General features: G+C 34.6%; 2 protein-coding genes across 2 annotated transcripts; both read right to left on the bottom strand.

Moving 5' to 3' along the window:
- Positions 1–11,713: 11,713 nt before the first annotated feature.
- Positions 11,714–13,817, bottom strand: LOC128246246 (uncharacterized). Its single transcript, XM_052964437.1, has 2 exons — positions 13,541–13,817; positions 11,714–12,144 (listed from the first exon to the last, which is right to left on the bottom strand). Exons 1-2 carry the CDS (start codon positions 13,815–13,817, stop codon positions 11,714–11,716), a joined length of 708 nt encoding a protein of 235 aa, XP_052820397.1.
- A 17,120-nt stretch (positions 13,818–30,937) lies between these two features.
- LOC128246245 (uncharacterized) lies at positions 30,938–60,134 on the bottom strand. The gene is made up of 5 exons (XM_052964436.1): positions 60,030–60,134; positions 59,400–59,519; positions 58,730–58,879; positions 31,165–31,303; positions 30,938–30,963 (listed from the first exon to the last, which is right to left on the bottom strand). The coding sequence occupies exons 1-5, from the start codon at positions 60,132–60,134 to the stop codon at positions 30,938–30,940; spliced, it is 540 nt and encodes a 179-aa protein (XP_052820396.1).
- Positions 60,135–72,089: the final 11,955 nt, after the last annotated feature.

Genomic DNA, 72,089 nt, shown 5'->3' with positions numbered 1-72,089 from the left:
CCTATTCTGGCAGAGTTGTAGGGTTTGCCCCTTCACTCGATCCGTCAACAGGAAGAGAAACAAATGGTGTGTGATTCCCCGAAATGACCTCAGGAGATATTCTCTTACCTTTCTCAGAGAACGGTACTCGGGTAGAGTTAAGACCAAATTAAAAGGCCCTAACTGCGCCGTTTTGTGATCGGTGACCGAGAGCACAGCATAGCCCACACCACCCTCGGTTTGGTAACTGGGCGGCGCAACCTCCGTCAGTGTCAGACCGGCGATGGCACTCGGCCGAGCTCCGCTCCTTACTATCATGCAGGCGATGAGCCCGCGGACGTTGGAATACGTACTCGTGTCCGTGCACTCATTCAGTCTGGTGATGCACGACTGGACACAAGTACTATTCAACAGCAGCTCCATAACCGAGGTGCGTTCCCTTGAGGCCTTTTCCACTCTGTCGGTCTTGCGTTGTCTCTGAACAGAGGTCCGAGTTCCCACGATGGACGCCAAAAAATCACGTAACACTGTTGCCTCCATTTTGCCTATATGCGACAGAGCTAAGAACTTAAAGAACTTCGCCAGATAGCCTAACAGACTCGCCTTCCATGCAGCACTCGTGCTACAGCCGACGCTCCTTCTGTTAGCTACGAACATGTCAATCCGATCTAAACTAGCGGCAGCGGCCGGGGACGCGGACAAATCGTGGAACTGTAAATATCTATCCACCGCCCGGGCGTATTCTAAAGCCCGCTCGGGCTTTGTCGAGCCGCCCCTTTCTGTAATCATATGGTGTCTCCATTCGTTGGTAATGGAGGACACACCCCTCGGCCCTTCAAACACGGTCTTCTGATGGGGAGACACTGGTCTTTGCTCCTTTGTAGGTAGTACGTCTGGAGAAGGGCGACGGATTGCCGGATCAGACACGGACGAGGGAGAGCCGATGGACGAATTCACGGGCGATGTCTCTGGATGCTCAGGGCCGGTTTCGGAACCGTGCTGTGATGGATCGCGAACTCGCGAACTTGCCTCGGACCGTTCTTCACCATCAGGTTCAACTGGGATTGACCAATCTAAATGAGAAACGCGCTGTGCTCTACTCGAATCCGTTAGACTGGAAGACGTACTTAAACTGTAAGCCTTTCTGAAATGGACCGGGATATTAGCAGTGATCGCTGCACACATTGGTACCGGACAGACTCTATACAATCGCCCTCTGTTGGTTCTTTCCTTCCCGTCCAACCTCCGATGGTTTGCAAAGAGACGGCAGCCTCGATCGTTCCCTGGAGCCGGGACAGATGCAGTGTCTGACGGATGGACAACCCCGTGTGTGTCAACGCTCTAGCTAAAGAAGGTACTAGATATACGGTTTAGCCTTAGAAAATAACCCCTGCATACTATTCGGACTGAAAATCAGAATGTGTCAACAACAACAACAACAACAATACGCTCAATCATCACGTGGAAATCTATGTGTTGGTTGAGCGGTTTGTCGTTGTTGTTTTTTCTACCGAAGTAGGTCACGGATTTCAATCATTTGAAGAATATAAAAGGAAAACTACAATTCCTTCTTAAGTTCTAATATATATATGTTTGAACATATAGAATGTAAATCAATTCGAAAATGTAATTCTTGAGAGAAAAACAAGTAAAAGGGGAATATATGATGTTTGTTGGCAAACACACGTAATTAAGTTATAATTAAGTTTTAATTAAAAATAATTAAATAGTTCAAATATAACTTTAACATAGAGAAATGACCAATTTCACCAAAGGCACACATATAGGCATTTTGGCGGAAAACCTAAAAATCACCAACAATTTAAAATGAAAACTACAATTCCTTCTTAAGTTAAAATATAGATTTAACATATAGAATGTTAATCAATATGAAAATGCAATTCTTGAGAGAGAAAAAAGTAAAAAGGGAATATATGTTGTTTGTTGGCAAACACACGTAATTAAGTAATAATTAAAAAATAATTAAATAGTTCAAATATAACTTTAACATAGAGAAATGACCAATTTCACCAAAGGCACACATATAGGCATTTCGGCGGAAAACCTAAAAATCACCAACAATTTAAAATGAAAACAACAATTCCTTCTTAAGTTCTAATATATGTTTGAACATATAGAATATAAATCAATTCGAAAATGTAATTATTGAGAGAAAACAAGTAAAAAGGGAATATATGATGTTTGTTGGCAAACACACGTAATTAAGTAATAATTAAAAAATAATTAAATAGTTCAAATATAACTTTAACATAGAGAAATGACCAATTTCACCAAAGGCACACATATAGGCATTTTGGCGGAAAACCTAAAAATCACCAACAATTTAAAATGAAAACTACAAATCCTTTTTAAGTTAAAATATAGCTATAACATATAGAATGTAAATCAATATGAAAAGATATTCTTGAGAGAGAAAAAAGTAAAAAAGGAATATATGATGTTTGTTGGCAAACACACATAATTAAGTAATAATTAAAAAATAATTAAATAGTTGAAATATAACTTTAACATATAGAAATGACCAATTTCACCAAAGACACACATATAGGCATTTTGGCGGAAAACCTAAAAATCACCAACAATTTAAAATGAAAAACTACAATTCCTTTTTAAGTTAGAATATAGCTTTAACATGTAGAATGTAAATCAATATGAAAATGCAATTCTTGAGAGAGAAAAAAGTAAAAAGGGAATATATGATGTTTGTTGGCAAATACACGTAATTAAGTCATGATAAAAAATTTATACGGGAGGCGTTGTAGTCAACCACTTCTATGAAGTAAGTAAAACGGGAAGCGTTGGTGTAGATATGACCTCTACTACAAGTCTTTAATGACGTGTAAGTTAAGCGTATATTTCTATTTTTAGATTTCTATTTTAAATTTTACAGAAGTAGGTCACAATTTGAAATCCTTATTTTCATCGAATTTCCGTCATATGAGGCCTCGACTCTTCCCTGGATACGGAGAGAGACCGTGTCTGGCAGATGAACAAGCCCGTGTGTGTCAACGCTCTAGCTGAAGTAGGTACTAGATATAAGGTTTAGCCTTAGAAAATAACCCCGGCCTACTATTCGGACTGAAAATAAGAATGTGTCAACAACAATACGCTCGATCATTACGAGGAAATTGATGTGTTGGTTGAGCGGTTTGTCGTTGTTGTTTTTTCTACCGAAGTAGTTCACGGATTTCAATCATTTGAAGAATATAGAATGAAAACTACAATTCCTTTTAAAGTTCAAATATAATTTTAACATATAGAATGTAAATCAATATTTAAATGGAAATCTTGTAAGAAAACAAGTAAAAAGGGAATATATAATGTTTGTTGGCAAACACACGTAATTTAGTCATAATTAATTATAAATACGTATTGTTATTACATAATTCATATAGGACGGCGTCATGCTGTTTATTGTTTTATGAATGGAACCGCAGCATGGTAACGACATTTTTTTGTTAAAATTAAGCCAACCCATGTATGTATAAAGATGATGTATTTCCTCTGTTGCGTCAGACCGCGAAAGTCAGAAATATGCTACTTTTCCACACTGTTTTGCAAACTCAGTTTTAAAGACAGAATTATAAATTTTGTTTTACTCCTTTTACATGTGTTTAATCTTTTGTCTGTCCGTCCGGCCTAACTGAAATTGGTGTAAACGTTTTTTTTGGCCTTTAATTGACTACACACGTTGTTTCAATCTCATATTATTCGCTTGTACCTTATGGGATATATGATATCGAGGTATGGTTGCATAGCTTGTACATATAGCTACATGAACAGGATCATTTTGCAAGGGACTGTCCTTTTGTCTGTCCGTCTGTCCTTGATGCAATGTCGGAAAACGTCATTTTGGACTTTAAAAATGTAAAATTGAGTCCCAAAGAATTTTCCTTCTCATATTCCTCGCTTTCACGTCATGCGATATATTACATCGAGTTATTTTTGTATAGGTTATCATATAAGCTGTACAAAAAGTATTCATATGGACGTCTTTGTCCGTTCATGTGTCCGTATCACCATGATAACATACATGGGCACATCTTTTGGGCCTTAAAATCTACTACTAAAGCATTTTCAAGCCCATATATTTCGCTAGTACTTGCTGAGATTCACAATATAAAGCTACGGTTGCATAGATAATGTGTATAGCTACATATACATGAGCATTTGACATGGCTCTTACCTTTTTTCTGTCCGTCGGTCCTTGATGCAATGTTGAAAAACATCAATGTTGTGTTCAAAATAACTACTAAAGTAAGTTCAATCCTTTATTACTCGTTTATACGCTGTCCGATGTTGCATAACGAGGTATGGCTGAATTGTCAATGAGTATAGCTACACGAAACTGCTTTCTTGACATGTGTGTGTCTGTATATGTGTCCTTATGTTCTTGATAAAATGTCCGATACCCGGATTAAGGCCTTTATGTGACCTACCTAGGCTGTCTAAAACTTATATTTCTCGCTTGTACGTCCAATTATATATCCTGTTGAGGCATATCTGCACCGCTTATGGTTATAGCTACACAAGTATACTCCTTTTACATGTGTTTAATCTTTTGTCTGTCCTAGGGTTAGGGTTAGTGTATAGGGGTTATACGAGTTTTGCCCAAGAAGTTTTGCCCAAAGACACTTCCCCTTTGATCACATGACTAAATATTCTTTTTTTAATGGTCAATGTAATTCTTTAATGGTGAAGACGGGAGTTCTTTTGCACCAATGCTCGTTGTTGGTCCGTGTCGAGTCAATTGCTCCTGAACATTGAACATTACTCCTGGACACATTGTAAGACCAATGGTGAAGACGGGAGTTCTCTAGCGCCAATGCTCATTGTTGGTCCTTATTGAGCAATTGCTCCTGAACATTGAACATTACTCCTGGACACATTATAAGACCCACAAATAACTTGGTAACGAATACAACTCACGTTTAACCCATATACCTGCAGCTTTGGGGCCGTATTCATTAAGATTCTAAGACAAATTTCTAACTTAAATACTTTCACTACAGTTACCGTTAATCATAGTTCAACAAGTATTTGTATGGTCTTTTAAACCTCAAAGTTTAAACACTATCTATTATTTAGAGAAAAATACAACACTAAATGTAGCAAACGCCTTTACGTAAAAAATCAAATGCATATTTCCGATTTAGTTTTAATTACATTTCAATGAAACGTTCATACTTATGAAAAACTAAGTTTTTCATAAGCATGAAAAGATTAATTGAAGTAGAGTGAGTACAAACGAAATCTGCATTTGATTTTTTCTCCTATGTTTAAAAATTACCGTAGGAGCTTTATGAATACGGCCCCAGGGGTCGTATTCATAAAGCTACTTAAGAAAAATTCTTACTTAAGTGAATTTCAAATGCATATTACCATTTTATTTTCACTTATACTTCAATGAAACTTTTCATGCTTATGAAAAACAATGTTTTCCATAAGCATGAAAAGTTTCATTGAAGTAGTACGACTTAAAATAGAGAAATCTGGATTTGATGTTTAACAAATTCCTTCAGAGCTTTATGAATACGGTCCCAGACCTCGGACCAAACCTGCCATTCTTTATCATTGTCTAATATGAATCTGGAGCACTGTCTAAATTTGCGAACATACTTACCCCATTTTTTTCAAAATGTTAGAATAACCATTGGAAAAAAACTAGATTTCAACTACATATCAAATTAAGACGCTCATATTTAAGCATTCAGATTATTATATGTTTTTCGAAAAAATACATAATAAAAATTGTCCCAGATATGCCACCGCCTTATAAAGTCGGCGTCTGATCAGGGCTTTCGTATTTGCCATCAAAATAAGTCTTATTATAGATGTATTATGGTATTATGCATTATGGTAACCATTAATTTCTTCCTAAATTTATCGTTTTACCTTTTGAAAAAAATACTTAATTTGAAACTTGTCGCAGACGATATATATAAGTGTGACGCCAAAAGAGTTCATGACAACTAGATCAAGGAACTAAGAAAACGCACGTTTCTCTGTTTTCGCCTCACGTTCACACTGAACCAGAATAGCGCCGTTGTTAAGTGATGTTGCTATTAGCAAACTTCCCAACTCTCAAGGCACAGTTACTGAACTCAGCTGAATGGCCCGCTTTCACAAAGCAACTCGAACCAACCTTGCTAAAACTTAAAATTTCAACATTAGATATCTCATTCTGATTGTATTTCCGCTGCACTAAACTTTTATCCGGAGAAATGGTTGGCCTGGCTGTGCCTGTTGTGTGCACACTAGTGATGTACTAATTCATCAGAAAGTCAACGAATCGAGCCCGCTGACTTGACGATGACGGCCACAAATATTCGTTGACGATATTTGCCCAAACCCGACGAGAATGCTTTATTAGTACTGTAGAAGGCATGCGTCTTTGCCTTCGGAAAAATACTCCACTTTTATCACTCGCTTTTAATTGAAAGAAAGTTATTTTGAAGTTCTCTATATCCTCCTCCTATATACCCCAACTAGTGTGTTGAGGGGGGGGGGGTGTTATCAATACTTTATCAAGAGCATCAACGAGTACTATAGAAGTCATTTAACCTTTGCAACATTAGTTCTAATGAAGTTTTGCAACTTTTCTCACAAACATTAATACAGTCCCTTATACTTGACTTTAGTCGGTTAATCCTCAACTTCGACCTCTGATTTATTGACGAAATTTTCGGTGGCTGATTGCAATCAATTACAATTACAATTTTTTTCGAACTTCCGGTAATTAAGACTTTTTAAAATAGTCCTTGCAACACATGTATGTGCTTCGGAACACAAACATTGAGATTTTGGTCTAAAAATAATTTGTTCGACAAAGATAAACTCGAGTTAACCGAGCTCAACCCATCGAAGTTCCACTGTAAATTTAAAATATGCTTGCTTGAAATTTTCAAAACAAAGTAAAAACAAGTTCGTCTTTATTATTCTTGCGAAAGACCTGTTGCGCAATCCTTTTTTTGGTTATACTATTAACATTCTTGTCAAGGCGGCGTCTTATCAGTGACTTCATTTTTTACAATAATAATCAGTCTTTTTTAATGTTGTTTGCGACAAGATTAAGATTAAAAAATACGGAAAAAACAAGTAAGAAAAAACAGTTACTCATGGCGATCCATGAGTAACTTTTGTTTTCTCTTATTTTTTTCCGTATATTTTTATCTTAAATTGTCGCAGACAACAGTTTTAAATGTGGCGCCGAAACGGTAAACACGGAAATGAAATATGCTGCCAGATATCATATCAGGCAATCACACAGGAATGCAATATTTGCAATGAAGTTTTAAGACGACTAAGGCGCCGGAAGATACTATGATTATTTAAATATCCTGTTTTAATAAACTCTTTCAGCGACTAAGTCGCCAAAAACCACGAGTGCAATATGCAATAAGTGCAGTTCCAGATCAGACGCCGCCTTTCCAAGATAATTCACTATTTGATATATAATACGTCTTATAAAGGTATCGGAAAGTATACAATAATGTTTATATTAATATTTTTCTTTTTCGTAAAAAGTGTCGCAGATGATAGTTTTTAATTTGTCGTCAAAAAAGTCTTCTGAAAAAAAGATGTGCCTATCTATTTGGACGGCTTTAACCCTTAAACCGCCGTAGTACAATACATGCACCGTTGCAAAAAGTGCAGTCTAAGATCAGACGCCGCCTTTCAAAGGCGGTGGCTGATCTGGGACTGTACTTTTTGCAACCAATGATGTATCCGTGTAAACAGTTTCGGGAAAGCAAAAGTTTTATTAGTCGTTTCGGTGAATTATTTCGTTAAAGTACTTTTTTCTTAAAGAAGTCCCAATTGACAAGTTTTAACTTAGCGCCAACAGGGTTAACCCATAGCCTGATACGAAAATTGTCGTCTGCTAAATATATCGTCTGCTTCATTTTTTAATATTGTCCTATTTTCTTCAAATTAGGTGGACCTTTTGGGTAGTAATCAAACAGCTTGGATCCAGATCAGACGCCGAGTTACTTGGTGTCTGATCTGGATTCAAGCTGTTTGAGTTATCATTTATGGTGCGAATAGCTGGCATAGGGTTAACTTTCGCCCAAGTTCCATTTATGTTTTAAAAAATTGTTTGGTTTACTTTTAGTTTGTTTGTTTGTTTGTGTTGGGTTTTTACGTCACTTCGACAGTATTGCAGTCATTGCGCGACGTCCGGCTAAACCAAGTGGAGGAAGACCCCAGAAACCCGTCTGAGTTGCACAGACGGACAACTGGGTAGAACCACTGACCTATCGCAAGCCAGCCGGAAGGCTTCCTCACATATAAAGATCTCACCCCTTGCAAGGCTCGAACCCACAGCGGTGAGGGACCAAGAGATTTCAAGTCGGAGACTCTAATCTCTCGGCCACGACGGACCCTTTACTTTTAGTGAAAGAATCATTAGTATTAACAGTTTAAACACTACCGAAAAACAATACAATTTGTTGAATTATTAAGCTGTCAAAATACCATCATTGAAAATCTTAAGTACTTTTATTTTCAAGGCGTTTCAAGTTAGAAACTTGCACCACTATGTAGCTGAGTGACATGTCATTGGGGTTGTTCTTGATAATATATGTACACGTTCAATGTTATGAGTTTGATGCTAACTGTTAACTGTTTATTGTTAGGCACATGTATCATATGAACATGCATCTGTTTACTATGTAATATTTGCCACATGGGTCTATGACATTCTGGTTATATCTGAATAAACATATAATGCGAGAGCTTGGTGAAAAACTATTGTAACTCCTTCACAAATGGGAAGAAGTTACAATTGATTTGCAACAAGCCCTGCTATGGGAATCATGTTTGGCCAATTTTGAAGATTCATTTAGTGTCAAACGGTTTGAATCTCGATCAATCGCCGAGTACTTGCTTATTATTCTTGCGCCAAATTGCTGTACATTTTTACAGTTGATCCCTACACTGCCGACCCCCGAACCATAGAGTCATATGCAATTAGCTTATGACCTGATGAGACGCCGAGTAACTCGTCGTCCCATCCGGTTCCAAGCTGTTGTATACCAACCGTGACAAATGAACCTGACGACATATTGGCCATGCGCAGACTTGCTTCCGGCAGTGTAGTTGTTAACGCGTTAGATGGAAAATAATAGTGTTTCTCCCACTGTACACTCTCACACGCAATTAATAAAAAGATAGCACGTTGACATTCGCCATATTTTCAACTTTCGACTATTATCTCTATTGAACTGAACTGAAATTTGGAAACAGCCTTGGTTTATACTTTTAGGTTTGGAGGTCCTCAACCATAATAATCGGATAAAAAATGAATGTCTGAGCCATAGAAAAATGCCATTTCTAAATTGAATTACAATCGTTGAAGGAAATGGAACATTGGCTTGCAACGAGTTTATGCTATTCAACCCTTAACCTGCTACAAAAATTGTCGTCTGCTACATATATCGTCTGATTCATTTTTAAATATCGTCCGACTTTCTTTAAACTTAGTGGACCTTTTGTCTGACAGTCAAAAAGCTTGGATTCAGATCAGACGAGTTACTCGGCGTCTGGTCTGGATGCAAGCTGTTTGAGTAATCATCAATAGTCGCGAAAAGCAGACAGATGGTTCATAGACATATGTTACAGCGGCGCTAAAATGGGCTTCTGTCGAGCAAAGGGTCTATCGCAAAACACGGATTGCAAGGTTGATTCGTTCTTTGTTAGGCCAGCAGCGCAGACTCAGATGACAGAGACCTTATCATATATACAGTTCCAGGATAATTTGATTTTCGTAAAATTATAAGGTGTTTAACGCTATTTGACTCAATAAAATCATCAACAAAAATTCTAAAATTGAACCAATTGAAAGGCATTTTATTTATAATTTGTGGCCACGTGTCTAAACCTTTGGAAATGCTTTTATACGTTCGACTTTCAAACTTTCCACATACCGAGAACTGGCTGTATTCGGAATATACGGCTGATTATCGTCAGTTTTCTTCTACAACCTCGTATGTGCCATTTTACAAAAATGACACATACGTGGTTTTAGAAGAAACCCAGACAAATCTTCTAAAAATCGGTACATGTTATACAACAATGTTGCAGTTATGTGCATTTTGACAAACTTTGACGATATTTTGCAAAACCACGTAAGGGCCTATTTGACATAATGGCACATACGATGTTTTAGAAGAAAACCGACATTATTTTCGTTGTCAGTGCATATCGTGACTAGACATCGTGATAATCCTCATCACCTCTTTATAGTGTACTATATTTGTTAAGTCTGAACCGTCTTATCTTTTGTTGTACATATGGTGAAAACCCAATTCGCTGCCATAAGCAATTTGGTGCATACGCTATATTTCGTCTCATTTCCAAACTTCGTGCAGATTTACTTTATGCTTGGCAAAAATACTGACCGAATGTAAACAGCTTGGTTCCGGTCTAGACTTCGAGTTACTCGGCGTCTCATCCGGATCTAAGCTGTTTGCATATAACACTATGGTTAGGAGGTAGGCAGTGAAGGGGCTAATGAACAATTCATTACATACTGCAAGTAGAACCAACGCAATGGCAAACTTGTGTTTACATTTTTATTAAAAATAAATGCTTAATGTTCATATATATGTAAATACTTAATTAAAAAAATATATATAAAATGTTAAACGCAACAACATTCATAAAACAAGCTTAATATTCTAAATTTGTTATGTCAAAACCGGCGGGACAAATTTTACTCATTCGAATTCGAACATAGGGTTATTCAAACTCATAAAAGTAGTCCCCAGAATTTTCAGCAGATATCCAATAAGACAATATATATGCTTTTCATTTTGATTTTAGTTCCGATGAAAACAAGAATTCCACCTAACAAAGCTCTAAACAGAGAGGGTCGACTTTACAGTTATTCCCGTTTTTAGTAAATAAAGTTGTGGAAACAGGTCATGTCAGAGGCAGTTTTTCGCTAACCCTTTTACCACCGGAGTCGCATAATTGCGCCGTTGCAAATAGTGCAGTCCCATATCAGACGAAGCCTTAATGGGCGACGTCTGATCAGGGACTGTACTATTTGCAACCAATGATATTTCCTTGTAAACAGTTTTGTAAAAGTCGAAATTTATTTAATCGTGTATGTGGTTTATTTGGTTAAAATATGTTATCTTAAAGTAGATCAGTTTTAAAGTTAACTCCAAAAGGGTTAACACTCTGCAAATGTTCGGACGCATATATAATCTTGTGACGCTTGTCTATTTTGTAAGCCGAAACGAGACGTTCGATTTTGAACGACACCAGGCTACTGTTTATCTCTTTACTTCATAGATACGCATACTTACAAACAGTGATGACAAGACCATAAATCTCAAAAGGGAGTCGTTTGATCAGGATATACACTGTTTGATTTGTTTACTCAAATAGACCAGATTACAACATGTCTGCCATAGATAACAGTTTGTTATATAATCATTCGATTCATATATCGTTGGTGTCGATTCAAAATGGCGTAACTTCCGCTTGTTATCGACACCAACGATATAATAAAACATATTTGTTTCCAATTTTCCAAGAGGAGCGTAATATTCATGACGTAAAGTGTTCAAGAAGAATTTGAACTTAGCTCAAATTTAAACTGCTTTTTAACCATTTAAATCTCCTTTTCGGTAGAATTCAAAATAAAAGTGAAAAGCATAACTTATAAATAAACTAGATTGCAATAATTGTGTCGAATATTATCTTATTTGTTTAATGTGTAAGCGATTATCCAGCCAGAAAATGTCGTATATCCGTTGCCATGGACTACGCCGGTGCCATGTTGGCTTGATGTAAACGTGCGCACCCAAACTTGTTCGCCCTGGCGGATCTCCTTCACCACGAGCGCGCTGGCTGACACCGTCCGCGACTCTCCCATAGCTGTCACGTAACTTCTCGCCAGGTTATGGCCGTCACGAACCAACTCGACAGATTCCACAGTGTATGGTTCCACCATCGTGGTAAAGTGAAACACGTATATTCCGCTGACGGCGGCGGTGAAGATGCCCGTTGTGTTGCTATAGACACCGCCTTCGTTGGTTAGGGCGGTGTTGTAGATAATTGTAGACCCGGAGTGAAGATTCGTTAGTTTTTCGTGGCTCAGAGCGGCGGAGAAGGCTTGGATACGGGGGAGACCTTGGGATGTAGAGAATCTTAAATTAGTGGTTATTTTTCTAAAATCATTACATAGGAGCCTTCGTGATATTTGAAGTAATATCAGAAATCAAGATTGATAATAAAACATATTCGATGTACCTATCATTGATTAACTGGGATTACTCAATACGATTAATCTGATATATTTCGCAGTTAATATCACATTCAAGTCTGAATAGTTTGTGTTCTCAAATGATAAAAAGCTCATTTAAGTATTACAGTTGTTTTTATATCTATAAAATAGTGTACCCAAATTTAGTTCCAAACGACAATTTGTAGGTTAATGGGTTAAATGGGACAGACAGAATATTGAAACATTATGAAGAAAGGGAAGTTTGCTTATAATTAGCAATTGCTCAGTTTTGTAATGTCTTTAAAACCATTCAACGTTTATATTTACCTTTCCATTATGTGTGGTTTGATAGCAATTAAAATCACGTTTTCTTAAACAAACCCTCTCGAGTGACCACTCACTGGATTTGCATTTTCAATTCGATTCTATTGAATGGTTACTAGATAGGGTTTGATGAAGAAATACCAATTTGCTAAATATTTGTAATTTAACGCATGCTCATCTGGAGCCCTGGCTCGCTGTTTTTATGATCATTTGATGTGAACTGATCAAAAAGAACACGCACAACTACGACGATATATCGCCCATTTCAACAGCAGATACTTGCCAAATTAACCTTTTCAAACATCTTATATCTTGATCAGACGCTGAGAAACTCCTCGTCTGATCAAGTTCCAAATATTTTGACATTAAGATTGAACTAAATATACCAAAGAAAGTTAAATAAATGTATATAAATAAAAGCAGATGACAAAAAATGCAGAAGAAAATATTGCAGACGACAATTTTCAGTCTTTCAAAGGGTATGAAAAGTCAATGTTATTATTTCACCACCCTTTCACCGACGAATCAAATAGATCTTTGAAAAAAGTTAATCCTCATATCCTTAGAAAGACGGACAATTGTCGTCTGCAATATTTTCGTCTGCATTTTTTTGTCGTCTGCTCATATATTTTATATTTATTTAACTTTCTTTGGTAGAATTTGTACACTACTAATGTCAAACAGCTTGGAACTTGATCAGACGCCGAGTTACTCGGCGTCTGATCAAGCGCCAAGCTGTTTGCAAAGGTTACTATAATAACGATTTTTACGTAACAGTCTTACAAAGGATATAAGACGTCGAACTGTTGTGTCTTTCTGTTCTTTGGCAACACATTTTACAATATAAAAATAAAGTTTATTTAATTATTCTTGTTATTGATTTTGTTAAACTACTTGATCCAAAACCAGTTACGGCCGTCAATTATCAATTAAGCGACGAAAGGGAAAGGAAATGGTTAATAAAAAAAAAGATCTTACTATCTGCTCTCTTTTGCAGCTTGTGTATGGCATCTTGATATATCGCCTGTCTCTGATGGTTGTTGTAATCTGCAGGTGCGCGTGCTGCTTGCCCGGAAACCCTTTCACGTTCTAATGCTTCAATCCTCCTCTCATATTGATCAAGTTTATTAAGCACTGCATTGAGCGATTCATACGAGTCTGCGTTTTCATCATTAACTTCAACACTAGCTATTGTTTTACCGCTAACGGCGCACCCAACAGTCAATATCAGACAACACAGTGTAAGCAAATCCATCGCGGCAGTATATATTTGTTATTGGCTGGTCTTCAGTCGCCCCTTTGTTTATATACACACAGACCCTCGGGCTACTAACCTTTACTTTCGAGTATTTCACTGACATTTGATTAAGAGCGCATAAAGTTTATCCTGTCTCAAAGATAGGACAACTTCTCTATGAGCAAAACTATTTCTATCGTCATTGTTGTCAATGTCCCTATTACATGGGTAACCACCACCAAAATATAGAATAACCTTGAAAGCTAGAGATTGTTGAGTTATTAACGAACGTGACCCGCTTTTGAAATTCGGTTAAAATAAAACAGTCAACACTCGTTATGTTGAAGTGTGGAAGACATAATACATTCGTTTATATAATTCGAGGACCAATCTAAATACGAAACTTTTCAAAGAAGTAAAACAGGTAAAAATAGAGAAATTTGCATTTGAAAATTTCACTTAACTCATTATCCCCTATGCTGTATTTAGATTGCGACGTCATTTTTCTATTTTTAGCTAACAAAAAATAATCTCGAAGGCAAAGTATCGGTTTATATTAAAAGTTTTAAAGACATTATGGGAAATAGAGCATTTGCTCCTGTGGAGCAAATGCACTATTTCTCATAATGTCTACAAACATCAGCCAAAATAGATGCGCATAAGCCATAATAAATGCGTCTCTAGGAGATAATAAGTTAAGTAAGAAAGTTTCCTTAGGAGCTTAATGAATGCGGTCCCTGGTTATAGTATGAATTTTACTTAACCGATATTCAAAACAGGAGTTCGACTGTATCTCTGTTTGAATTTTCTTCAGTTATGCAATATGACGTCTATTTAGTCATTTTTATATGTTAAGGACCGCGGTTTTGCTACACTAATTGCTCTTTTGTAAGGAAAACAATGAATTTTTCATAAGATATAGAGAAGTTAAACATCAATTTACATTGCAGAGCAAAATAAAGGTTTAAAGATTTGTCTAACCATCTGCACGTTGCATGCGATTCTGTGCTTTAAATAAACAATTGAAATTGCTTCCTTTGCATGTTGTACATTTGTATCTGTTCAAACTCAGCATATAAACTCTAGAAGATACAGTAGCAATTGAGTACATGTAAACAATGTTTTTCCATTTTTTACCCCATATTTTAGTGATATACCAATATACAGGAAAATTACTAAAGAAAAGGACGAATATACAACCCCTGTTAGAATTTTATCAACTTTTCATGAATAGTTCATGAATGGTTCATGAACTATTCATGAAAAGTTCATAAAATTCTCACTGGGGAAGTCAAGACATACGTATCATTTAAGTTCGGTTCCTAAATGGCTCAAGTGAATTCGGCTTCATGTGACTAATTAGTGAAGCCTAATTCCGTTACTTGTAGGGCCTCCTTGCGCGGTCATAAAAATCTTTAAGTGATCTTGGAAAAACTTCTTATGGTACTGTCGGGGCTTTTCACAGATTGAATGATTTGCTTATTATTATATCATTTTCAGATTAATCATGCGATCTGCAAGTACCATATCCTGTCTTATTAGTCTGTGGCGCATGGTGTAGGTTGTACATTGCACTCAGCGCTCCAGATAAGCATGCGTACATAACCCATGAAAAGACGATTCCAATGAATGGTAACTCGATAGGGTTTGGTGAAGAAATGAGGATTTTAGTTTTTTAAATACGCACGTAATCTGGAACACTGATTGCACTTACAATGGAATACAGTCGAACTTCATTGGCTCGTAGTTGCAGGTGCCATTTTGAAACGCCTTGATTACCGGAATCTGAATTTAATTCGAACTTCCTGTATTGGGGACGTATTAAAATGGTCCCCGCAATTTCGATCCAACGAAGTATAGTGCGCTTTCACAAAACAAACAATAATAGCTCGGTAAATAAATAATTCCAATCAATATCTACAAAAGTACATAGCTGTGATTTTGTTTCGGGGCTTACTTTCGACCTTATCATTAAATTCGAGTTAATATTCAGTGATGCAGTTATCCTCTCATTGTGAAGTCTTACCAAAGATAATCTTGCGCAAGCAAGAGCCTTCTGACATGAATCTCTATTGTTTGCAAATGACTGAAACATACTGTCGAAACGCGTTATTTTGAAATTGGCGGGACTATTATATATAAATATATAGAAGGATAGTGAGCAACTGGCCAATACCTACACAGACGTCTACTCAGGCAAATACGGCAGCAGCGCCTAGCTGTGACCATGACAAGTTAGCAAGACTGAACGCATCCCAATTCTCAATAGAGAAAGTTCAACGCCAGCTATATATAACTAGGCATAGTCACAACACTTTAAACTGGGCAGACACATTTTCATTCGGCCTATTATAGCTTGTATGCTGGTATCCGGTTCCTATCGCTTTTAACGCAATATCCCCTACACTATATTTAGATTGTGATGTCAGTATTCAATTTTTAGCTAACCAAATATAATCTCAAAGGCAAAGTATTTCTTTATTTCCATGGTCTTGGAAATATTATAGGAAATAGAGCATTTGCTCGATGCCCAAATGGGTTAACATGGCGTTCCTATTTTCAGAGATATACGCAGCTAACCACAAAAAAGCCATTGAACGCCATTTTTTTAATTAATTTGAAAAATACTGTGGTTAATAGACCAATTTCATTAAATAGCCAGGGCGGCGTCTCATTTCGATTCAAGCTGTTTGACACTCGGCCAGTGCTTTTACCAAAGGTCGAAAAAAGTGTGTTAATTCTAAAGCGGAAGAAGAACAAATATTGCGCATGTGCACAAACTACAAGGCAGTGAAATTGTTAATGCGCAAGATGACACGAGAGTTTGAGCAGTAATAGTTTATTTTCAAAGCAGAGTCCCAGATAGCGTGCGTATTTAAAAAACAAAACTCCTTATTTTTTCACCATACCCTATCAAGTGACCACTCATTAGAATCGTCTTTTCAAGACGATATTTATGAGTGGTAACCCGATAGGGTTTGTTGAAGAAATAAAGAAAGTATTTAAAAAAATGTGGTCTGTACGCATGCTTATCTGGAGCGCTGAAATATTTATACCGTGCATTATCTGCGAAAGTGAAACAGAAACAAACCTACACACCATAGTTTCTCTTCAGAAGTTCAGACTCCCGTTTAAAGACCTTGGACATTCTGTAATAATTCTAAACTGCGAGCAAGCTGTTTTTTTGTCTTCATACTTTTAATGAGGGGAACTCATGCTCAGATTATTCCCTGTCAAGCAATCTGGTATATGAGTTTTACTCAGCTGATCGAAATAAACAGGGTTAATACGACATGGTTTTGCAAAAACCAGAGTCAAGTGGTACTTGTTTAGGAAGAATTCTCACATGTAAAATATAAATCATTAACCGAAGTAGTGTTGGAGCTGAACGCACGTACATGATATACAGAGAAAGACGCTGTTTTAAAATGGCTCTATTTGGAATAAAGTTTGTGTTTGTCGCCATCTTAATTTCACTGTTGGAAACATCCTTTGCGGAAACTGCAAGCCCGACTTTCAGGCGGGTTCAAGCGAAGCTGGAATTTTTCATAGATTTAGTGGTTGAGTTAAAACAAAGCCTCCGAGATCTCCGTGGCGATGTCAGCCTTCTACAGCAGCAAAACACGACGACGACGACGACGAAGTGTGACCCGGCCGTGAGTGAGACGTTGCAACAAGCAGATAGTTATGATGTTAGTGAAGGACTTGGATCTGTTGAAACCGTCATTGAAGAACTAGAGTCGAGAATCATGACGGTGCTGCAAGGGTTCCGAGAAGAGAAAGATGGGGTGAGAAAAAGGTTAGAGGTAACCGACAAATATATTGATATTGTCAGGCGAGAAGCTAATGAAATGAACAACGAATTGGATGAAAAATATGAAGGCGCATTAAATGAGACAATAGGTAAGCTCACATATTGTATCACGTTAAATAGCTGTATGTTGACGGACCAGACGCCGAGTAACTCGGCATCTGATCTGTCTTCAAACACTGTTTATGGGGTTTCACACACTGCAACAATGTTTTGTCAAAGTGGATTTTGTATATAAAAAATATGGTGTGTGAGAAGACATTGCCGTATATTTCCGTTGTCAAAGAAAAAGTAGCGACATCAGGGTGGCCTACCACCTGGTTTTTTACGTCACTTTTGTTACAACGTCAAGTAAGATAACGCTGGATCATAATTTTGCAAGAGCCATATTTTTCTTATTTCACACTCGAAGTTAATAAGATATACCGTAGTCGAAGGAAAACATTTATACAAATGCATTTACCATAAAATATTTGCCATCAGTACAGTAGTTTTTCCCCGAAAACGTGAAAAATATGCACTATCGGCAAACATGCCGATAGTGCATAGTTTTCATTTTCGGGAAAAAAAACTACTGTTCCGGTGGCAAACAGTTGAAGGTTTATACGTATTGATATAGTTACTCCTTCGACTGCGCCATCGAGTGAGAAATAAAAAAAAAGATCACACTCCCAAAAAATCAAGCGACGGTTGTTTACCTCCAAATCTGCTTGACGGTGTAACCAAAATGACGTCAGAAACCACGTGGTATGGCCACCCTGGATATTATATGACAGTGAAAAACAATCATAACAGCACAATTTGTTTGAGCTTTGCTGTATTTATTTGCTGTACATGTATTCTTTGATTTCATTGTTTTAGCGCAAACCTCGTTGTTTGACATTTGATATCTAAACTTTTTGAACATTTTCCATTAAAAACTAACAGTTAACTATATTAATCGCAATAGAAATGTTTGTTTCTTGGTGTATGTTTCTACACATGGCTCTTACTACATGTTTTAAGTTGATATAATATTCGATAGCTTGGTGCAAAAACTATTGTAAATCCTTCACATGTGTGAAGGAGTTGCAATAGTTTTGCACCAAGCCATTGAATTATTTAATGTGTACATTTCGTCATTTGGTCACATTTTAATATACAGTCGAGTCTCGATTGTTCGATTTCGGATTCCTCGAGTTCCCGATCTGTCGATTTCATTTTCTTAGCAAAAATTACATTTATATTGCTTTCATTACTCATATCAAGGCTGTTGTGCCTATTTTTACAAAGCCAAATCACCGGGGTGCGAATTACATTCGCACTTCGGATGATTCGGGCTGTGAAAATAGCTCCCACAATTTCGAATTATCTAGAGTCGACTGTATTTTGATCGGTTATCATTTATAACGCTTTGCACAAAAAGTCGTGTTTTTATTTTTTATTTTTTTCAAATTCAGTATCTAGACGTCTGAACCGAATCTAAACTGTTGTTTTCTCGGCCAAATGGTGTACACAATTCAATGAAATCGGACGATGTTAACATACTGTGCCAGTTTTAGAGGACTGTATTTATGGGATCACAGTGCTAAGTGCTCAGGGGCCCGTTTTATCAACGGTCGTACGACATATGTAGTCGTAAGTCAACACTTTAGAGTTCTTTTAATTTCGGGTTATTCAAACAAATCCTGTTACGGGACATCTCTTTGGAACTGTCATAAAAAACAATTCCAAAAATATGTCATATGACTGGGTTAGCTAGAGAAAACTGAAATTAAAGGAATACTGAAGTGTTGACTTTCGACAGTTTTTGTAGTAAGTCAGTTGATAAAACGGTCCCCAGAAGTTTAACACCACTCAAATCCATAGGATTTAGTCTAAAACAGCCAGTGAGCAAAACTGAAAACGTCAGGTTTGTTTTGTAACTCTGCTATCAAACCTGGAGATATCGGTTTAACCTGACGTGATGACTAGCTCGATTATCATATCTAACATGTGGATCTCGGGTTAACCTTAAACAGTCATGTTATTTATATAAGATCTATTAATGATAAAGGGGCCTTTTAGGTTTTGGCCAAGTTAAGATTTTGGCTAAGAGCTCCAGTATATGTCATCATGTGGAAGTAGTATCATATTTAGAATTACAGTCGAACTTCGATGGCTCCAAGTTGCGGGGACTATTTTGATAAGTCTTAATTACCGGAAGTTCGAATTCGAACTTCCGGTAATTGAGACTTATCAAAATAGTCGCTGCACCAATAATATAAGCGTCACAACACAAACCTTTATGTTTTAGTCGACAAGTATAAATTCGAGCCAACCGAGATCGACCTATCGAAGTTTGACTGTATATTTACTTTTGGACGTACACTGCCATACTGTCACTTAACTATAAATGTTATGCGTGATGTATGAATGTGAATAAACCAGTAGTAGACGAAATAGTCTCCATTATTCGTTTTCCCAAGAAATTAACTTTGGTGGTGGCAGCAAAGCTTAACTTGGGTGGTAGCAGCAAAACTTAACTTGGGTGGTGGCAGCAAAACTTAACTTGTGTGGTAGCAGCAAAACTACCTTCTGAGTGATAGTTTGTCAAAGCAAAAACAAAACTAACAGATTCTACCAAGTGACAGATATCGCTTTAAGGCTAAAGTGCTTTTAAGGTTGAATTATGTTACAATACTGTTTTGGTAAGTTCCATGTCAGTGTTAAATGAGACATCCCTACAGCTGTTTTTGTTATAAAACCTATTTGGCCATTTATGAGATTAGATATATATGCCATCTATATGGCAGACTTGAGTATCAATGAGGGCATTTTGGTGACATTGCCTAGTGGATAAGTCACTTTTTTGAAAATGATGTGAAAGTGAAAGAAAGAGAAGTCACCAACAAGTTGCGTTCTTCTTGACAAAACGAGAAATAGGGGTGCATGTATAACAGACAAAATAGTTTTCTTACATGACCCCCTAGTTTCTCACTGTTTTTCAATAGAATATGAATACATCTTTACTGCTATGTGGAATCCTCGGAAAAAAATGACCATATAGTGTTTTGAACGTTGGGAATTTTACATAGGTTATATAGGGAATTGTGTTTGGTGGTCTGGTACCTATAGGGATCCCCTTAAAAACACGTCTTCGCTAAAATTGAGCCAGATGGATTTTGGTGTCGGTGTGGTTATAGGTATATTACATTATTTAAGAAATGAACGTCGTCTCTCTGGTGTTATTGGTTTGTAAATTGCAATGGTGCGTGTGCAAAGTATGTGCAAACTTTACACGCACACCATTGTAGTTTGCAGACCGATATCGACGTTTATCTCTTATATTTATATTTTGAAAACATAAGATTTAAGCTTGACATGCGATTCATTTAAAATGTATTCGGAAATATCAGATCAAAAGAAATACGTGTCTATGTCGCCTAATGACGTTTCCCCTTGGTCGCCTCTCACCGACATGCATTTGAAATTGGTTGCACGTGCTACAATGACCAAGCATACGATTCTCAGGTCGGTGATTTGCGGAAGCCGAACGTGCGCAAGCTTTTTCCGTCTGCATGGTGTCACGGCAAGGTTTAATTATATCAAACCAGTAAATCAAAATTGGTTAGAACACATTTGAAAACGAAATGTTCATTTGAAAATGAATGTCAAAATTTCGCATAGGTGCATGAGACGTTACATTGGAAATGTAAATATTAACTAGTACACAAATGGTTTTTACATATTCAGGCATACACTTTATTTTGAATCTCTAATGTTCCCTTTTATTGCAATAAAGTGTACCAGTATGATTGTAATGTCGGTGTGGAAGTAGAATACTGCAATTTTAGCGACTTGAACATTACATTCTTACTACTATTAAGCGAAATCATGTATGTGCTAACTACAGACAACGACTCTTCTACACCAATATTTGAGCCAGTGGAATGTAATGTCGGTCTGTTAATTAGAATATTGCTTTATTAACTACTATATCTTGGTTGTGTTATTTTCAGACATAGACTTCATTTGTATCTATAGTTTTCATTATTTCCACCGTTTTAAACGAAATTAGTATGAAGATGAAGTAGCATTGTGCTGTTCTAAATGACTTGTACATTACATTCTTACGACTACTAAGCTAACTCATGTATATGCTTCCCATACGCAACAACCCGTCTTTACTGACATTTTAACCAGTCGGATTTGGTGTATGTGTGGAACTTGGATTATTGCTGTTTTAACTACTACATCATTTGTCTCTATGTTATCAGGCATGTACTTTATTTTTATCATTAGTTTTCTTTTTTCCACTGTTAATTTGAACTAGTAAAAGCCGAATATAGAAATAGCATGCTATGTCAAATACACGTTACGAAATTCCACACCTGAAAGCCAACCAACGCTGTGTGAAGTACATACTAGTAGTTAGAAAGTAATGTACACGTTGCTAAAGAAGCAAAATGATACTTTCAGACCGACACTACAATTGTACTAGTCAACAAAACAATAGAAAAATAGAAAAACACCGACAAAAAAAATGCACATGCCCGTAAGATTGTAATGTCGGTGTGGATTATTATTTTGCTGCTTTTGCGACGTGTACATTACCTTCTTAGGACTATTTAGCGTAAGTATTATGTCCCACAGCATAGGCAAGCTTTTAGTTGTGGATTTTGTAAGGTGTATTTGACATAGCTTGCATTTTCTTCCTTTTACTTTTATCACATAAAATGATTTATAAAAGTTAAGTAGAGCTAGTCGGATATACTTATATTATAAACTACAATATTATAAATTATAAAAAAATATATAGCTTCGGACGATAAGAACTTTATAAAAACGGTCCCTAAATCCTCGATATGCATCCATACAGCTTAAACATTTATTCTCGAATTTTAACGAACTCTGTATAACGAGTATAGTCTACAATAACTTTCGCCATTGTTACGATATACGATAGCCCATGTTAAGTGGGGATGAGGGGTTGTTCTCATTGGTTCCAACAAGCCAGAGTTAGTGTGAACTTTAACTTATGAAAAATAGCCCCAACCTATCAACTTCGAAACGTACACATAACATTAAAAACATTTTTTTTTTCTGTTTAGAGTATTGTTTCGTATAATGAACGAATTGAGGATTAACTGTAACGAATAAATGGCGTTTATCAGGTCACACAGTAGGGACATATGTATGTTCTACCACTGCAATCATTGAAGACTCCGGTCAGATGTTATTGACCGATCGCCGAATCGCCGATCGCTTGACCCATCAGATAGCGCCGATTATTAACGTTGTACCTGTGATGACGTCGTCCGCCATTTTCTCCGACATTTGAGCGTTGTCTTTGAGTAAACAACGGTGTTTAATGATGCATTTTTCAAAAGGATGAGCGGTGCTGCTGGGGAAAATGAAGCTCAGAGACGATCAATACAGTCGCCATATTGTCTGCAGGAACCTGCAGACAATACGGCGTCAGTATAGACCGTCTAACTTGTCAGAGATGATAAGAGTAATGTCCATTGATTTAACTGTGGACGCGGCTTCGGGCGCTTCAGCGATTGGTCAATTGTTTCAACACGGTGGTTATTTGATCTACACCATTTGCATTATTTAAGAATGTTTTTGTAAAGCGGCACTTAGTTAGATATTCTCGTACTCATATATGGCTGGCGACTAATTCACTTTTGCAAAGTTACATTTGATCAGATACTTCACTATTTTAAACAACACGTATAAACGTACTGGACTCTTCTACAAGTATATTAAACTTTTTACCACATACGATATTTTTGAATGTATCCAAAAGTACATTATAAGCAACAGAGAGAGAGAGAGAGAGAGAGAGAGAGAGAGAGAGTTTGAAATAAATCGGTACAGTAGTATTCAGGTTATGTTCCTGACAAAGCTTGAAATAATGTTTGAAAGAAAGAAATCAACAAAAAGCAATAGTTTAAAACATAAACACGCTAGAGTAATGTACATTATGCACTGTATGTCTACACATTGCTACCAACATGCACATCAAGTTTATAATGAATTAATGGAGTATTCAAGCTATATTTCGGACAAATTTGAAAGAAAAATAAACAAAGGGAAATAACTCAATGAAATACTTATGCTAGAGTTTTGGCCCGTTGCACTGCGCATACACTCATCATGTTCTGTCTAAATATGAAGTTATATTTCAATAGCATCAGTTTAACACGAGTTATCATCCGGGCAAGATGTGTGACAGACGAACATGTAGAAGAAAGGGCGAACACACATACATACATACAACTCTGACAAAATCGATATGTCTCCACCATAAAAATATAGACGAGACATAATGACGTCAAGGACAATTTTTAATCGTCTAGAAACATTGTAGGAAATAGATAATTTCTCATCACGAGTAAATGTTACATATCGGACATAGTTTGCAATAGTCGTCTGCTACATATTTGCCAACAGGCGATTTTGTGTAGCATACATCATATATAAATCAAACGCAATACTTATTACATGCGCACTAACGGGGCTTTGTATGTCCTCAGATCTATATTTGGTGCCCTCAGATATATATATATATATATATATATATATATATATATATATATATGGGGTGTATATTGTTATTGCCCTGTCTGTGTGTTAGTGTGTTTGTTTGTTGTTTTGTGTCCAACTTTAACTTTGACCATAAATTTTGAAAAAGTACAGGTAGAGACTTCATATTTGGTATGCATTATGTATTTCACGAAGCAGCACATTTTGAACGCAAACATTTTCAGGTTAATGTCTTCCTTCAATGCCGAAGGTCAAATATGTAGGTCAACTTACAATTTTCACATTGACCATAACTTTTGAATTAGTACAGGTAGATGCTTCATATTTGACATGCATATGTATTTTACGAAGCCGCACATTTTGACACAATGACAATGTCATCCTTAAAGATCAAAGGTCAAATACATGGGCGAATTTGCAATTGGGGGCGTTTGTTTCTTACAGTGACAGTTCTTGTTTTATAGCAACATCGATTGGCAGAACTATTAGGAAAAGTTTCAGTTTGATTCGTAACCAAAACATCAGACCTTTGTCAATCTAAAAAAAACATGTGTTTGACGTTGCTTAGACAATGATACGTTATTCTGAATAAAATTGTGTTTGTTTTAACTGTATTGAAATATTTGCTGTAAAAAGAGCTTTTTCAAGTTACGAGCAAATGCTCTATTTTCTAATTAGATCAATAGTCACCAGAGATGCGCTAAAATCCGCTTATGTGGCGGAAAGGGTTATGCTTGTAATCGTATATACATAGTTATTCATGGTTTTGAACTTTAATATCAAAACAATGCACGCCAGTTTGATATTAGTTGCAGCAAGCTAAGATCAAACACTAATATATAAATAATGAACTCAAAATTCGAATTTTATTATTTTTATAGCCAAGTCTCACTCAGTGAATGCCAAAAGCCATCCGGAAAACGACGAGAACCCGTTGCCATGTATGATACCATCACCATGCAGAGCATGGTTTACAGTGCGGACCCACACTTCACTCCCGGCCCCAACACGCATCGTGACCGTACGACTGGAGGTCATGTAATGGGTTTCTCCTGCGCCATGAGTATATGAAGCGGTTATACGATGGCCGTCCACGACCAGCTCGAGATATTGACTGTTGCCTGGCTCAAGCATCGTGTCAACGTTGAACACGTATACTCCACTAACGGGGCAGTGAAGATTCCCGTTTTGTTATGGTAAGCCCCGCCCACGTTGGTAATGGCATTCTCGTACACGACTGTTTGACCAACACCTAGACTTGTTATAGATTGTCCAGGTATCAATGCTGTAAACGCTACCGTTTCATCCGCTGAAAATGAAAGAAAATACAGTTTTAATTTGTTTTGGGTTCTACTTTGCTTTGACAATGTTTCAGTCATTTATCGATGCTCGTCGTTTGCCAAGTTGAGAGAAACCCCATGCAGACACTAAGCATGCCAGCCATAAGGCTTCCTCGCATAAAACATATTCATCTCTGGCGATGATCGAGCCCACACTGGGATGGGTCAAGTGATTGCAAGTCAGAGACGATAACACTCGGTAATGAAGATATATTAACCTTCAAGACTAGATAAAATGTGAACGTGGATCCTTTCAATAAATAATGGAATTGATTCATCTACATTCTATGATAAAAAGAGAGGCTTTTAATTTAAAATAGTTAACTACCCTTATCTTGACGAAGATGTTCTCCGTGCTACATCATACGTGGTTTACATTTCACAACTTATTTGCTAAACTATGGCCTGTCAAATTACTAACAAAATGGCTTTTTTTGTGCGGACACATTAAATAATATGTACCAATCGCACTAGCTTGCATATGCATTTGAAAAATATTCATGTCCTTCTACCGGAGAATGGGTTTGTAATGAAGTTCAACAAACAAGCGCTGATGTGCGATTTTCAAATAAAGCATCCCAGAAGTGAAGACCTTTAAGAAAATCATAGTGACTACTGCTTCATATCAACAACAATTTTGGAGTAGTTGTAGCAAATAGCTGAACACGACACGTTGTAATATTTCACGGTTAGAAAGTGTAAAACGTAACTCGAATAAGAGAGCAAACTAGCTCAAGTTTACCTGATTAGAGGAGCCTCGGTGCCCTGTTAGCCCTTTTCCGCAGGTTCAGTCCGTGTGTCTTTCCGCTGGGCAGGGCTGTTGATGCGTCACCATTGACGTCTTCTGCCGTGTCCGTTGTACCTGACAACGGAACTCGAATAAAAGGTAAACACTAGTTATTTACCTGATAAGAGAAGCCTCGGTGCCCGGTTAGCCCTTTTCCGCAGGTTCAGAATGTTCGTCTTTCCGCTAGACAAGGCTGTTGATGCGTCACCATTGACGTCTTCTGCCGTGTCCGTTGTACCTGACAACGGAACTCGAATAAAAGGTAAACACTTGTTATTTATCTGATAAGAGGAGCCTCGGTGCCCTGTTGGCCCTTTTCCGCAGGTTCAGAATGTTCGTCTTTCCGCTAGGCAGGGCTGGAGATGCGTCCTTGTGGAGTGCTGGAGATGCGTCACTATCGACGTCTTCTGCAGTGTCTGTTGTGTCGTCCTTGTGGAGGGCTGGAGATGCCTCACCATTGACGTCTTCTGCGGTGTCCGTTGTGTCGTCCTTGGGGAGGGCTGGAGAGGCCTCACCATCAACGTCTTCTGCCATGTCCGTGGTGTCGTCCTTGACGTGATCACTCGGCGTGTGTTGCTCTTCCTGTTTTGAGACGAGGTCATTAAGGCGTCGGTTTTCTCCCTCTAGTGCTTCAACTCTCCTGTCCAACTCAACATTTTTCTGTTCCAGTTGGTTGTTCTTCTCAAGGACAGTCTCCAACACAGCCTCGACTTTATTTAAACGTTCGATTGTTTCATCATGCGAAGGTAGACCATATTCAGATTCAACAGCTCCATATCCAAATGCACAATATGGTAGCAGCACCAACACACAACATACCATTAAAGTCTCCATCTTGATTGTGACTTCACTGGATAACTAAGGCATCGCGTCTACAAAATATAAGGTCAGTATACATTCCAATAGATAAGAGTTATACATGTTTTGCCATCTTTAAGCCTAACACAATTTTGCTAACTTTTGTAGGAAGCCAGTGAGAGGTCAGCGGCTTTAATATATGGGAGCAAGAAATGCTGCGGGATGCTCAATATATTATATTTATCGCTTTTTAGCTCGTCTGTTTATTCAAAGAAAACAAGTCGAGTTATTGTGATAGCATTGGCGTCGTCGGCGGCGGCGTCTGCGTCGTCGTCGTCGTCCCAAAACTTTAACCTTACCTCATTACTCAAAAACCGTTCAACATTTTCAAATGAAACTTGGTACTTATGTTCCTAGGAATAAGACACATATATATACGAATACACATAACTCTAGCTTTAAATAATTGAGTTATGCCCTTTTCTGACTAAAAAAACAGACGAGCGTTGGCACCCACTCTGTGATGCTCTTGTTTTGTTATGTTGTTATTTAAGGAATGAAGATATTTTGTTTACTTTGCATCGAGGTATGAAACAAACCTGATCAGATATTATGAAACCGCGAAGCGGTTTCATAGATTATGTGATCAGGTGTTTTTTTCATACCTTTTTTTCATACCTTTTGCTTAGAGGAAATTCACAAATTCATTTCTTTTCTTAACCCGTTCACTGCCCTACCCCGAGTAAAGTATCATACGCAAACAGCTTTGAAACTCGGCGTCTCATTCGGATCCCAGCTGTTTTACACTCGGCCAAAGTCTAAAGCAAAAGTAGACGAAAGGTTGCGCATTTGCAAAACATTTCTTGCAGTGAAGGGGTTATCTGTACTGGTAAAGGTATTAGTTTGCCGTCTTGCAGGTACCGCAGATTTAACTATAGTTTGTGCTAGATTATCAGGATCCAAACTAGTGGAACATGTGCTTTCTCAACAGTTCAAAATTACACTTCTGTGTTAAATGATGTACTTACAACCAATGTATTTGGCACATGTGGGAGGTTTCAAGAGGAGATAAGGTCGTCTTATTTGTGACGCAGATAAAACTATGCATGCTAATAACATGGGGTTCACACTTCACAGTTTTTCGAGCTATTCAATCTACTTGTCCAAATATTCCTTTAAACATCATTTCTATTTTGACAAGCAACACATTGCATCTTAAGCATATGCACGGCAACAACTATGGTCGCACTGGACGGCGGCTAACATGCCAGTAAATGGGACCACGACTTAAAACAGATGTTCTTATAAACGGACTTTTTTAATAATACTCATGTCTCGAAACGGTTCTACCTTCTTCCTTGACTCGTGATACATCACAGAGTATAAGTAAACTGTTGAGAATACAAATTGACCATGAACAAAACTTGGACAGGACGATACAGTGTTTCATTTGTACAACTCACAGATAAACGTAGTTTATCCGGCTCGGTTTAGATGAACTTATTGTTGACACTTCATTCTACAAGCTATTTTAGACGTATCCGGGTAAAAACTTGAATAATAAGGCGAATGAAAACTGATTGCTGTGAATAGCATTGAAATCTGTGAAGGCCATGAAGCATTTGCTTCCTACGAGTGCTTTTGTGAAAAAAATAATTAGGTCAAATACAGGTTTTTCAATCAAATGCAGGCAGTTTTAATAGATGTCAGACGCCGAGAAGGCCGGCATCTGATGCGGAACCTAACAACTTCAGGTCGAATTGTAAATTCTTCTGTTTTAGAACTCATTATAATAATGAAGTTTCCTCATATGGGATACTATTTCTATCTTAACCTTTTACCGCCAGAGTCGCATAAATGCGCCTTTGCAAATAGAACAGTCACAGATATTGCGCCGCATTGTTGTAAATCTTATGAAACGTTAACAGTTCAAACATTGCATTATCTTTTTGCCTATGTATTCATCTTTTTCAGCAAAAAAATTTCTTTGTGAAGAAGTCTAAATATCATGTTGAGTAAATGGTAAATGTTAGCTGTAAGATACTCGCTCACCTTAAAGTAAGATCAAGTCTAGTTTAGTGCTAATACGAATTACAGCTGCTACACAGTGTATTCTTTGTTCAAGTTATGTGATATTTTATTAATATTGAATACATATTGGAACCGGATAAGGTTCAACACATGTTGACGTTTGGGTTATATGAATAATAAATCAGAAGTATTCCAAATAGATATACATGTCAACTCATGCGATATTAGGATACAATGGAATGCTTTAATATACCGAAACCTTTATAAGACACATCGCATCAATACAATCGACGACATTTGTTAGCTCTGAAAGTAATATTGCAGGACAAACAACATACAAAACAAACAGCCACACAATCAGTACCCCCACATACGAGCACACCCCACACCTCCTTCGATTGCTATGGCTAACTTCGACATTTGTTGGAGTATTGCTATAAAACATATTCACAATCTAAACACAATATGTGTTATATTAAATATAATAAAAATAACAATTGGCTACGCATCCGCTCAATTCTGACAGTATTACTGCTGCTGATTGAAAATTCATAAATTTATCCATATTTATAGCATTTTTAAAGAACTATTCCAACTTTCAATGGCAAGCGAGGAATATACATCTAGATCATGGTTTCGTATTTATTTAGAGTATGTCCGGTAATACTGTTCACTGACATATTTGGAAACTACCGAATATTGTAAATTAATAATTCATTTCGTCGGAGTTCTTTCATTATAGACGCGGGAGTTTGTCAATCTGATAAATATCATTTTCATTTCCTATCTGTAATACACTCCTTCATACCTTCATACACAAATTAATGTGCAAATTCAACGCAAATTTACCTTCGAAGTTAAGGGAAGTAATTTAAGGGAAGTAATTCATACATTCTTGTTGTTGAACATCTACTAGGTAATCAAACTACTAAAACAGTTTCTTATTTACATAGGATAGTTCATTGTAAATTGACACTGCCGAAAATATGAATCCATGAACTAAAAATCGGTTATAATTCACCCCTCTACTGCCAAAATCAATCGTGTGCATGCGTAATATTTCTTCTGAATCATTTCAAAACGTCACATATTATATTTTGGCAAACAAATTGTCCAAGTGTCAAACAGCTTGGATTCGCATGAGATGCAGAGCTACTCATCCGGATCTTAGCTGTTTTAATATGATAGTATGCTTTCGGTGAGCAGTGAGTGAAGGGGCTAATAACTTTTTTATCATAACTAACTGAGAATATCTGCAAAATATTATCGTTCCAATATAAAGTAATGTATTATTGGAATACTAATTACCATGTTACTCCAAATTCTATTTCAGACTTATCAATTTTTTTTACACTGTACTTCTAATTAGTTGATATTAGGAAAAGAGTGAGATTGGACGTATCTAAACCGGTTTAAACCCTCAGTGGCATGTTTGCCACTGACCATTCCAAGGCGGTACCTCAATCTTCACCCTAGCTTTATGTATGTTTTTGCCCATGTGTGACTTCTTTATGTAGCATGTGTTTGGATTCACGTGTATATATGTGTGTGTGTGTGTGCGCGCGCGTGTGTGTGAATGTGCTGATTGGGTGGCTTTTTTCCGGGTTTTGCCCGGCTATACCTTTGTTTCTACATTGGTTAAGAAGTACACTTTGTTACTCGTTTAAACTGAAAACTCTTGCGTGGAGGAAAGTGTTACGCTCGTTATTTTACATGAATAGAAATTCATTGTTTTGAACTTTAATATCAAGTCGATACAGGTTTATGGTAATTGCATCTAGTTAATGTATTCTTTTTATTATATCACTAATAGAGATCAATGAATTCACAATTCGAAATTTATTTTGATAACCAAAGCTCACTCAGTTAAAGCCAAAAGCCATCCTGAAAATGAGGAGAAATGGTTGCCATATAGAATACCATTTCCATGCCAAGAGACATTGTAAGTACGGACGCAAACTTCACTTCCAGCCCTTACAAGCAGTGTGACGGTACGACTTGATGTCATATAATGGGTATATCCTGCGCCATGAGTGAAGGAACGCATTATATAAGTGCCGTCTACAATCAACTCGAGGTACTGACTGTGGCCTGGATCAAGCATTGTGTCAACGTTGAACACATAGACTCCGCTGACAGGGGTTGTGAATATTCCCGTCTTGTTATGGTAAGCACCGCCCACGTTGGTGATGACATGATCGTACACGATTGTTTGGCCAACACCCTGACCAGTTAAACCAGATGCAAGTGATGCTGTAAAAGCTACCGTTTCATTCGCTGAAAATGCAAGTATGGTTTATTATTTTATAACTGTAAAAAAATAACAATGAAAAATAAAGGGCTGCATACCTAATCCAAGTAAGCCGACAGGCTTCAGCGTAAAAAAGAAGGTATTTAAGGAAAGAAGATATTGTTTTAGTTTTATCGAGGTATGAAAAAAACACCCTGATCACATACTATGAAACCGCGTAGTGTTTTTTTCATAGCTCGATAAAAGCAAAAAAAAAACATCACTCTCCATTCCTTATAATTTAGCATTACTTAATAAATCAATATGACATGTTTTAACGTTATTATCAAGTCCCATGCTTGTTTACTAGCAGAATGAAGACGACGTCATCGCGCTTGCATTAATTTTGTTATGGGCGTATGAAAATAAATAAATCGGCCAATCACAAAGAGCAATAGTGGTGAATACAAATAAACTCAATCATTCATCTATGAGAAGTATTATACCCCAATCAAACACAATTTGGGGGGTTTACAGGAATCACCCTGTCAATCGGTCGGTAGGTCGGGCGGTCGGTCTGTCCACAAGAAACATATACAGTTTGTGGAGTGAACTCCTCATTCAGTTTTTGACAGAATGCAATGATACTTGGTCTATATCATCAAAATGAATGGTAGATGTGCACAACGTATTTTTGGTGCATAAACGTTAAAACTTTTAAGAGTTATCTGCCCTTGAACGCGGGCATTATCCTTGCAACATTTAGCATAATTGTTAGATATGGTAGGTAGTTTGTGGAGCGAACTCCTTTAGTTTTCGACGGATTACCATTGATATTTGGTATACATCATCAAAATGAATGGTAGATGTGCAAGACGTATTTTTTGTGTATAAAACCTAAGACGTTTAAGAGTTATTTGCCATTAAACGTGGGCATTAACCTTGTAACATTCTAAAAAAGTATTAAGTAGGGTAGGCAGTTTTCATTGTATTGTAAGGAATGTGTGCTTACATAATCAGCATGGATAGTAGATGTGCAAGACGTATTTTTGATTCACATATTTCAATAACATTCTGAGTTATGTCCCCTTGAACATAGGCATTATTCTTGCAACAGTGAGAGCTTGTGGGGCACACTTCTCTTTCAGTTTTTAACGGATTGTAATGAATGTTTGCACACATCATTGGCATGATTAGTAGATGTGCAAGATGTTATTTTGATCTACATATTTGAATATAGTGCTTACTTTTATGTATAGGATGGCATCTTGGTTTGTGTCAAGAAGGCGGATGGGGGTATTTGTCACATGCAGTGACTGTTCTAGTTTATCTTGACACAGCTTGTTTTATCTTTTATCTACTTTTAGTTACCCGAAGTGGTGAGGTTCTAGTGAGTGTACGTCGAAGAAAATAAAAATTACCAACGAACGGTGGAATACGAATCATTGTGATCGGGTGTTTCCGCCAAGTACGCTGTACGTCCGATATAACGATTCGTATCACACCGTCCGTTGGTGATGTGTTTATTATATGCCTTTATTACATGCATAAATCAATATCATGTTCTCTGTCAAGGTAATGCCCAACGTCTGTATATTTTCATATTGCTGTGTAGACGTCGCTTTGTTAATATTGCAAGTTGTTAAGGCTGACCTCATTAAAACGGCTCAGTTGACGTCATTTCGAACGGTATTCAAACAATCGTACATTTTCGGTAAACCTCTGACATGAGCTTCAGTGGAAAACAAAATCGAATTACACTCAGTGGAATACAAAGTTCCGTATTTCACTCTAAGAAGTTAAGGGAAAATAGCGGATATCAAAGAGAGACATATAATAAACACCCGACCTCCTGAACAAGACAATCGTTTTAAGCGAGCGTGAGGGTTTGTTTCTGTTTAAAATCTCGTTTACCTATCCTTTTGTATTCTTATTTTTCAGCTTAATTTTACAATCGCGATAATATTATTCCAAAACAGTATTTTTGCAAAATGACTATGTTTAAAGGAAGTGATCTATGCACGTAGTTGTTGCCTTCAATAACGACTTAAAACATTACAGGAATAACTAAAACGATAGCTTCCGACAATCGCACTTGAACCCTTAATCCAGTAGTCTTTATAAAACTTACTGAATAAAATCAGACATAATATATATATATATATATATATATATATATATATATATATATATATATATATATATATATATATATATATATATATATATATAAATACATAGTATTTATGCACTATGCTGTTTGTAAAGTTTTGTGCTGTTCTATGTTTCTTGTTTGTGATTTTGTGTTCTATGTCTTTGGCGTTTGCCCATTGCCACTACACCGGGTATATGTTTAAACTCTTTGCTACAGAGCATGTTTCTGTAGCTTTTTGCATATTTATTAATAGCAGAAAGAAGTAAGGGGTTTAAACACGCACAATAGTTTTTGTCGATATAAACACGAATTGGCTCCTCGGATGTCTTATTCCAAAAGCGTATTGCCATTATTTGACAGTCGATTTCACCTGTTAGTGGCCAGGAGCGTTTAAAACGAACACTGGTAGAAAGTTTTATTCATTCATACCATTTAGGTACTGTTTTCAGAATGTATAAAAGATATTGTATATGCTCTTCGTTCATACAGTCGTTTTTTTCTTGTAGTTTGACATGGACAAGTTGCGTGATTAAGATTTATTAGCATATAATTCTTTGACTTTGTTCGAATACATTTTATTAACTGACTGTTGATAGCTTCAATATTGTAAATTTGTTAACGATTTTGTCGAGCAATATCTTACTTAGGTCTTAACTCCAACCTTTGCTATGTGGTATTTTATAGCTTGTCGGGTCTGCTTGATACAATCCATTTGCGACTCCGTCAACGATGGAGTCCATCCCAATTCTTCCTTCGTTACTTTTATAAACTAACTTCAGCTTCCTATCTATAGAACAGCACAAAACTCCACAAACAGCACAGTGCATACAAACTATATATAAAAAACTAGGTATGTTTATCAAGAATTGTTAGGTACCGCCTTTGAACGGTCAGTAAAATATTAATTTACTGGTTTGTTTAAACCAGTTTATGTGGACAAACCTCACTCTTATTCCAACCTGTTAGGCCATTCTAAGATTTTAAGCACTCAGACCAAATTGCGGTAGATGTTCATTGATAATAGAAATTTATCATGGTAGTGCATTCAACCAAATATTACCTTCGATGCACCCTAATACGACCAACGTAAACGGTAATTTTAATAACGCTACATCATTTGTTAAAATAAAACGGTCGAAGTTGTGTTATTGCGATGTTTTATGCGAGGAACATTTACGTACAGTAATTAATAATGTTTCAAACTATTCTCACTGAAGCATTATTTAATGATATCTGTTAGAATATATCCGCTTCTCACTGTAAATACTTGCTAGCGGTCACCTATTTTTAATCATACATAAACATTCTTATGTATTATTTGCATAATTCTCAACCAGCCGTATGTTTCTAGTCTGTGGCTTTTGCTGAATTGTTATGTTATTCGTGAAATGTAAAAGCTTTACTATAAATTGAATAAATTGGTTTGCCGATCGCCAATCTGGTGAAATATAAAACTAGAAATATCATATGTTTTTCAACTATTATAATTACTATCAATTTCATGTGTTAGTGACTTGAATAAATAGCTAAAATTCGTTAATCTTACTTCTATTAAAAAGTCATCAAAACTTTCAGGGCTTACCAGTTGACACCGAGTATACGATTAAATTGGCATTTAAAACATAAAATCAAACAATCCGTTGACCCTTAACTGAACCGTTCGGTATACAGGTTCATGAACGCGGCATGTAAGCACGTAGTGAATTGCATTTTAAACATGTATAGCGCATGACGCCAAGAACAATTGCATGTGCTACCGATCGCTTTAGCAGAGATTACAAGTACATTTGACAGTTAAGTGGTGCGCTGTTGAAAATCCGATCCATTATGGTTTGGGTGTTTAAAAGTGTGAATTTCATTAAATAAATCATGAAAAATATATGACAGAAGTTGAACATATTCCATCGAAAGAAATGATCTAAATTTCAGACAGAAAGAGTTAACTCTTACGCTCGAATATATGTTATGAGAATGTACTTCGCTAATTTCACAACCAAATCTTTGAATACCCACTTATTAACCATGAGTAGTCGTTTTGATTTCAGGGAAACATAAATGACTTTGTAACATAGTTAACAGACTGCGAACAATAAATGTAAGTGATAATAAAATGCAATCTTGTTAATGCGGAGAGATAGCCAGCTATCGTTTGGTTGATATGTTAAGTATGCAAGAATGGATGAGAGTTACTAATGTTTTGACAACATATTGTTGTTTTACCAGCCTTTGTATAATTCATGTGTGACCAGTAAACTAATGGCTCTCAGATATAGCATAAGTACAATTGAAACGATCTGAATTAACCCTCTAGCCAAACATAAGCCCTAATAGACACTTAACGAAAACCACAGAACGTCAGAAAAACCAAGACTATACACATTTTTACAACAACAAAAATGACAAATTAAAAGCCATTCATTCAATTTCTGTTGCTGAAAGATACATTAACGTGTACGCTGTTAATATACTTATACGTGTTTATTGAATAAACTATTGATATTATTGATAGTTTATACACGTAACCATCCGTTCCTGCGTTACAATTGTGGTATTTTGCAGTGAAAATTCTTTTTGTAAACAATTAACGAGTCAAGCGACATTTTCCCATTTAAAAGGAACACATAATACACCTTTTTGATGTCGTAACAATTTGCATCGGACAGAAAATGGTGTACAGCCCGAATCTGTAAAGGAGCACCATAAAGTTGGCAACGTCTGAAAAATGGTGTATTTACACTACTTGTGCTTGAAACATACTTTACTTTTCTAGAAACAAAAACATAGCGAAAAAAATATGGCAATAAAAAAGAAATGCAGAAACAATTAGTTTAAATTAACCTTTCAAATCAAACAATTGCGTAAATTTATTTGCTTTGACGTCGAAATGGATTGGTGAGATGTCTTTAATGTCCAAAATAATCATCACAATTTGATCATCTTTTCATTTTGAAATGAATTTTTTTGAACGATTTATAATCAGATTGTATATACATTGTATATACGTGGATAAATTATTTCTGAACCCTGATATACATATGTAAAACAAAAAATATCCGTTTTTTTACCGATAGCGCTTTCTTTTGGCTCGATTGATCTACTCATTCATAAACCAGAAATGGACGTATTATATCATTATACTTATTTTATGATATTGTTAATAATTGACAGCCCCGGTAGGTGAATGTTTTTTTTTTACTCCGTGTTTTGCACAACTAGATTAATAGAGGTTTGGAGGTTATAATGTTAAAAGTATTTTGTAATGTGTTACATCCAAATAATGATAATAGTTGGAATATTCCTGCTTCAGGTTTAACATATGCCGCTTACTTAATTTTAATCATAAATACAAAGCCTAAATGTCTTGTTTGACAATATAGCCAACTTAATTTTGGGTAAACTGTTACGTTTTGTCATAAAATAGTCTGTGTGTAATGGCTTGAATATGAAGGTTATTGAATTCAAAAACTTGTTCTCGGTTCCATCAGAGCGTAATAAAAGAGTATATTATAACATCGAATGGAGAATGTGTGTGTTATAAGCTAAGCTTCGATGAGTAACTTTAAAAGTTAGGTATTCAAGCCCGCTTTTATACATCTTTAGACTTTACTCATAATCAAAAAATACACACAATTAAAGTGGAAGCACGATGAACAGAACAGAACAGAACTAAATTCATGATGAACAATCAACAAGAGTGCTTACTGGAGAAAGACACAGCTTGCTTTTTTGAAGCATAATCTGACCATTAGCGTTAGTCGCCTTGAACAGAGTTTAAAAACAAATTAAATAAAGCAATTAAAACTATATTACCATAAGTTAATATATCCATTCGAATGACAGACGAAGTAAGTTTCAGACAGAAAGAGTCACCTTTTGCGCTCGATCATTTTTTCTTGAAAACTAATATAAAATTCAACTGTGTAGAAACACTAATAAATCTCTTTTGTAAGGCCACTCCTTTTTTATTTTTTGGTTTACAAGAATTTTTGGGAAAATGTCCACCGGGCGGTTGAAAAAAAGAAAAAAAGTCACAAAGCATACTCTTAAAGGGTAAAAATCAGAGAACAACATAAAAACATTGAAAATTTATATCATTTACGAGGGGTGTCCCAGAAGTTCGCGGAATAACGTCATTATTCGCAAACGCAAATAGGTATTATCTTGACATTTATTGAGAATGTATTTTAAACTAATTGGTGTTTAGCGCTGGTATTTTTAATTTTCTTGTTCTTCTTAATCTTGACATACTTGGTATCCATAGCAACTAACTTACCCTTACTCTTACATGACATTTTAATTTTTTAAACTGATATTAATGCATGTTTTAATATACTCAAAGTTTCAAAGTTCTAATTAAACACACAGTTTAAATCTTACATACTGTGCATATAAAACATCAATGAAATTGACTATAAAACATGTTTACATGTATAAACTACACTTTTTATCAAAGATACATTGAATATCACTCAGCAAGACATTTGTTAAGCTTCAAGGGTATGCTAAAACAAAAGTGAATGCAGAACACTTAAAAACTGACCAATATTAAATTGAAAAAAGAGAAGGCAATTTTACGCATTAAAATACAAAACAAATTGCACTGTGTTAAAACAACACATAATATTTTCTAAACATTGTTTCAGTTATTTCAATATTGGAAAATGCCAATAAAGTGAAATAATTACCAATTTTGTAAATAAGGAAGTAACATTTTATGAAGACATTTGAGCTTTAACATTGTGAAAGCAAGTCCTGAAAAACTAAAAACCAAACTAGGCCTAGATTTGAGTTTTAATAGCCTTTACCATGGTGGGTCCTAGTTGTGTGTAACCCGATCCATGCTAAGGCCAAAAAAAAATATGTCTGGTTCAGGAAACCCGACCGACCCTATTTTTTACCCGCCGACCCTAAACTTTTTTTTCGAAATCGCGGCCGAAAACCGCTATACTGCGTATTGAAAATTTTCTTTTCTGTAGTTATTGCTCTTTGGGTTAATAGAGCGCGTTTATATCGATCTTTGGGTTAATAGAGCGCACAACAATGGCGGCGCCCATGGCGTGTTCACCAGCCACTTTGATGGCCATAAAACCAGAGAAAAGAGGTATTGTTGGCTACTTGTCTGAGTGATTATGACTATTCATGTGGGGCTCAATTGTTTCCCCCATCTGCGCCCTCCACTCTAAAAAGTTCAGTTGTGATCAGGCCATTCCTTCAGTGCGCGAGTCCAATAGAACTTTGCTACTACGGCGCTGACCTTGGTCGCAAGGATCTGTGTACTTACTGTGCTGACTTGGAATCTGAGACAGATGCAGAGCTTAAAATTATACAAAACTGTACTGCCTATCTGTCAGAAATGCAGAGAATTGAAGAAAGAGCCCATTGTGCAGAGAAAATATGGAAAGCCAAAGTCAAAATAATTTAAGAGTGTATGTATTGAAGAATATGAATACATAATGGGCAAATGTTAAACTGTAAAACTCTTTTTAAGATTTTTTCCATGTGCTTTCTGTCAGTACATGTAGTTGAAAATGCAGTGACTAGTAACTGTATCTATCACTGCTAGATTTTTTGGCAAACATTTTATCATTGGAGTGTTGAATTGTACACTGTCATATGTTTGAAAACTTATATAAAGTAAAAAGTAAAAGTTTACCCTTTAAGTAAAAGTATCAGAAGATTTTCAGTGAATGTCATTAAATATATATCAGTGAAAAAATTGCCATGTCATTGAATGTACGCATTTTGTACTTTAATAATTGTGTTTGGGAAATATATCAACAGTCAATTAATAATATTAAACTCACAAAGTATTGGATAATACTTTTGTTGCTCTTCTAACCTGGACCCCTAGGTCCTCAGTGCACTAAGGTTGCCTAGCTAATGCCTTATATGATTTTGTGCAACACCACTCACAATGTGCATTTGTTACAATGACAGAATTCACAAAAGAGATGTATTAAAGTGACTTATCTTTACAAGATATTTTAAACAAAATTGTCGACAGAAATCTTTAAAAAATGGATTTTTTATAAAATACTAGGTTGTACATGAATCTCTTTTGTGAACTCTTTGTGCAGGTTAGCATTGTACAGAGGGTGACTAAAAGGCATAGGGTACATAAACAGCAAGCATAGAAAAGGAAAATAATGTGAATAAACAAAGATGATACATGGTTAGATAGATTAGATAGATTTATTCGACATAAAAATTGCATATAACATGACAAATACAAATTTAAACATGTATAAACATATATAACATTTATGTCAAGGATAACACAAAAAAGAGTTAAAATAAAACCTTATTTCCATTGTGGTCCTTACAGATAATACAGGGTTGAAATGCTCTGTTATTATGTGGTTAAATGACTGCATTGAAACAAGCACACATCACAATACCACATGCTGGGAGTTACAAAGTGATCTGACTGCTCTGTGCATCGTCTACACATAGACAACATACGTCCAAAAAAAAAAAAAAATGGAAAAAATGCCTACCCTCCTAATTTTTTGGGACAACGTTTCCTGAACCAGACATATATTTTTTTTGGCCTAAGTTCGGATATTTTCGGACCGGGATATTTATCATGGGATGTTCACCAAATCCATATCAAATTCAAATCTTGCAGCAAATTACCACATCAGTACATAAAAATCACATAACAAAATAATAAATCTAGTATGTGACTTAACTTTATGTACCTATGATAGTAACAGAGAAATCCATAATTTTGTATCGGATATTTTCATCTTCTCCCAACTCCGCCATTTTGTGTATACATAAGTTCATAGGGCATCGATACTTCATGCTTGTTTATTTTTCATTTTAAAGAGTATTCCTTGGTTACAACAATATGGTGATACAACAAATCTCATTTATAGTGAAATATCGAAGTTCATTACAAATTGAAATGGACTTGTTCAAAATAGTTTTCCGTGTTGTTTTATCTAAATGTTTTGCACACAACTCCTGGCATAAGTATTAAAATGTCATTGAGACATGTGTTCAACTCTTTCATTGTTTTTACTCTACTATTAACCCAAACATGAATAATCATGTAATCTAGAATAAACACAAGCTTTACATTGGCTCAATAGCAAGTATTTCCAAACAATTTTGTAATTTCAAATCCATAAACACAATCGACCGAACTTGTGAAACTAGGTCACCGGTGTCAACTTAGAAATTCTACTTTTGATTTCACCACTCACACTTAGTGCACTGTTATTTGATATTTAACCATAAAATGTTATAAAATGTTTTTTTCTCACACATAATTTACAGATATTTGTGTCTATTAATTCGATGGCAGCCGCTGACAATTTATTTTTTATCTATAAACAACAATATTGTCATGACCTAAATTGGCGGGTAATAACAACAATCACGTGACAGTTATTGTTTGTGTCGGCTGTTAAATTTTCCAATGTTTATTGCTATTGTTATTTTAACAACTCCTGCATATTTTAATTAATTATTTCATACAAAAAATGACTGCTATCGTCAATTCCGCCATTGCCATCGGCGCTGCCATAACAGTTGACTGGCTCACATGCTATCACTATAAATTGGCAAATACGGCCACGGAACAACAAACCAGTCGAGATCTACTGCATTCGTACTCTTATCTGTGCGGGGTCGTGCTAAAAGGCTGACCAAATGGCTGCCAATATAGATATAGAGGGAAAAGGCTGACCAGGCCAGAAAAGGCTGACCAGAAAAATGAGAATGGATTTTTTTAAATATTTTAATATTTTTTTTGTTGTTTTATTTATTTATGTGTTATATTTTAATTATTATAATTAATATATTATTAATACATTATAAATTATAAGAGCGTTTAGTTGAAAATGGATGACTTTTCGTAACGTTTTTGTAAGAAAAAGTATCCATTGATTGATTGATTTATTGATTGATTGATTTAATGGTTAAATAAATGGCATGTAAGTCACGATCTATTGCATTGTCTTGTGTTTGGACTGTAGGTACAACGATATTTAGACAGTCTTCATTTTTTTCACGTTTTTGTAAGAAAAAGTATCCATCTTCATCCAGGCCACACCACGTGGAGGTGCCCATGTGATTGATTGATTGATTGATTTAATGGTTAAATAAATGAAAGAATGATGGATTGATCACACGATCGAATGAAAGATTGATCGAGTTACTGAATACGTAAATGTCTGAGCCTAAGTTGTAATTGTTCAGTCAGTTATCACATTGCACTTGGTCGCCTAAGCATTCTGGCAAATTACATACACAATAGTTGTCAATTTTAATGATTTTTTTTTCGCCGTCCACTGATTGTCCTGGAAGTAATTGGAAATTCAGACATTTCTTCTTTTTCTAAGCATTCTAATAAATGATCACGCAGTTTTAATGAATTAAATATTAAATCGAAACACGGTTTTTGCCGAAAACAAAAAGATGTTGCATGTGCAATGGCATATAAGCTACAATATACTGCATTGTCTTGTTGTTGGACTGTAGGTAAAACGATATTTATACAGTCTTCATTTTTCCCATCAATCTGCGATAGTTTAATTTTTAGCCCATCCGGAATAATTCTATCATCACGTCGTTCGTTTCCCATGCTGTCGATTAAATAAATTTCATTCGTATGCTCATATGTCATTAAGTTTCACAAATGATCAACTGTGTCCTTCTATTATATTATACATGTATTAACTTTACTTTTTAAATATTTTATTTCCGAATTAAACAACATCTACTGTCGTTGTTAGTTCGAGTTTCGAAAAGGGCGGACCGTGATAGTCAGCGAATAACATAACAAATACAGGCTGACCGTGTTGGTCAGCGATAAGATATTACGCTATGTAAGTGTTCGAAAAAGGCTGACCAGGTTGGTCAGTGATAAGAAATACATGTTTCCAATTACATTATGTCATTAAGTTTCACAAATGATCAACTGTATCCTTTTATTATATCATACATATATTAACATTACTTTTTAAATACTTTATTTCCGAATTAAACAACATCTACTATCGTTGTTAGTGTGATAGTCAGCGATAAGATAAGATTAAGTTTCACAAATGATCAACAGTATCCTTCTATTGTTACATACATGTATTAAACAACATCCATTAAAATTATATAGATTGCATAAGAGTGGATCTTTTGAAACATTATCAAGTAATTTGAACATGATTTAAATAGTCTTTTAGCTTCATTATGAAAAATGTATCGTTCACTAATTCAACATTATTTGTACCCAAATCAATACAATTTCATAACAAATACAGTACATCGATTCGACACCCGGGGCGCTACTATTGCTCCTCGTTTTATTGTGACTTAGTGACAATTTCTCGCTTGATTAATCATAATGGAAAGGATTAATTGTAGTAGTTATAATTCGTTCATGATCAGTTTCGTTTTTTATTTGCATTCATGTATGACTTTTCTCCTGGACTTCGCGCACGGTAAATCCCGAACACTGGGTACTGAGGTAAACCACCTAAGTATTTTGTCTGAGAATGTTCAACTATTAAAGCCATAATGAAAATGTTTAAAAATTAAAGTCAAAGGTTAAATTCACAAAAACTTAACTGTCTATAAATGAACACAAGTATTTGAATAAACTGAACACAAATCCACGTAATATTATAATCAAAATCACATAGATCCAAATCACACAATTTATTAAATATCTAGAGCAGTATATGTTTTTCACTTTTCAGCGAAATCTAAAATAAATTAATATAATACACTCCTACGCACAGGGTACAGAAGGTATAAAATTCAGCTCTCTATAAACTTATCAAATAATGCTCACACTGAGCCAATTTCTGACCACTGTGCGCAAGAGTGAATACAGAAACCATAAAATACATACTAATATCAATTGCTCACGAACAACAGTTTGCATATCTTGCATTGGTTATTCACGAATAAAAGAAGACTATACAGCAGATTAAAGAGATTTATCTTCAAATTAAATTTGAACTTCTCACACATTCACCAAAACTGTGCAACTGCTACCATGAAAGTCACTTTACATGAGGTGTTCGTTTATTTCAATTACTCATATTTACAGATCTATACAAAGTTATGCAAAGCTGTACATATTTATATATATTGTTATCTAGAAATTGATAATTTAATAAAATAATGAAATAGAATGTATCGCATCGACTTGAATTATTTAATTATTCGATATCAATATAACATCACGATTTCTTAACTCATTTTTAAAAAAACAACAAAAAAAACATAAAAATACAATACTCTTAATGAATATATACTTATTAAAACATAAGTTTTTTTATTAAAAACATCTTTTCAATTCTATTTTATTTTCCTGGTGAGCCTTTTCTGGCCTGGTCAGCCTTTTCCCTCTATATCTATATGGGCAGCCATTTGGTCAGCCTTTTAGTATTGCCCATCTGTGCGTTTTTCTTTCGTTTCGCACCAAAATCAATACGGTCGGGAAAATGATTTTGAAAAAAATAGTGAAATTCATTTTTATTTTTATTTTATTTTTCGGAAAATTAGACCCGTCGGTTTTGTAAACCAAATTATATAAAAGTAGTGGCCTAACAAAAAATGAGATGAGATGATGCATTTTACCCATCACTGATTGCAAATATATGAGGCACTGTTAGTTGATTTATCGAAATACTGTTTAATTAATGAATGATTAAAGCTTGCCCATAAATTTCAAACAAGTTAATATACTGATAAAGAGAAATATATCATCAGGACATCAATAGGTGTGCCGCAAAGTTCTATGATCGTTGAATATGTGTATTTAACAATGAAAACTATGTATACACTGTTGATATACAAAAAGGAGCCCTATATCAAGGAACATTTCAGTTAACAAACTTGACCACCGTACCATTAAGCTTTATTGTGTGCATAGTATTGTGTGTGTTGTATTGTGTGTTTTGTATTATGCTGAATGTATGTGTTCATTTTTGTGTGTTGTATAATGTATGATGTATTGCATGTGTTGTATTGTGTGGTTTGTATTATGTTGAATTTATTACGTGTGTTATTTGTGTTTTTTTATAAAATGTATCTTGTATTGTGTGCATTGTACTGTGTGGTTTGTATTACGCTAATTGTATTTTGTTAGTTGTGTGGTGTGTGTTTTACAATCTTTGTTGTATTGTATGTGTTATATTGTGAGTCTGTATTGTATTTGCGCTTGATTATTGATCCAATCAGCAACATATTTTACTGGGCTTATCCCTGTCATTCAATTTTAAAACACCTAACACGAAATCAGCTGTTCTTATATTTGCCAGGATTTAACAAAAACGTAGGTAGACCATTAATGACACCTTAATACGTTTTCCCAGAACAAAATATTGCTTTGTTAAAAATTGTGAGAAAACAGCAAATTCTTGTCACATACAAATTTTACTAATCAGATTTCAATAACTGAGGTCTGAGGCGAGAAATACAGAAGGAAAATCAATACTCCCGTTCACTAAGTACGCACGCATACAAATAATGTCAAAATGGAAAATAATTTCAAATAAAACGTCTCAAATCTAGATTTTAGATTTATGTACGGAACATCTTTAAAGGGTTTAAATCATGCGCGCATCAGGCTATTGAAGCTAAATTGGGACGCATAAAATCAAAAGGAAGAAGTCAGCAATTCCTTACAAGAACGGAGCTCTTGTTATTACAATTTGTTTAATTTGAGTTGTTACGATGACTCCCGTCGACGTCCGTGGGCTGAAGAATGGCTTTTTCCGCAATTTATTGACTTGTTATGAAAATGCCATTTTCAATTGTAAGAAGAAAGACTTAGAAATTGATTCACAATATGATGTCCATGGAAATGTGCAAAATGAATTGCCAAGGGTAGTGAAAATCGGTTTCCATAGTTATGCATTATTATATGTCATTGTAATAAATATATTTTGTTAACAAAGATAAGGTGACGGACACAAATATGACCGTCTATCAAATATGCGCATGGTGTTCATCGTGTGTTTGTATGTATTCCAGGTTACTCTTGAATAAATGAACTCCCTTATTATCAAGTAATTACAACTTTGAGCAGGTGCAAGTAAATGCTTAAATCCTATTGGATAAAACAATCTATGCGACATTCATTTATTTCTCCATGAAGCATTTGTGTATGCAAATCAGCTTATTAATATTCATAACCGGACTACTTTCCTTTTACAACATATGATGTCACGTCATAGTAGGAAGGTGATTACAATAGTAAGCGTATTTAATATTTGTATTTTCCTTCTAAAAATATTTTTGAGTTAAAAGAAAGTAACAATTGAAAATAAACATTTTATAAATATTAATCTGGTTTTATGTTTTATTATTAATGACAATAGATTTATTGCGGAGAACTGAAATCTTAAAGATCGTCTACAGCACGGAGTCAACATGGCGGGTGATCTGTTTGATTTTGACTTGTTTAAAAATCCTTTTGGTACTTTGAGTTGTTTGAGCCGGAATTGATCGAGGAAACTGCTGCAGCTGCTGTTGAGATTTCTCCAGCAATTAAAGAACTGATAAACATTTATTTTGATGATTTGCCTAAAGTTACAAATGAAAATGAAAATAAATTTGAAAGTTCAGATCTAGGTTAACAGCTGAATGAAAATAATGACATGCCAACCATTGATGAATATAAACAACATGGTTGTAGATTTAATGGTAAAAATAATTGATACATTTCAGAGTTAAAACAAGTCGCCTTTACGTAAATATCTTACATGAATAGTGCTGTTAATCCGTTTCGAAATGGTAAACACATCAGGAGTCGGCAGCCATAACTGGTCTCATTGTTACTAAATTAAGCCCACGCGTCTCCAAGCCAAAGATGTATTCATACGCGTGGGAAGGCTACTTTCTACTTGGAATGATCGAGTGATGAATTGCGGTTCTTGGATAATAGTAAAATAAAAATTATCTTTTAATTTTTATAGTTGTAATTATAAGTATTGAATATTATTTTTCTGCGTTTCATTGATGTATGAAGTGTCGGAAAAAATACACATAATTTATACATAAACACCACTATGTAATAATTGTAGCATGAAAATTATTGAGGATGAATACCATTTCCTTTTAGTTTGCCCTAAATACAGAGAATTACGAGTAAAAAAGAAGCATTTTTTTACTGCAGATGGCCAACATTTACAAATTCGAAAACCTCATTCGATTACTAAATCGCCAAAATTACTTCCAAATTTATCAAAGCTGGTATATTTTTTCATTTTGCAACAGAAATGGAAATTAAATGTTTACTCTTCTTCCGTGCAAAAGGTTGTGTTCTTGTAAACTTGTACCACTGTATTTCAGTGTATGTTATTTGTGTATGGCTATGATGTTGTCACAACATTAATGCTAATAAAACTGATGTTATGTTATATTTATGCAAATTAGGTGTAATGTTTCCGACACGTCATACATCAATGAAATGCAGAAAAATAATGTTCAATTCTTAAATAAATCATATTTTCACTTGCGTTGTCTTGATTCCATGTCAGTACATCCATTCCGAGTTGTTGTATGACACATCTGTGCAATTTCTATTTGTTAGACCATACATCAATCGTACGTTAGTGGAAAGTATAATTAGGGGGATGTCTAGAAGCCTGCAAATCCAACGTGTCTTTCCCGTTTTGTTTTACACTTAAAACTTTCGAATTAACTAATTTAAAATTAGAATTATTTATTAATTTAGATCGAAATCACAAAAAATAAAGATTTTAAGTTTCTTCTTAGTTGTCGAATTGTATAGCGATATTTGGTGACTTAAAAATTCTGTCAATTCTTTCAATTACACGATATAAAATCTGTTATATCAGGCTAAACAAGTTTCGCAAGTTTCCTTAAAAAATGATTTCAGAAAAAAAGCCAGTTAATTAAAGGAAATCTCACATTATGAAAGTCAATAAATGAAAACAAGCCAGAGAGGTAAGGGAAAACACATGCACACACATTACACAAAATAAACAAGACATGAATATATAAAAAATACGATGAAAACATGTGTCAAATAAAATTTCTAGTGCACTGCTTATAGATTGAACTACCTTAGAACACGGAGGAAAATCGCATAGAAATATCGCTGATGCCTGATAACTGATAAATTAAAAAAAATGTAATCATAAAATTGCAAATTATTGCTCAATCCATTCCTCTTCATTATGGTTTTTCATTTAGCTGAACAAATTTTATTAAATTGATAAAAAAGGTATTCTCCTCCATATCTCTGCATAATGGTTTATCATTTAGAAAAACCGGTAAATGATATATTATAATTTTCAGCATTGATATGCAATGGACTTTAATATCGTCGCAGTTCTGACTGTTCCCCACAAGGTTGATGAGTGTTTTCATCATATTTCCTTGCACTTCGCATATACATTTCCATGGTAGCATTTATTTAAAAAACAATCATAATTAGTTTAACAATAGAATGGTGCAAACTCAATTGCATCCGTTTTTCACTATTTACTTTTTAACTTTCACTATGTAACATAATAAATTATTGATGAGTCTGCTGGCATTAAATTGGTGGAGTTGTCGGAATAGTCGGAACAAAAAAGAGTGTTATTAAAGGCAGCGAATAGTTTTATCTGGTGTTTTTTCGGTAGATAATCATATGGAAGTGAAGGGGTTATACGATAGTTATTTGTATCTTAAATTGGTAATTAATTGCCATTGAGGCAACACACTACATTTTTATATGAACATTAAAACATATTTGTAGAAGTTTTCATAATAATTTTATTCATTGTTTACCTGGCGCCAAACAAACGTTTCTTTGAATATCATAGAGACATTCGGTGGCTATAACTTTCTTACTTGTCTTCCTTCTATGATAAATCATACGTGCATTAATTAATGTCAAAATAACACACACAAAGTAACAGATTTGTCTGCTGAATATATAGTATATAATAAAAGAAATAAAACGTATTACGTCACAGCGCGTGACTCATCTGGCACGGGGGATGCCAGATGGGATTTTCCAGCACAGCTGACGTCACCGGAAATGCCTATCCGGTGTGCTAGAATATTGTATATTGAATACCTTCAATAGAGAGTACTAGATAGCTGACGAATGTAGATCAGGTTTACCATGAGCGGCTTACAAACATGTATGAATATTTGAAAACTTGATCTGTATTCAACAAAAAACATAGTATTAGTTAAATCCTATCATACGACAAATTTTCTGAATTTAACCAACCAAACAAATGTGCATTCTATTTCTAATCCTTTCATTTCATGTTTATTTTGGAACTCGATTGTATTACAACGTATGTCGACAAGAAAGTGATCCATAAAGCTAAAGTTAATTTATTCGACATCTGTAAGTGGATGTATGCTTGTTTTATTAGGAGTGTATTGTTGGTTTATTTTCTTATTCAAAACACAATGTTAGCTCGAAGAAAAAACATCAGCTTTAATATTTGTGTGACGTCATAGATCGTTTGAGCTAAGAGCTTCACCGAACAGTGACAACGGAGTTGTCAATTTTCTCTTTGATTTCGATTAGACCAATTTTATGATGTTGGTTTCATGTTTAATTGGTTCTTCGATTCATTACTGAATAAGTGTTCCCTGTCAAGAAGGTTGATTACAAAATCAACACCTTTAAGAATATTAACCAGAATTAAAATGACGATGGATGTAGAACGCCTATTTGATTGAAAACAGTTTTAGCACATCGACTATGGTGGATGTATTCATCCTACATATGTTAATTTTAATCCAATGTGTTTCTATGCCATTCATTTGTTTCAGTGCCTTATAATGCACTAGGTTTGTTTCCGTAAGCTTGGTTATTCAAATATATACATACATACATATATATGAATGTATCTACCATATATATGAAGGGAAACATCTCAGTTATATCATAAATATTTAAATTGTCTAATGGGTTTGTATTCGATAATTAAAACTGCATTTGTGCATCAACAACATTAATGGTGATTATATCCTAGTATAATTTATCCTCGTATATCAATTCAAATTGGATAGCATGTAAATTTCCATAAACATTAAAAGCAGATAACTGTAAAACAAAGTTGGTGTTTATTCATCCGGTATTGAAAAAGAAGACATACATTTACACTTGATTTTCTTTGTGTCTAGTGTTATCAGTCTTGCATTGACTGGTGTGCGTGTACTGAAGAACAAATAACAAAAAATAACAATTGCACTTCGTAATGAGGTTATTTGATTGGCTTGTTTATAATAGACAGTTAAAAGCTACAATTATGATCATATTAGAATAAATTTATGGCAAACTGCATAATGTTCCAGTTTCAAATGTTTTGTTTCTTTCATCACATACTCTTTGAAATGTGAATAATAGTTCGACTTCCTTTGTCTGTTTGGTTTTCGTCTCTTTAGAAACATATGACAGCAAACACTTTTTATAAGATTTAAAGCAGCGTTCCTTGTGTATTGTTCAATGGCAGTAGTAAACTTTTAAGTATACAAAAGTGATCATAGTTGCATTGAGCAAACTTTTCATTTTAGATCTTTTATCAAGCTTAACAATACAGAAGAACATATTAAATGGTCGCAGGATTGCGACATTTAGCAAATATCACAGAAATCTTAGTATTTACAGGAACAGCACACGACCGTTAAATTCTCAGACTGATTCGATTTTCGCAATTCATACTTAATTCAAAGTTCATGATTTACGATGTCTGTATGTTAGTGTAGTTTTGTGTTGCTGCTAAATGAAGAATAAGAAGAAGGAGAAGGGTATTTTTATTATCTATCAGCTTACAGCCCATGCGTTATATATAATGTACAGATGTACATTCTATGAACATTTCGATACAACAACTTTCAAAACTAGTAATAAGGTATACACAAAATACATGTAAATATATCTTAGTGTGAAGTAACTGTTTGCAACATATCAAAGTTTATTATAATAGTAATAACTCAAGTTATTTACTTATGGAGAATATATATAATATGTTTGATATACGAATAAAATATAAAACATTCATTCTTTATGAAACCTGTCGTATATCGAAAATAGTTACCCAAGTTCGATATCCATGCTTCGAGTAATTTAAAATGTAAGTGTATGGCATGATACATTTGTTTATAATGTGCAAAATAAAGTTAACACAGAAAAGTGGCTAGTATCTATTCTGACGCATTTAAAAGTCATTATAAACAAAACAACATAGTTTTCTAATAAAAGTTTGTTTTCACTCGTGAGAATTTCGATGAATTTTGGAATATTTGTATTGCGCCAATAATATCGCTTAATGTATTACAGTCTCAATGAATGGTATAATAGACAGTCTAAGAGGAAATGGAATTCATCTTCGAGTGTAGTACAAGATTGATACTTTCTTTTATTTCATGATGTTAATTGAGGCTTATGCATTCTGCCTATTTCTGACAATCTTAATGAAATATCCTACACTTTCACTGTATATAACTGTTTGAATGAGAATGCATTTTTATCAATGTAGAATATTTTTTGATTTTGTCATTACTATGTTTTAAAGTTGTGGATTGTCGTTGGAAACCTATATTTGTATTGCAAACAAGGTTTTTGGCCTTAGTCTGTTTCAGGATTGACCTTTTTCACATCCGATTTCAGCTGAAAAAACAACAATTATTCCAATTCAGATGCCTTTATTTATTCTTATCTTTCGGACATTCATCGTTCATATATTTTTGTGATAACTATGCAACTTACAGGTTACCAAGCTATTTGTAAATATAATACTTTAATACTTAGATTCCAGTTTTACGAAATCGTGTATAATAATAACGCTTTTATGTGTCAATTTTATTTTACATAAACGTCATGTTTACTCTGCTATCAAGATATTTTGAAGACTCACCGGACATGAACATGTTTATACAGGTGTTTCAATATCATTAACAATGAGAATATTGAATTTAGTTGAGATAAATGCGTTTGTCATGCTTATCCCGATAAGACGATTCATCCAATTACTGTTTCGAAAGGCAACAAATGCAATCATTTTGCTCGCGTGATATTAAGTTCTCTATCTCCTTTTCTCTCTTTCTCTCACATCCGTAACGATATTGTTTGCCGTAATAATTTTAGAAAATGTAGTTCAAAGAGTTCAAACGTAGTTTGCTTCATTTAGTAGACATATCTGTTCATTGTGTGTGTTATGCTGACAGTTATCAATGTGCGTTTCATTTATCAAAGAAGTATGACAAGAAATCTATAGCCTCGAATGTCGTCAAGCCATTACAAGAAACAATAATTCAGCGTTGATGCCACTGTGAATAACATTATTTGAAAACGTTAGCAACGTGAACATATCCTAGAGTACATTGCCTAAATACATATTACCAACTTACCAAAACGTACCAAATTACACACACGTATCGTGCAATCCTTTTCATGTAATAGTATATTTACGTAGCACCGGATAAATGTATATAATGCGTTTAATAACACCATATTTTGATTCATTCCAACTATTCTACCAATCAAATGCAAGCAAATTCATCCTCAGCTTTGAATGTTGCACAAGTGTAATATGAAAAAAGTGAGAAGTGTGTCTTTGATTTTCAATCATCCTGTTGTTAAAACCATTCCGGGTGTTTTAGATTTGAACCAGGGCTTTCATTTACATGTCTATACGAAATAAAGGGTAATATGACAGTCTGAATTGTGGCGAGATCAAAATCGCACTTCTACGAAGAGTTCGACTATTACGAGTATGTTTCATCACTTTCAATTTGTTCTAACGGAATAAACGGTTCTGCAGCAAAAGACAACAATAACTCGCAAGTTTATGCTGGATAAACACATCTAGATTTGGATATAGTATATATGAAGTGTCTTATTTGTGGCGTTTTGTGCTGTTGTTCCTGGTTTGTGGAGTTGTTTTTTTTTTTTGTTTTTTTTTTGGCGTGTACCCTAGGATAGTCTCCTTTCCGTTCCAAGGTGTTTACTCCAAAATTCAATCACTTTGATCTTTGCTTGTATAAATGGTCAATAAGAAAGGGTTGACCGTCTATTAACAAGTGTTGACAATGTAAATCGTACCGGTCGAATTCAAAAGTTAAATTTTGGTTGTCTTTATATATATATGTATATTTATAAAGTGTAAAAATTTATATTTATTTTTGAATGGTCAAGTGGCCATCGCCTGTTAGCGATTCTAGTTGAGAATATTTATTCAATTATTTTTTTGAGTCAGGACACGAATGTCATTTCTGATAAATATTTTTAGAAATTGTAAATATATGTCTTCTTTTTTCAAACAGTATAAGCCAACACGAAATTGGTTTGACAGTTATCTATATTAATGTTTATGAAAATTTGCATCAAATTTAACTGGGGCAAGATGATTTATACTCGCATGTATTTGTGCAGCTGATATCATATAAAATCAATTAAACATAGTATATATTTATGTAATAGCTAAATGAGGATTATTTGCGAAGTCATATATCATACATGTGTTATGTATTTAGAATGTATAGTGTGTATTATTTATATATATGTTGTCCTTACTCTGTATGGCGTTCTGACATGAACAGTATGTTTATGTACAATTGGTTTGTAAAATTATTCTAAAGAATAATCAAGATGAATGCAGATACTGCGCATCCAAAGAAAGTTTGTTTCGAAGCAACTCTAGAAATAATATAAAATAATAATGAGTAGACCGAAAAATTACGGCCAAGCAATGATTAATTCACATAATTCTTATAAGGACAGTGACTTAAGTTGCTAGTCTTTCGAAAAAGTTCATGAAAATTAATATCAATAGCAAATACCCAATCAGATATTTCTCTCTTTCTATTGTCATGTAAATCACTTTGCTGATTAACGTTGCATATATGAAAAAGAATATTGAATACGGGATGTCCCTAGAAAAGGCATGGATTTTTTTCCTTATCAAGACATATATACATCTTTAGCCGATTATATACGGTCCAATGTCGTGCAATTTAAAACATATATAGAGAATACTAGAGAATACTAGGTAAGTGCCGTGGATGGAGGAATTCCGAGTTTTTGTTCACACGTTTCTTTCTCGTTTCGTTTCAAGTAAATTATTATTTCTGGAGATGTTTCGAAACCAATAAGTTTAACATGCACATAAGCTTTATAACCCTAAAATACTTTTAATGAAGTACATACTGACGTGATGCTGAGCATGTCATTTCACAAGATTCCTAAAATAAAACTTTCAGAAACAAGCCGGACAATTAATGGAAAACTCACATTATGAAAGTCAATTAATGAAAACAAGCCAGACAGGTAAGGGACAACACATTCAAACAAATAACACTAAATGAACAGAACATGTATATAGATCATAAAAGGAAAACAATTACAGTTTGCTACGGCCCTACTTATAGGCCAATTTCTCACATCAAACAACATTCAGACAGCAATTGAACAAACAATAAACGTGCAAAAACAGAACACTACATTAAATTCATTGGAACAGGCGGGGCAATACACCTAGAAATATCGCTGATGCCTGAAACTGATAATTTTAAAAAATGTAATTAAAGTTATCGCTCCATTTCTCTGTATTATGGTTTATCATTTAGAAAAATCGGCAAATGATATATTATAATTGTCGGCCTGGATATGCGATGGATTTCAATATCGTCACAGTTTCGACTGTTCCCCACAAAGTTGATGAGCGTATTCATCATATTTCCTTGCACTTCGCATATACATTTCCATGGTAGCATTGATTTAAAGAAATCATAATTATTTGAACAATAGAATGTTGCAAACTCAATTGCACCGTTATTCAATATTTACTTTTTTAACTTTCACTAGGCAACATAATATATTATAGATGAGTCTGCTGGCATTATATTGATAATGGACCCTTTCAAATAAAACCATACTAATAGTTGTCGATTTACCATCCACAATCACAATATTATATTGGATACCTTCAATAGAGAGTACTAGATAACTGATGAATGTGAGGATTCAACAACAGGCTTCAGCGAACAGTGACACCTGTGTTGTCAATTTTCTCATTGATTTTGTTTAGATTAATTTTATGATGTTGGTTTCATGTTAAATTGGTTCTTCTATTCATAATTGCATAAGTGTTCCCTGTCAAGAAGGTCGATAACAAAAACAACACCTTTAAAAATATTAACCAAAATGGAAATGACGATGGATGGAGAACGTTTATGTATATGAGAGAGAGAGAGAGAATTCATTACTTAATATAGATGATGCTATTTGAAAAACGTTGAATACGACTATCCGTATACAACTAGCTGTTGGAATGGATAGTTGAACGCTGATAGGATAAAATGATATTTATCATTATAATGACTCAACATCTCTCTATACACTCTACCATATCCAGTTATGTCATAAATATTTAAATTGTCTAATGGAATTGTACGAGGGGTGATCGGGAAGTTCGTAGACTGTTGCTCGAAAAATAGAATTAATCACTATATACTTGGAAAGCACATTTTTGAAGGTTGATAATAAAAACGTTACAGCAAATAACAATAACACAGTTAGCCGTACTCGGAGCACGCCTTCTTTCATTTCTTGGTATTATATTTGATACTTATGCCATCCTCATATTTCTGTCAATCTTAATGAAATATCCCTCGCTTTCATTGTCTATAACTGTTTGAATAGGAATGTATTTTTTATCAATGTTGAACCTTTTTCATTTTGTCATAATAACAGTTGTGGATTGTCGTTGGACACAATTATTTAATTATATAAAAGTGTCCGATGTGTACAAATGGTACATGTAAAAACTATATTGAACATTAGTATTGCAAATATTTTTTTTTGGCCCTGGACTGTTGCAGGATTGACCCTTTTTCAAATTCGATTTCAGCTGAAATTAAAAAAAATATATTCAAATTCAGATGCCTTGATTGGTTATAGTTTTTCGGACATTCATCGTTCATATATTTTTGTGATAAGGTTGCAACAGCCTTGCAACTGACACAGCATAGACTTTATTTGAGGTTACCAGGTATCAACGAATAGCATGATAGCCATTGACCCGATGCAATGGCAAAATTATCTGTATATTGGTTACCTTGATCTATCTTACGAAATTTTAACTTTTAAAACTGGCAATATATATTATCCATAAACGCCATGATTACTCTGCTAGAAATGTATTTTGAAGGTAAACCGTAAACGCAGACATGAACATGTTTATACAACAGTTTTCAATATTATTGACAAGGACACGTTTTTGTCATGCTTATCCCAGTTGAGCTATCTTATGAAAACAAAATGTAAATTAAGCAAAGACTGCTTGTTTATGTCCAATAAATGTCTCAAAAGGCAACGAATGCAATCATTTTAGCCACGTAATGTTAAGTGCTCTATCTCTTTCTCTAACATCCGTAACGATTTGTTTATCGAGATGTTTTAGAAAAAGAAGCTATAAAGATACATAGTTTGCGTCATTCAGCAGAAATATATATTCACTGTGTGTGAAATATTGACACTAATTAATGTAGGTTTGATTTATTAAACAAATATGACAAGAAATCAATAGCCACCGATAGAGTTCAAGCCATTAAAGAAAACAAAATTCAGCGTAAGAGAAATTGTGAATAACATTTGACATCGTGAGCAAATGCTTGTAAACGTGAACATACCTTACAGTATATTGCCTAAAGCAAATTATCAAATAAACTTACACATACTTATCGTAAAAAAACTTTTCATATAATATTCTACCCAAATAGCACCGGATTCAAGTAATTGTTGCCTTTCAAAACACGTTATTTTCTTCAAACCATGCTATTCCACAAATCAGCAGCAAGCAAATTCGTCAACGATTTTAAATCTTGCCCATGTCAAATATTAAAAAGGCGAGAAGAGAAAAATAATGTTACTTCGATTTTTCATCATCATGTTGTTAAAATCAAAATGAGTGTTTTAATATTGAACAAGGGCTTTCATGTAAATGTCTTTGCCAAGCATAGGGAAATATGACAGTCGTAATTGTGGCGAGATCAAAGTGAAGCACACTTCCTTGAAGATTGGGACTATAACGAGTACGTTTTGTAGCTCTCCATATGTCCGAAAGGATCATCTGTACTGCAGCAAAATAGAACAATAACTCGCAACTTAATGCTTTGAATTTCAAATTTGTATTCATTTTTAAATACTCAGCTAGGATCGAATACATATTTACAGTTAGAACAGGAATAATTCACAATTATTTTGTAAGACACCACAATTCACATTTCAGAGATTACGTTGGGAAAGAAAAGAATCACTTAAAGTAGGAACCTTATGCAATGACCAATGCTTTTATTTGTTTATGATCAAACTAGTTATATTTGATACAAACCTCGAAGGACAGTTTCATAGTGCCTAAACCTTATTGATATGTAAATTATTCCATTTCAGCTATTCCTTTATGTTCGACCAAGCACACGTTTTCTGTCATAATGTGACTATTTCAATGCTTTCGTAAAACTCTCAGTTGTTCTCAACGAAACGGCATGGCCATGATTTGCAAATAAATGATGAAAGGATTATTGAAGTGTTTTACGACTTCTACTAGTAGTGAATGTTACCATTGAATTTACTTTGTTTGATACCGAGACTTTAAAACATTCATTGCTCGTCATAAACAGGGGTTCCAACAGCTGCTAATCCGAATTAAAACAACCGTGAATCTGCTTGCCAATGCGGCAATGATGTCAACGCCAGATCATTAAGAGACTAAGACCCATTCTAAAATTGTGAATTAAGTAATCTTTATTCTTTTCAGTGTAATTCTCTTCTGTTCTTTATACACATGTTCAAGAAAATGTAACTCTAACAGCTGTACAAAAGTCTGAAGATAAAAACTCTCAATTGTAAATTTAGGATTAATCAATTACTTTAGAACAACTGCGTAAGACAATACGTATAACATGTTGCAAATATTTGTGATTACCGTACTATCGGAATAGTACTAATGAAACGTGCGACCGACAGTAAAAGATTAAAACATGGTTGACTACGTCTATCTAAAATGTCAATCCGAAATGGTCCGCAAGGGTCGACCTCCTGTAAACGATTTTGGTTGACAATGTACATCTCATCTAAAACCCATAGCTAACGGTCTTGGTTGACTAGTCAAACTCCAAGGGGCGTCCTCCTGTTATCGATTCTGGTTGACCATATTTATGGGCATGTTTAGGCTCAAAGACGCGACCGCCTGTTTAAAGATGAATCCAAGATCAGAAAATAAGCTTGTGAATAGTGACTTGAGTTGCTAGTCATTTGAGAAAATACATGAAATATCACTAGCCAATACCCAATCAGATATGTGACCTCTTCTCTTTCTCTCTTTCTGTTATCATGTAAATCACTATGCTGATTAATGCTGCATATATGAATAATAATTCTGAAATATCTTGTTCATAGGAAAATGAATGTGTGGTGTTTTTTTTCATTATTATGACGTATATAGTTGTTCAGCGTAATATCACTGATCCAATATTTATTCAAACATAGGATTTTTCACAAGTCGTCTAATATAACTAAACAATTCAACTTTAGAGAATAAAAACAACATGAAGTTCTTAACTTTTGTTGGTTTCTATTTAAATTTAACTAATTCCTTCAATAAAAAAGGAGCCCGTAAAACAGAAGGAGCAAGCATGTATGAGTTAATGCTGGGCTGCCCCAAATTAGTTTTTCTTCCAACATACAGATTGATGCATGCTCACATTTGTCATACAACAATTCGGAATGACTGTATTGAAATGGAATCAAAACAACGCTTGCGACAGTATACTTCATTTGATGATAAGGCAGTACGTTTTTTTCAATAATTACCTGGAATACATACATGGTTTGACAAACACACACTTAACAACATGCGTTTATCAATGGGCGATCATATTGTCGTCCGTCACCTGATCTCAGATATACAAATATAGTAATTAAAATGACTATTAATAATACACAATCAATTTGCATCAAACTCCATACATTCAGTGGCTTTTTTGTACTGAATACTATTTTCAAGGTTGAACTTGATGCATACCTTAAAATATTCTTCACCCTTTTCATACGTCACAGATTATATGTTATTTCATTTTAATAAATACACATTTAGCTCACGCCGTTCACGTATCCAAGTTTTTATGGAAAAAAAATATTCATACAAATTGATTCTACACATGACTTTTATAACAATAACAAATAACCCTGCCGCCTAATTTGCATCAATTTGTGCATGCGCGTAATTGTCCGACGCTCATCAATTAACACTTAAATGGCTATTTACAGTATTAATGTTATTGGAATCGCTGTTCATCCCAATTTTCATGTAATGCGTCATAATACGGAAGAGGGTTTTCCAAGCAGTAGCGATGTCTTCTGTCCAGTAATCCTCTATGTGTGGTTTAATAGCATTTAAGAAGTGAGGAAATATTATCTGAAAATAGAAATAACGTGTATCGTTAAATGTCAAATACGTTAAATGTTAAATTAAGCAACAAAATGCTTTAAAAATCAATAAATTTTGAGTGATTAACTACTTATTAAATAATGCATTCATGTAAGTATTTATTACTGAAAACACTTTTATAATCATGTATTTAATAGCTTTAATAGCTTAAAAATTATTAAATAATTGGAAGGTTTAATGTGATCTTCTATCGTCTCATAAGGTAGAAATACTCTTTTTGTCTGCACATTTATTTCAAATTTAACTCAGTATCCTAAGAAAACAACCATTGTTGTTGACATTGATTTATCTTCAGTTTATTAGAACACATTATTAATTGTGGTAAATTTTATTTGGGAATAAGAGTGCATCATTTACATTGCAACAATGCTGAAAACAATCTGCCATTTTTGTCATCGATGTGCGCTATCAATTGAAATCATTGCTTTCTAGAATGTAACAACAACAAACATTTACTCGAACGTAATGTTACAGTATTCTGTCATACTTGTATCAAATCCGGAGGAACGTTATATTTCCTATGCAAGGCTCCAGTTTCAATGAGAAGTTTGGCTAGGTTCTCCGGTTCATCTATCCTAGAAATGCACTTGTCGATAGTTCCCATCACCTAGAAAGAAACGGAAATGAATGTGTATACGTTAACATGATCTTTAAAAGATCCTCGAGAGGGTTTGAAAAGCCCTTTTGGGGGATAGTGTGAAAATATGCAAAGGACGGGTAAATGATATTTGCTATAACATTTTCTTCTTTAACCGTATCTTTTCTTAAGAGCTAAGAAATAGAAATTCAAAAATGAGATATCCTTGCTTTTGAATATATTTCACTTGCACGAGCGAGCGGGTTCTGGTGGATCAATCATAGAAATACACTTGTTTACTCAGTAATATAATGAAAATACTTTGCTGCATAAACAACTCTAAATCGACCAAAACATAATACTTTCTGACCTATGATGCAACAAATCAACAGTGTACTAAAAGTTCTGATATTAACAACAGTGAATTTGACTTGAACCTAATCCAAATTTAAGAGCAGCATTTGTTGGTCCTTAAATATGTATATTTTGTTGTAGTTAATGCTTTATAAAATTCCGAATTAAAGTTGATAAGTATAATACCTTTAGTGCGTGTTGGCGGATAAGGCCGCTCCTTTGTAGATCCCCAATATCTCTGCCCCGGAAGTTTGCAAATATCTCTATAAGCTCCGGGCGGTTCTCAAACATGCTGGAAATAAAATGTTTGAATAAAAAAGCAAAATCGATGGAGAAACCCTAAAAACTGATACAACATGTAAACCTACATTGTTTGGCTGAAAGAAAGAGCATATTCAAAGGTCTCCAATTTTTCAACACCAAAGGTCAAATCAACGAGCTGCTTCTAGTTATATAAATAAAGTAAAATCTGATATTTTTGGAATAATATAGACAATCAAAATAGTATTGATTATTACATACAATTTAACATATTCGCATTGTAAACGTAAATCTAAATAAAGAAAATGAATACGCGAGTTATACGCGTTCTGTAACTGATAGTATCCCTCTTTGTTGGCTCTAATTGCAGTTATATTTATATCGGCAAACCTGAGCCAGATATGCATAAAATCATCAAAACATAAAGCACTATAGTTAAGTGTATGCTATACACTACTATAGTGATGTCACGTGCTAGACCGTTGGCTTCAAGCTTGATTTCCCAAAGTTGTAAACCGATTACGCATTCTAAGGCTAATCAACAGCGGCTCCTCCTTGTGACTTCAAACGGGGCCAAGTTAACCCTGTGCCATTGAACGTGGTTTATGTTTAAACGTTTGTCTAATGAGCTTGTTTCTGTAGGGTTTTGTTCATTTAGATAATAAACAGAGACCTTGATGGTGACATTTATGTTGTTTATCTGTCTTGGCTCCTACCAAACAGAAACTACATTTGAGTATGTGTAAATGATTGTCGGCGGAAACTTCCAGTCATGAACCCAACCATATTGCAATGGTTCTTATAAATGAGAGACGAAGACCAATTACCTCAAATTAACTTTCTAAACATATATACTCGTACTTTTTGAGAACCTTTTTATACCCAACTGACTGGCTAAATAACAAAATCATAAACAACGCACAGCATATTCTTCAATAAGAACAATTTGACGGTGTTAGCGTGTTTCTAGAGTTATCTGTTCGTAAGGAGTTTCTGGATTCGTGATATTTAATTGTACATCGTTAAAGATACGTAAATGCGCATTGATACCGATTCAACTCTAAAAAAAAGATATTTTATATCACAATGGTGTGCCATTTCAAAATTTGTAATTTGATAAGCGCTATTACACATGAAGCCACCTAAGAAGAAACAGAATAAGGCCTTTAAATAAATAATGAAATGTAACCAAATATAGGATATTCTACAGTCATGCATAATTGTACAGGCTTTCGGACAATGTAGATAATACAATTCTGATAGTGGACGAAAACTAAAATAAACCTAACCCCTAACTAAGGGAAAAGAACCAGTCCCAATGTACAAGCAACAGTCGCACTAACACTAACATTATTTGGCTTTTTTAGACCATGTTGATAGCATAATCAAAGAAATAAAAACAACCAATTTTGATTAAAAATAATACAACGTTTAAAACCTATTTAAATAAACATTTGGAAATAATAATATTTATTCTGCTGTATAAACAACTGAAATCACTCGCAATGGGATTAAGCACCTACAATGTTAGTCTTATCAGAAAAATCCGACGGAATTATACTGATTCTCGGGCAAAAAAAAACAAAACAACAATGTTCTATGGTGTTCAACTTAATTGGTCTTACCAATCTGGCAAAGACCACGGGCATGCACCAAATTAATCAATTTTAGATTTATGCCGTGTGTGTTTCGCCTGCAATGTGGGCAAACTTGGTTTCAACAGTCTCATTCCTTATGGAACTGAATTATGCAGTGTAATTATGGATGTTCAATCCGTTTCGGTCAGTAAATAAAACATACATATTTACCCTCAACTTCCATTCCTTAAATGAACTGCCTTTCGCAACATCTTCTGATATGTTCGGATCGCAATTCATCGCATAACAACATAAATGAAAACTATTGATCTTGTTACTGTTTGTATTGTGTCTGCAGGTCCCGTAAAATATAAATCAACATTTTAGAAAGTGCTAAGTTATTAAATTTTAAACGTTTTGTTGCCAAACGTGTTTCAATTTTATGTTTAAAGGCGATTTCAAGTCCTTGATCTTTTCCCGCGTTATTGTGACGTCATTTAAAAAATGTTTCCGGTTACAGTCGAGTCGTCCTATTTACAGAATGGGTAAGAAAGGAACACTGAAAGGTAATCCGAAATGAAAGGAAGTATTTTTTTAACGTTTCTAGAATAAAATAATGAACTTTTAGTGTAAATATAAGGAATGAATTGCGGGGTTGATGTCATTATCGGGGATATGAATGCAATTGGGCTGGGCAAAGTACACGTGGAGTCCTTCGGACTCCACACACTTAGACCAGCCCAAATGCGTTCATACCCCGATAATGACATCAACACTGCAATTCATTTTTTTAAATTATCACATCCCCTATAGAAACATTGACAAAATGAAACTACACATGTGTAAATAGAGCAAATGACAGCAAAACACCATACAACAAAGCAAAATATCTCCCCAAAACGAATAATTATAACACAGACCTTTGTTAATACATATCGAGGTAACCACGTTGGAAAGGGTTTTAATTTCCCCAACAATCTATTAACAAAAATAATACTAGGACTATTTCGAGGCCCTTCTTTTCATGCTTTCGAATGGGCTTCATCGACGTCTACTGATCGGGTACACCGACATTTAGAATTTGTATTTGGATATACTTGGACATTTTACGTCTATAAAAACATTACCGGAAGTGAAGAAATCTCACTCTGATCTTGTCCGAAGTACAACGTTAAATTGCATAGTAAAAACCCAGGTCAGCATTTAATCTTCTCGAGAATCGGCATTTATTGCGGAACTATGATAAAAAGTTGTTGGGTGATGTTAATGGTTGTGATTAATGTTTGAGTGGTATTCTATCTTCCATGAATGCCTGATTGAAAAGCAAGCTCAACTGTTAAAGGCTGTGACGACATTGTAGATCCAATAGTGATAAAAGTTTTCTTTACGATAATGATAAAACAAATACCCATACAGAATTAGTCTGTTATCGTGTGCAACAGCAGTCTCATTATCGCTTTAGTAAGGAAAATACGTCCATGTTGTTTACCAAATATCTGAAAAGCCGTATAGCGGCGTACACATCAGTGGAAAGCTCCAATTCTTTAATTCCAGTTCCTAATTTTAAGTATTTCAGTATTTCAGTGTTTCTGTTATTGGAACACAAATAAATTGCCATTTATATGTCTTTTTAAGGCCTTCATAAATAAAATAGGGCACATGGAGCGTAAGAAATTAAAACGTCTCAAGATTTCATTTTTCATAAAGCATTGAGGTACAAACTTTCACAAATATAAAATTATTAATAAAGTCCTCAAATATCCACTTCCTAGTTACAAACATGGACATATTTTCAAAAATAGAATCATCGAACGACATTCTCGATAATATAATTGAGAGCAATTTTCGGTCTGCAACTTGCCCTAATCTTGTATCCCGTTGTGATATGAAAGCGTGTTAAACTAAATTTTGTAAAGAATTTTGTAATTTCCGTAAAATAAGTTAGTGTTTTTTTGCAAAATGATATTGAATCTTAAAAAGACATACTATTTGACACTAAAGCACATAGGAAAGGGGTCCCGCTTTTTAATATAATGAAAATTACAGAGATCAGCCCAGAACGCAGTCACAACCATAACAAAGACCATGTTTTAAGGCACATAGCTAAAGCATAACAGACACTGAACGAAATTTTTCACAGGTACATCCCATGGTCTACTCTTATAGATTATCCACACGAAAAGGTTTCACAAAGCACTTTAAGCTACTATAGAAAATCTTCGAGAAGAGGTTTAGATCACTTGGCCGTTCCTTAAAATTTTATTACGTCAGCATGAACGCTTGAAATATATATTACATTGAAATAGTCATACTAACATATTTCATTTGAGCACTTAATTAAATATTAAGTTTTGCAATACTATTTTACTCGTCCAATTAGTGTTTCCAGTTATAGTTTAGTTCGTTCAATGATACACGATTCGGCATTAGCAGTATATATACGCAATCAAGAGGGCGCGATCTAGTGGCAACTATCTTGCTGCGGCATTATCGGATTCAATCAAAACAGCGCTATTTTGACGTCAACTGGCTTAACACAGAGAATAACGCCGCATAGGATTTTGCTACGAACGTGATGAAGAAGGTGATTTTGTTGATTTAAATTTACAAATATATTAAATGTATGTATATTTCAGCTGTTATCTTATTATGTGTTTGTAAACCCATTGTTTTATTAACTATCTGTAAGCATTAACGTTTGATGACATCCAATTTAACATCTGTAATGCATCTACACAGGGATTAGGTTTGACTGTTCGACTATTGGGATTGACCCTTTAGTTTTATTGTATTTATGTAATTTATTTATAATCAATGAGTATCTTTAAAAAGAAAGGTAGGTGTTTGACTGCTGGGAATATTCATATATCCATATATAACTTGATTATCGTTGTAGTTAAGTTACATTGCTACAATGGTGAATAGTCATTACGCATGCGCTATCAGTAAGCAATGTCCATTGATTTTTGCCTTGCTTATGTCATAGTTGAAGTAGACTTTTAACATGAGGAATTGCACTTTAAACATGACATTAAGCAAACAAATCACTGCTGCCGCTGCTGCAACTGCTTCCACTGCTGCTGCTATTGACTAGAATATTGTTTGCGAAGGAGCACAGCTATTTCTTAGCATTACATTAATTATTGCTACGGCGGAAAAGGTCATCATATAGCAGTTTTATTTCTTTTGATGAAATTATTATTCTAATTAATACAATGAGAAATGTGCGGACAAGCCCAGTAGCCTTAATCGTTAGCAAAGCTCCTGTTAAAAGGCATAAGGTAAAAGGCCAAACAAATATGCGTTATTCTGAAAGTAACATGCAGATAAAGTTATGCACGTAATGTATTTTTTCAGAGTCTATAGTAGTTAAGTTATGAATGTTATTCCTTTTGAGAAACATAAAGTTTACTAGCGCTTTGCTTAAAAAGTGTTCGAAAGTGACTTACTATATGTTTGTTTAAGGAAATGTTGGAATCATAATACAAACAAAATGTTCCACAATGTCAAAGAACGCATAGCCATAGAAAGTGTAAGATGTTTTATTTGGATTGACATTTTAATGCTAAACAAAACTACATAAATGTGCAGACATCGTAAATCATGAAACTTGATTAATCCAGGGGACCGTAAACCATCACAATAAGAATTGCGTAATTGGAATCAGTCTGAGAATTTAATGATATTTTACTTTTTTCTGAAATACGATGTCTTTTATATGTGTTTTCTGTTTCTGTTCATCTTAATGTAGGATCAAAAAATTAAAGCGGTTGTGCAATGCAACTGTGATCATTGTAAGTACAAAAGTACTACTGTCCTTCAACAATACACAAGAAACGCTGTAATATGTGTGTGATCGTGTTTGCTGTAATATATTGGTAAAAAGACGAAACCTAAACAGACAAATTAAGTCGAAATATTCTTTACCGACAGAACATTTTATGGACAATTATTTTGAAGGACACCATAAGAAAGGCTTCTAACATCTTGTAATTGCCTGTCTTGAAGAAAAAAAATAACCGCGGATGCGCGTGTCTTGGGGGATTTAATGGCATTTGCAGATTGCAGAGCTATGTATCATTTTAATCGCATTAACATTACAGACAGACGTTGATGCAGAACAGCTATAACTTTTTACGATGAACAAGCCTACCAACCTCAGTATGACGTGCAAACATTTTGATCTTGATTTTTTTAAGTCACTACACGCATGTCAGCCCTCATTTTAAGATTGATGACACTAGACACGAAGAAAATGCGTTTACGAAATTGTTGATATATCCGCCTTTACCATACAGGAAACAAACACGATCTTTACTCTAACATTATCTGCTTTAATTTTTTATGGGAGAGTGCATTCTTATTTGAATGGATATACGTCGATAAATTATACTAGAATGTATCGACCATTAATATTGTTAAGCTCAAATTCAATCTTATATACAATCAATTTGACAATTTAAATGTCTATGGTATAACTGAATGAGGAGTATTTTCAAAATGATATATGTTCTTTAACATATTGCTAGAGTTTAAAGATAGTTCATGATTCCTTCTCTAGTTTGGTAGGCTGCCTCTAGACTTATTTTATAACGACAATTATCATTTTATTCGAATAGACTTTTTTCTATAATGTTGTCAAAGCATCAATCTTTTAAGTAATGAACTATGGCTAAAAACAATTTGGTTTAAATTTAATATCCGTTGAATTAATACATATATCAACATGAAGATTGGATTTGTTCGAAGACACTAATAACTGTCTCCAATCCATTAGACAATCTCCATCTATCAACAGTTTCATACAGGTTAATATTCCTAACGGTGTTGCACTTTTAATCGCCCTTATTCATAATGGACACTTATTCAATAATGACTCATATTTTGATGTTAAAAAGCAAATATTGCATTCATCCTATTAACGTTATAGCGTGTATTGTATGCTCTATCTCTTTTCCTCATATCCGTACCGATATGGCTGTCGAAAGAATTTGTACAGAACGCAAATTTAACGATAAGTTGCTTGCGTCATTCTGTAGACACATTGTGTGTGTTATTCTGACATTTATTAAAGCACGTATGCTTTCTCATAGAAGTGTGACAAAAACTCTATAGCAACCGAATGCCTACAGGATATGAAAAGAAACGATTATTATGCCCCAGTGAGACTGTCAATTACATTAAATTGATACGGTGTCTTTTGATATGTCTTTTTTCGCTCCATTGTTATCTTAGATGGTTGATGTGTGACTAAAGGCAAACGTGTGGTTTTGGTTAAATGTATATATAGTATTTAAAAAAACGCATTTATATCAGAAATTTTCCATCGCGATTCCATCATGTATTATAAATAGTAAATATGCATACACATTGTATTCAAATGGTTTTTAAGCTTGACTATGCAAGGAAAATTTCATTTTAAAAAGTTTACCATGAATTTTCACAGTAATAGCTGTGTGATACCAAAACACATAAATAATCCAAAGTTCATAGAACAATATTGAATAATGAAAGAGAAACTAAGGCAACGCTTTGTTATACAGTATGTGAAAAGCACAATATTAGCTGCTTATTTCAATTGGGTTGTAATTGTAGTTGCGTTGGTAACTAGGAAAGAGATAAGCACATTTTACAAATTAATGACAGGGTGTTTATGTTCACGAGATCCAATCCTAGGAAAACTACATCTAGATAAATATATTCCATATGTTGTTAATAATTGCTTAATTACACGGATTTTGTCATTAAACACAGTATTATAATGATGTGTTTCTTTCTCGTTATGACTTTCACACTTTAAATATATACTTCTACACATACTATACGGAAATAAGCCATTCCCCGCTTCCAGGACGACGACGAAGTCATCTCAGAAGCACATTTAAGACGATGAAAAAACGCTAAGCCGGATACAAATGATTTATCTTTTATTTTTTACTTTAAGGTCAAATCGAATTTTGTTTATCCATTAACATACCAAGCTGTGCCTCGTTTCTTGCGACAAAACCAAATTATGCAAACACGATTTAAGACTTTAAAGAAATGATAAAAAAAAAAGTTTTCTTAGCCACATCTGAGATATGGAGATGCTTTGTTTCAAATTCTTTTCCATTTGTGCTTCAATTTTAAATTGAATATTTTTGGCAATCTAGAACACGTGGAGTATCAAATTTCCTTTATTTTTAGAAATTCTCTTCTCAGACCTATTCATTAAAATCTGATTTGTAAAATCAGACCTGTTTAAAGGATTTTTTTATTTCTCTGAAGTTTCTAACAAAACAACTTTGCATATATATATAAGTGAAATTAACAGTCTATAATTGGGATTTTCAAATCCTGACAAAAAGGAGTGTACCTTCAACTTATATATTTTGTGTGAGAGTCTTTAAGTTGTTCGTTAATATCAATGGGTTTCTTTATTAGTCGCTCTATCAAATTGATCACTTGCAGAATCGTTTTACCTGAACATCGCCAGTTGCTTCAAATTTAGAACATTTTTTACCGCCTTAGCCAGCAGACATCAATGTGGTTTAATTACCATATCGTTTTATCAGAACTATTAAGTAAATGTTTATTAGGCCGTCTTAGAGTTTTTGACCATACTTTACTGCCTACAGGTGTGTTTTGTTTTGTTTTTAAAGATAATTTAATGTATATTTAAGAACATTTATTTTAAGAAGGTTTTACAGAATTTAGTTAGAAGAGCATTTGCATCATAACGCAACAGTGATAAATGGAAAGGAAATGTTCCAGGTGCCAAACTCGACACTATCCAAACAACAAAGTGTTTGTATCTTGGAAATGAGTATATGATGATAGGATATAGCTTTATCCCTTTAGAAAGATTGTACCTCAATACTGAATGAAAAAGGAAGTAATGAATCATTTTTGTCTATTCTTCCCCACCAACTATTCTTTCATAAATGGATATAAGTGTAAGTTCGAAGAGGAAGTAAACGGCTTTTGATAAAGTGTTTCATATGACATCTGCATACATTCCGTTAATGAGCACGGATCTCGAAAATTAAGATTTGTTAGAAATAATCAATATTTGATTTACCTATTCCTATTGTGTTAACTTTTGTCGTACAGTAAACCATTTCATACTCTTAACACGACACATTAACATTCACCAAAATGAATTTAATTGTATGTAAAACAAAGGTGTTCTTGTAAATGGAGTTGAATAGCCTATTTGTGAATATAGCAAAGTGGTCCTTGTTAACATTCATTTATATATGCGATTCGATAAGTATTATCTAAATAATAGATGTACACCTGAAAAACTGTTATATGGCCACCGTCTCCCGCTGTTCCCGCTGTTATACCCGGCAGTGTAATTCCACACACACGCACGCCTTTCTCACAGCGTGGTTTATAGACTTGTGGAACCTATGGTCTCTTGCATGATGCATCTTCATCTCAATTTTAATTTAATATAAAATATAATACACATTATGAGTAATTTTAGGACAATGAAATGCTCGTCACAGCCAGAATAGTATTTCAAATCAGTTGAATCAAAAGCAAATTTACTACCTTAATGAAATCGTCTCATTTGCCGTTAATTGTTGCTGCAAAATAGTGCTATGTTTTGCAAGGACTTGTTTATAGCAGCTATATACTTTATTTTAGATAATATCCAACTTAAAATTGCTAACCCGATCTACGGGTTATAACTAACATCAGTACTTTTTAATATAATTTATGCGGGGTTTCAGGATTCAAAGACAAGCATCGACGCGCCTGTCTATTTCATTCAGCACCCGTCTCCGTTAAATGTATTTCAATCCACAGTTATATTTAAATGTTTTATTTCCAGGATGTTTGAGAGCCACCCAGAGTTAAAGGATATATTCGCAACCTTCCGACGCAAGGATGTTACGGATCTACAAAAGAGCAACCATATCTGCCAACACGCCCTAAAGGTATTATATTTATTAATTTTATTTCGGAATTTATTAAGCATAAACAAGAACAAAAATGAATATCTGCAAACCCGTCCTTAAAGCCTCTTCACACATAGGAGATTCCATTAAACGCAGCCTTGATATTTGTATCAATTTGTCAATTATTGCCAATATTGACCGAAACTGTTTGCAAATATGTTACATAATTTGAAATACAACGAAAGTTAAATGGATTGGAACTATTTGTTGAGAATGATTTACGAAGTGTGACGAATCGTTATTATGATTCGCTAAAATTCATTGTGTCGCGCAAACAATTTGTGTTCTATCGGCTATCGATTATGAACCTAAACGTGCAAACCGAAGCGCAACTTTGCGCTTGCTTCCAAAGCTTTCCAAATAGGATATTTCCACATCCGGTTGTAACAAGACGCTATTCAAGACTGGCGAAAAAGAAACTTATAATCATAATTAAAGGAACCAGAGTTTTCAGGTTTTCTGGTCGTTATGTGTTTGCCATCAGTGGCAGCAACACAATTAGCAAAGTTCCACTTCTTGATAAAAAAAAACAAGCTAGTTGTTCCATTCTTCATGTGTGAATAGTGCTGTCATAACCTTATCAACATATTCCGGAGATATAGCATAAATGATTTCTCTGACTATAACAGAGAAGGTATTCTCAGCGCCCCACCAGAAGAACTGTATGTCTGAGTCGTTGACACCAGAAACATTTTAGAATCGATAGAGCTTAAACTAGAACAAAATATATATTTAAGAACAAGGGAAATTGTTTTCCCTTGATAATTGAATTTAGATCAAGTCAATTTCAATGTTGCTTATAACAGAACACTTTAAAAAACGGTTGATTTGGTCGTCATTAATCCTAGAGGTTGTTTTGGCATGGTCGATGTCACAGAGTACTAGAAAGTTCAGTGTTATTAAACATCTAACGGAATATACAAATGTATTTATATAATAAATCCACCAGAAACAGAAGTTCATGCAAGTGCACCATGTTCAAACACATGTCTTAATCATTTCTGGATTTGTATGCCGTGTACTTAGAATGAAGTGTTAAGGACACGTTTGAAGAAGAAAAGGTATTGCATACACCCTTCAGCTGTAATTTACATATTTCACGATACCCCATAAAGTGCTTTTCAAATGCTCGTGAGTAACGTTTTTAAAAGGTCATTGTAACTAATACACATGCAATTTCATTTCTTTATAGGTGATGGGAACTATCGAGAAGTGTATTTCACCTTGCACAGAAAATATAAAGTCCCTCCGGATTTCATCCAAGTTAGACAAATGTAAGTCAAATTATCTTCCAGTAAAGTCTGATATATATAGCAATATAGGAAGCAATATTTGTAATCAATAGCTAAGATCGATGACTGAAATGGCATATTTGCAGAAGCAGCAGAGAAATAATCCACATTATGTTGATACTCCATGGGTTGATACTTTGTTTTGCCAATTAGATTCGCTTCCATTCTTTTAATACATATGGTAGAGATCAGCAGACAATTGTATAAAACTGGATAAGTCTTGAGTTTGGCTAAAGTAAGCCAAATTAATTATTGATTGGTCAATATTTATCCGAAAATTATAATCAAGCAATGACATCATTTAAATGTTCTAACCAGCCTAAACTTAATGTTTGGACAAAATATCCAGGTTTTATACAATTGGCTGCAGATGCATGTTTTTCACAACTTTATTTAGTCGGTCATGTAAAACATGACAAATAATCGATGTTGTTAGATGTTGTTGATATGTAGGAAACTGCAAAACGTAGGCTCTATATATTTCGTTTGATCACAATCGCTAGGAAAACGAGAACAAAGGGGAACATTCTATGTTTCTAATGGTATTGGTGTCTTGATTCCAGTGCGATCACACATATTGGTTGGCTAACGGAGTTTACCCTGTTGCATTGTTGGGGCATTAGGTAGACAAATTGACATTTAAAAGTTAACGAAGCACGTTATTTCCATTTTCAGATAATATTTCCTTACTTCTTAAATGCTATAAAACCACACATAGAGGATTACTCGGCAGAAGACATCGCTACTGCTTGGAAAACCCTCTTCCGTATTATGATGAATTACATGGACAGTGGAATGAGCCGATATTCCAATGATGTACATACTATAAATAGTCGTTTCAGTGTTACTTGAGGAGCTACGGAAAATTATTCGCATGCGTAAATTAATGTTAAATTAGACGGCTTGGTATTTTTTATTGTTATAAAAGTCCTGTGCAGAAGGGTTTTTTTACAAAATTTTGGATACGTGAATCGTGTGAGTTTAACGTGTATTTATTTAAATCAATATACGGATAATCAGTTATGTATGTAAAATGTGAAGAATGTGTTTAAATGGTAAAACATGTTCCACCTTGGGAACACTATTTAAAAAGCCACTGTGTCTACGGCACTATATATAGATACTTAGTGTACATAATGTGTCAAAACAACACAATTACACGAAAGA

Source organism: Mya arenaria, chromosome 9 (genome assembly GCF_026914265.1).
Source record: "Mya arenaria isolate MELC-2E11 chromosome 9, ASM2691426v1".
NCBI lineage: Eukaryota > Metazoa > Mollusca > Bivalvia > Myida > Myidae > Mya > Mya arenaria.
The sequence above is the reverse complement of the archived record's forward strand: the minus strand, read 5'-3'. Positions and strand labels throughout refer to the sequence as shown.

Bases quoted from the DNA above. Each gene is read 5' to 3' on its own strand.
- LOC128246246 (XM_052964437.1), bottom strand. From the start codon at position 13,817: ATGGATTTGCTTACACTGTGTTGTCTGATATTGACTGTTGGGTGCGCC. The intron at 12,145-13,540 runs GTAAGATCTTTT...CTACATCCCAAG, and splicing joins GCTGCAAAAGAGAGCAGATA to GTCTCCCCCGTATCCAAGCC.
- LOC128246245 (XM_052964436.1), bottom strand. From the start codon at position 60,134: ATGTTTGAGAACCGCCCGGAGCTTATAGAGATATTTGCAAACTTCCGG. The intron at 31,304-58,729 runs GTAAATAGCCAT...TTAACTGGTCAG, and splicing joins ATTCCAATAACATTAATACT to GGTGTTGGCCAAACAATCGT. The intron at 30,964-31,164 runs GTCAGTACCTCG...CCTCATTTTCAG, and splicing joins AATGCTTGATCCAGGCCACA to GATGGCTTTTGGCTTTAACT.